This window comes from Thamnophis sirtalis, unplaced genomic scaffold (assembly GCF_051295495.1).
Source record: "Thamnophis sirtalis isolate CommonGarterSnake01/CBP01778 unplaced genomic scaffold, rThaSir2_p1.2 scaffold_6, whole genome shotgun sequence".
In the NCBI taxonomy this organism is placed as follows: Eukaryota; Metazoa; Chordata; class Lepidosauria; order Squamata; family Natricidae; genus Thamnophis; species Thamnophis sirtalis.
Window position 1 is genome coordinate 12,123,048 of NW_028261386.1, and position 72,089 is coordinate 12,195,136.

Consider the following 72,089-nt stretch of genomic DNA (forward strand, 5'->3'; position numbering starts at 1 on the left):
ACTCAAAAATGATGGTGCCAAACTACACAACAAGCAATTAAGAAAACAAAAACTAATTTCATACACTTGGCTGCAGAAGCTGCTTTCACAGTCAAAAGATTTAGAATAGGGTTCAAAGTTAGAAAAATCTCAGCGCATCTTAATTGCTTCCTTTCTATATACAGCATTTGTTGGGATGTGAGCTTCACTACTGATGGAACGCAGCCCAAATCCATCTTGATAAGAATGTATGTGACAATTTATCACCATTCGTTGAGATGTTTTGTGTGTGGTTCGGTGTCCTCACACAAAGACAGCAGTATGGTACAGATGTGACAGGACACACAGCTGAATCACAATCTATTACTCTGTGCCCCGATGCATGCTTAAAATGACACACACTCAAAAATTTCTACCCAAATGCATACACAACACTGTTGTAGAAAAGACAGGACACGAAAGCCAGCTCTTCAGAGAAGGAAAAAGTTTATTGCGCAAGTTCAGAAACAATGGCCTGAACCCCGAATGAAAGCAGGAAATTCCTTTTATAGTTTATTGCTTTTAGCTAAAGCCATCTGTTAGTTTTGGAAACACCCCTCAAGATTTGCCCTTGAGTTACAGCAATATTATGTCTACAGGAAGTCATAATACATAGTCAGCCAACGGTCAAATATAGCATATATTTTGAGGAACTAATAATGTGTCTACCAGACAGATTTATAGTCAAGCTAGCAGATAGTTGAAAATAGACGCTTTGCTTCAGTATAGGTCATGTGCAGACTTCCTAAAAGCAAACCTTTGCAATTTCTATATATGAAGAGTTAAAGCTTAATATCATGAAACCCTAGTTTGGTTCAACACTGCTTTTTCTGAGGGCAGAATTTGATATCTAAAACAGGAAAGGGAAAAGTAATACATGGAAACTTCATTTTGGCAGTGTTACATTAATCCATATGTGCATATTAATACCCAATAACAGGGGCATTAAACTTGCGACCCGCAGGCTGGATGCGTCACGCGCTGGCCATGCCTACCCCTGGTTTAGCCAAGGGGTAAAAGGTTATATGATAAGTCACATGATGAGAACGTGACACTGCAAGTTTGATAGCCCTGCCCTAGAAGATGATGGGGGGAGAATGCATGGTAGCAAAATAAGTTACAGTAACGTCTATGAGTTACATGTTTATATCTTACCAACAAAGAAATAAAGGGAGACTAGTATAGTTCTATTTCACACTATTTAGCTCTCATCAGCTAGCCATACCCTTACTGGGATTCAAACCTGGGCTACTTGCATGTTAGGTAGATGTTTTAACCTCTAAGCCATGGACTCTCCTTGCTTTGTTGGCTATACCAAGGGTGAGATTAAAATGAAAGCAGTATGCTCTGTCCTATAATTGGGTAGACCAGGTTGCCCCGATAGACTGGTCCCACCGGGAAAAAACACTTAATCGACCGTGTTTCCCTGAAAATATGACCTACTCAGAAAGTAAATCCTAGCTTGATTTTTATATGTGCGCCAAATATAAGTCCTACCCCCAAAATAAGCCCTAATTAAGACCCCGTCCACTCCAAGGTTCACGGGTAAAAATTAAGCTAGGGTGGGGATGAGGTGGGGGAGCTGACCTTTGAATACTTACAGCCAGGCCTCACACACCTCGGCCCATTTCTTCTGCAGCCAGCAAGGCTTTCCTGAAGGCCTCTGTAGTTGATAACAGAGCTCCAGATCCAGAAGAAATGGGCTGAGGTGGGCGAGGCCTGGTTGAAACTATCTGAAGCTGAAGAAGCTCCTGAAGGTCTTTGACAGCAAAAAGGAGGCTGGGGGTGACACACGCAAGTGAGGTGACTCAATGGATGACATCTCCCCCCCGCAAAAAAAAAGACCTGATGCTATTTTTTGGTGCCAAAAAAAATATAATGCAGGGTCTTATTTTCAGGGAAACACAGGCATGAGTTACACTCTCATTTTATAGAAAATGTTAGAATTCTTTTAAATGCAATTCAGTTGTTAAGCCCAAGTGAGCCTTATTGCATTTATTAGCTCCATCCTCCAAGTTTCTGATCTTGCTGAGTTCAATAGTCATGTATGAAGAGAATGTATATACATGCCAGTGGTGGGTTCTGGATCCCGTTGCAACTGGTACGGTGCAACGGGGTCTGGTGGCCACCACATGAACATGTGCAGTGCGCACATGTGTCCTTACCTACTGTGACACTCTGTGATACCTCCGCAATGCTCCAGCTGCTCGGCGGAGCATCACGCAGGCACCGTATCCTCCGTGCGCGGAAGCGCCGAAGAGCTCAAACACAGGTAAGGATGGTGGGTGGGTGGGTGGGCCCTCCGGAGCACCATACTGGAACGGTACCTGGTGCTCCCGGCAGGCACTGGTACGCCTATACTGGGGGGTACCACCTGCAACCCACCACTGATACATGCTCACTTCAGGGTGGGTTCCAGCAGGCACTACTGCTGGTTTACTCCTGGGTGCGCTGCATGGGCGCGCATACGCAGTGCAATAAAAATTGTTCTGCGAATGCGCAGAAGCAAAAAACAAGATGGTGGCGCCTATGTTGCCACCTAGAGAACCAGTTTGGGGGTGTGGCAGGCCTGGGTCACTGCCGGTTCCAGCAACCCAGGCAGCCAAACCACTACCAGTTTAGCCGGAGTGGTCCGAACTGGTAGGAACCCACCACCAGCTCACTTATATTATTACTACAAAAACAACATTTAGGAGGAGTAGCTAAGGAAGGACTGTTACTAAACCAAAGAAATGGAGCAGGAGACAAGATTTAGCCCAGGGGGAATTTAGTATAAAGCAAAAGAGTCTGATTATAATTATTAAAAGTATAGGGAAAAGTGTACAAGTGATCCTTACATAATGCTCTGGAGCTGCCATATTTTACAGAGATTTGTTGCAAACTTGAAATCAACTACTAAAAGGCAATAGAATGAAGAGAAAGACTTAGTTTAAAAAACAGTGTAGGAGACTGAATTCTATTTTGACTTTTGCCCTTTTGTCCAAAAGAAGTTCAACTGATTTGTTCCAATGTCTTGTCTTAAATATGACATGAAGATATTGCTCTGAAGAGTTGCTGAAGTATACTTTATTACGTTTCAGGCAGAAGCAAGAGCGCCCATAGAGTGTGCTGGAAAACAGTTTCATGTATGTGTTGTGACACTAATTGTGTCATTTGCTCACACACACCCCCTCACAGATGCCTTCGCTTTCAGCTATTTTTAATCGGCTTTCTGATGGTCTTGGTTGTCATCAGTGGCTATCCTGCTGTTTTAGTAGAGGGTGGCTTCCCTGCACATATATAAGATTATACATATGGTATTTTTATATTTGTGGAAACCAAGCTTAGAACACTTTCTGCTTTAAAGACTTACCGTATTTTCACGACCATAAGCCGCACTGAAAATCCTAAAATTTGATCCAAAATCGGCAGTGCGGCTTATAACCCGGTGCGCTTTATATGTGGAAAAAGATCTCCCAGCTGCTTTGCTCCTCGCGACTGCAATAGATGTCCAGAAGCGGCTTTTGGGGCTAATGGGGATTGGATTTCCAGCTCGATAGCCCCTGTCGCTTCTGGACGTCTATTGCAGTTGTGAGGAGCCGAGGAGAGTGTGGAGAAGAGCGCGCGACGGTTCTTGGCGCTCCGGGAAGCGGGAGAGGCGCGCGGTTTGGTTTCTCCTCCCTGGACGTCGCAGCAGCAGCCCCAAGCGCACCGATCCCTGTGTTTTTCGCATCGGGGCATGCTCTTGCAGCACACCCCGATGCGAAAAACACAGAGATCGGTGCGCTTGGGGCTGCTGCTGCGACATCCAGGGAGGAGAAACCAAACCGCGCGCCTCTCCCGCTTCCCGGAGCGCCAAGAACCGTCGCGCGCTCTTCTCCACACTCTCCTCGGCTCCTCACAACTGCAATAGACGTCCAGAAGCGACAGGGGCTATCGAGTTGGAAATCCAATCCCCATTAGCCCCAAAAGCCGCTTCTGGACATCTGTTGCAGTCGCGAGGAGCTGCACGAAGGTTCTTGGCGCTCCAGGAAGCCCCGAAAGCAGCTGGGAGAGGCGCGCAGTTTGGTTTCTCCTCCCTGGATGTCGCAGCAGCCGCCCCAAACTCACCGATCTCAGTGTTTTTCGCATTGGGGTGTGCTGCAAGAGCATGCCCCGATGCGAAAAACACAGAGATCGGTGCGCTTGGGGCTGCTGCTGCGACGTCCAGGGAGGAGAAACCAAGCCGTGCGCCTCTCCCAGCTGCTTTTGGGGCTTCCTGGAGCGCCAAGAACCTTCGTACCGCTCCTCGCGACTGCAACAGATGTCCAGAAGCGTCGGGAAACGTGCGGCTTATAACCCGGTGCGCTTTATATGTGGAAAAAGTTTGAAAAATTAACGTTAATTGATACTGCGGCTTATAATCCGGTGCGGCTTTTGGTCGTGAAAATACGGTATATAAAAATACCTTGATAAGTGAAGCAAATTAATGAATGTCCAGCAGAAGCAATAACACTTATATACCGCTTCAGAAGGCTTTTACAGCCCTCTCTAAGTGGTTTATAGAGTCAGCCTATGGCCCCCAACAATCTGGATCCTCATTTTACCCACCTTTGGAAGGATGGAAGGCTGAGTCAACCTTGAGCTGGTGAGATTTGAACTGCTGAACTGAAGCTAGCTGGCATGGAAGTCAGCTCAGTGTCCTTGGGCTAGTCACTTTCTGTCACCCCAACTCACCTCACAGGGTTGTTGTTGTTCAGAAAATAGGAGGAGGAGGAAGTATTGGTAGTTCATGGCCTTGAGCTATTTATAAAAATAATAAAGATGGAATTCAAACTCTATAAAGGAAACTAGAGAGAGTATTCTTGGATGATCTCCCATTTAATCCCAAACTCAATGGAGTCTGTCTATTGACAGAAAGTAAATACAATCTAGAATGGTGTTTCACAACTTTGGCAACTGTAAAATGTGTTGACTTCATCTTCCAGTATTCTCAGCCAGCATGCTGAGAGTTGAAATCTGAATAGAATAGAATAGAATAGAATAGAATAGAATAGAATAGAATAGAATAGAATAGAATAGAATAGAATAGAATAGAATAGAATAACTTTATTGTCAGTTTGAATATACACTAATCCGCATACATTAAAATGAAATTTCATTGCATAGATGTCTCAAAAGGTCACCAGCTCCAATATACACTACATAAACATGACTAAAGAAATTAATTAATACAAAAATATGCATATACCTACATATATTATATGACACAGAAAAACAACACAGTCCAGTCCGGATGTATATATATACATGGCGAGAAAAATTGAATCTTGCGAGAGTCAGATAATGTTCTTGGCTGGCCTTACCACTCTCTGTATGGACTTTCTATCTTAGGCCCTGCAGCCACCAAACCAAACAGTGATGTTGGGGGCAATCATGCCTCAGTAAAAAATGGCCAGGACAGAAGGAGAAAGATGTGCTCTCCTCAGCCAATGCAGGAAATGCAGGGGCTGGTTTGCATGCTTCACTAAGGATGACATCTGGAAGGGCCAGTTCAGATTGTGTTAGCTATCTGCACCCGCAGATACTTAATACTGTTGACCACCTCTACAGCTGCATCCTTGATACTGAGTATCAAGGATGATACTCATCCTTGAAATTGAGTGGAGTACCACTATGCTGGTTCTTTCTAAAATCTACAATGATCTCCTTTGTTTTATTAACATTTAAAACCAGGTTACTTTTATTGCACCAGTCCACCAGAGCCTTCACCTCTTCCCTGTATCTTCCTTCCCTACATCTTACATCTTACTGTTACTGCAGTTGAGCAATATTGGTCTAGAAAGTCACACATGGAAGAGGAAGTTGAAAGAAAAAGAATGTAGGACCTCTGTGCTGCCAAAGAAATTGCTCTTAGCGGAGAGAACATGACGCCTACAATACTTTCTTGGTGGTTATCTGATTCCCCTAAAGCTGAGCCAGGAAAGTAGAAGAATAAGCATCTCAGCTTTTTCAGATCCTGGAGCCATCACAATAAGGAATGGAACACTGTATTTTTTAAAAAAATATCAGAGGAAGCTCTCTAGGGGTTAACAAAAAAAGATCAGATGCCCTCCCATGAGTAACTTTATGTAAGCCAGTTATTATTAGTAATAAGCAAAGCAACACAATGTTTGTGCCCGTGATTGTCCTGTCACCTCTCCATGATACCAGCTTGACAGCCTCTGTGCTGAATGTGCAGCTAGTTTTTTCTCACCCTGTGCCGTGATTTACAGATTTCTCAAGCTTTTCTTTGGATTTGTCCGCATTTCCACATCCATATATTTGATGTATCGTTGAGCAAGGCATTTGTTATCTTCTACAACGACATGCTTATAGCTCAGTAAATCTATTTCCAGCTTGTCTTCCGAGACAGATACTACAAGAGCTTCTTCGGAGGCATCAATTTATCTGATGCAAGGAACAAAATATGTGACAAATGCCTCGAAGAGTAGCAGCACCTTACGCCATTCTCCTGGTCAATGTGTAGCAGCAGCTTGCCTCTCGCCATTTAATTACTTTGACTCAACAGCTATCAAAACAATGGTTCACTTGACCTGGACTGCAAAAGTCTCCTTCTACGGTATTTTTTTTGCCTAAAAGGAAAGAATCATGAGTGGGAATACATGTTTTGAAAGTGAAGTAGTCACCTCTCCATTTTCAGGAGAATTTAAGCAGAAGGTGGATAGCCATTTTTTTTAAAATGCTGCCATACATCCAGTTCCAGTCACCACAATATAAAAAGATTTTGAGACTCTGGAAAGAGTGCAGAGAAGAGCAACAAGAATTATGTGTGGGGGGGTGAGGGGCTAGTGACTAAAACATATGAAGAACGGTTACTGGAATTGGGTATGTCTATCTAATGAAAAGAAGGACTAGGGTATTTTACAGATTAACAGAATTGGAGGCTCTCACTGTCAGAAAATTTCTCCTTATTTCCACGTTGAATCTCTCCTTGTTCCATCCATTATTCCTTGTCTGGCCTTCAGGTGCTTGGAAAATAGCTTGACGCCCTCCTCTCTGTGACAGTCCCTCAAATATTGGAAGACTGCTATCATGTCTCCCCTGGTCCTTCTCTTCACTAGACTAGCTGTGCCCAGTTCCTGCAACCATCATTTTATGTTTTAGCCTCCAGTCCCCTAATCACATTGGTTGCTCTTCTCTGTACTCTTTCTAGAGTCTCAACATCTTTTTTTATAGTGTGGTGACCAAAACTGGACGCAGAATTCTACATGTGGTCTTACTAAGGCTTTATAGAGTGGTATTAGTACCTCCTTTGATCTTGATTGTATCCCTCTGTTAATGCAATTTAGGATTGCATTGGTTTTTTTGGCTGCTGCCACACAGTTGGCTCATATTTAATTGGTTGTCCACTAAGACTCCAAGATCCCTCTCACTGTTTGAGCGGCTCCTACAAAGACAAGGCGGGCAAACTATTTTCCAAAGCACCAAATGGCAAGACAACAAACAATGGTTGGAAACTAACCAAGAAGAGAAGCAACCTGTAACTAAGGAGAAATTTCCTAACGATGAGAGCAATCAACCAATGGATTAACTTGCCTTCAGATGCTGTGGCTGCTCCATTACTGGAGGCTTTCAAAAAGAGACTGGATAACAATTTGTCTGACATGGTATAGGGTCTCGAGCTCAAGCAGGGGATTAGACTAGAAGATCTCTGAGGTCCCTTAAAACTCTTTTATTCTAGGTTCTGTCCTACACTGCAATGAACAGGATCTGGGGAAGCCTCTAAGAACCATTTTCATTTTTACAAGCTTCTGAAGGCTTAAAATGTAAGGATTTTTTAATATAGAGAGAAAGGAATTAGGGTGAACATTAGGTGGGATATGGAAAAAGCACAGAGAGAAGAGGTTTTCTCTGTTTCTTATATCAATAGCACTTAGAGATAGCCACTTAATCTAAGTAGCAGGCAGCAAATTCAAGATCAGTAAAAGAAAGTGATTTTTTGTGATAACAGCTGTGGGCTTAGATTGTTTCATAAAGGGACAAGCAACAAATCCATAAGAGAAGGAGTGGACGATTAATGCCAACTGGGAGATGGAGTCAATACAATTTGGGATACAGAAATCTTTTAACTTTCTTCATGGGCTTGCCAATGTTAACTGGATGGTCCCTGCTGGAATCAGATTAGTTTAGATGGAATGATCCAACTAGGTACTTGTGTTCATCTATCTGAAACCCCATCGTACCAGACCTTGCATTTACTACCACATGCATGAGGAAATTGACACCTAAAGGTTTCCAAATATTTCATGTCATGTCATTTTTTTTATTATTATCTTTTTCGTATTGTGCTGAGGTGGTATAAGTGCCAAGGTGGTGCAGTGGTTAGAGTGCAGCACTGCAGGCTACTTCTGCTGACTGCCTGCAGTTTGGCAGTTCAAATCCCACCAGGCTCAAGGTTGACTCAGATTTCTATCTTTCCGAGGTGGGTAAAATGAGGACTCAGATTGTTGGGGGCAATATGCTGATTCTATAAACCACTTAGAGAGGGCTATAAAGCACTGTGAAGCGGGTATATAAGTCTAAGTTCTGTTGTGGTTAAAGCATCAAGCTAGACTGTGAGTTCTAGTCCTGCCTTAGGCACAAAACCACTTGGGGGATCTTGGGCCAATCTTTCTTTCTTTCTCAGCCCTTGGGAATTGGTAATGGCAAACCACTTCCAAAAAATCTTGCCAAGAAAACTGCAAGGAGTAGTTCAGGCAGCTGCCAGGAGTCAAAGACTAATTTGAAAGCATAAAACAATTAAAAAACGTGACTTAGGAACTGAGTCTGTCTTTCAGGCACCCCAACATAGGTTTTCATAGACAACTTTGACCTCAGGAAGAGAGACAACTGAGATCACACTTTTACTCCTAGAAAATACAGAATAACAGAATTGGAAGGGATTTGGGAAGTTCTCTAATCCAACCCCCTGCCCAAGCAGAGGACCCTAAACCAGTGGTTCTCAACCTTTTCTTCATCACAGACCCCCCCTCTTTAAATTCCTTTTGTGGCCATGGAGCTCAGCCACAGGCTCCCAAGTCTTAAGATTTAAATCATAATATTTCTTCAAGCTTTCACAGTTTCCCTATGAAGACACAGGGCTCCCCCCAGGGTTCCACAGACCACAATCGAGAACCCTAACCCTATACCATTCTAGACAAATGGCTGTCCAATCTCTTCTTAAAATCTCCTGTGATGGAGCAACCACAGCTTCTGGAGGCAAATGGAGGCCACTAATTATGGCTCAGTGGCTAAGACGCTGAGCTTGTTGATCAGAAAGGTAGGCAGCTCGGCGGTTTGAATCCCTAGCACCACGTAACAGAGTGAGTTCCTGTTACTTGTCCCAGCTTCTGTCAACTTAGCAGTTCGAAAGCATGTAAAAATGCAAGTAGGAAAATAGGAACCACCTTTGGTGGGAAGGTAACAGCATTCCGTGCACCTTCGCCGTTTAGTCATGCCGGCCACATGACCACGGAGACGTCTTCGGACAGCGCTGGCTCTTCGGCTTTGAAATGGAGATGAGCACCAACCCCTAGAGTTGGGAACAACTAGCACATATCTGCAAGGGGAACCTTTACCTTTTACTAATTGTTCTCAACTAATAGGACATTTCTCCTTAATCCTAGGTTTCTCCTCTTTAATAAGCTTCCATCCATTACCTCTTGCCTTGCTCTCAGTGTCAACCCCGAGGTTGTCTGAACTGTGGCTATTTTCTTTTGTAGCTTTTCTCTAGAGAGTTTCTTCTTCTCACACCTTCAGGGCTGACACAGCCTGGGGTGAAGGGGCGTGGGAAGGAGGGTGTGTGTAGAGATAGCTGGGGTGCTGGAGCCAAAATAAAATTATTTCCCCTGGGAATCAAGGACATTGGTGCAGGTGTCTGGAAGGTGGAGAGTGAGGTCACCTAGCAACTGGACTACAGGCTGATTGGACCATGTGATTGGTGGCTCTGGGGGGAAGTGACAGTTCTACTTTTAATTGGGTGTAAAACCAGCGGGAACCTAGAGCCAGTTTTTCACCAAGAAAAGGCCAATTTGATATGTTCCAATAAAGGGTTCTTTGAAGAATATGCCTGCCTCAGAATTCTTATTGACTGGGATGTGTTACTTGAAACCTTGACACTCAGGTGCTTCCTAGAATAGGTTGTCCCCTTCTTCTTTCTGACACTCTCTCAAATATTGGAAGACTGCTATCACCTCACCCCTAGTCCTCCTCTTCATTAGATTGCACATACCCAGTTCTTCTCCCTCTTGAAAGGAAGCAGTCCATTCTGTCCCCAAGCTTATCTTTCTTGAAGTACAAGACCCTCAGGGACCTCCACCTCAAGCTAAGGAAACATTTTAGTTGCCCTGGTAACCATGATGCAGGTGGCCTTTTTGCGGTTCTTGATGGGATGTGTTATTTCCAGTTGCCGTAGCAACTAGATTTGCTCAGTTCCTGGCCCACAACTTCCAAATGAACAGCAGCCATTGTATGTTTATTGCCATCAAAAAGAGACCCATGTCTTGGAGCTGTTGGAGACATCCGTGTTCTGACCTAGGCTTAAATCACAATCTTAGTCCTACCCCCCAAACCCTCTTTTATTTATACAGCTGTAAATTATGGTTGTTAACAGTCCGCAAGGCTTCACAAACAGTCTGTGAAGGTTCTGACAGATGTCTGCTTGAGTTGCCACAGTCTTACAGGGGAATATTCATAAGCAACCACCTTATCTTCCTTGGAATGCTGCCAGAGACCTAAATGCCAAATGCAGAGCATTGCCAAACTTAGATCAGAACTTTTCAAAGCTTGAACCAGCCAGATGAACTAATTGCTTCCTGCAAAAGCTCACATCCCGTTCACTCCTCTTTTATGTCTTATGGGAGGGATCAATCATCTCCACTCCTTATTCCCAAGTCGACCCTGTTTTCTTAATTGTTCTTGCCTTCTGGCAGCTCTGCGCATGTGCACACTGGGAACAGGCTCTCGTTCTTCTGCCTCACTGATGTCGGATTCCGGAGGCTCTGGAGGCAGCCAATAACTACCAGATGGCCTTGGCCCCATCTGTGCCTCCAATGCAGAGCCCTCGTCCGAGCCTTCCCCAGACTCCAGGACTGGCTCATGTTCCTCCCCAACCTCCTCACTGTCCGAATCTGCTGCCAGCTCTGCTGGCCGCTGGCAGCCCACAACAATCTGATTGACACTTTCAGGCTTTGTATCAGTTGTGATAATGATGATGATAATAATTACTATCATCGTCTTGAAGCGATTCAAGATTAAAGTCCGGGGAGGAAAACACAGCATGGATAACAAGGTCAAAAAAGTAGCCCTTTTGATATGAAAATTAAAAAACAGACCCACATAAATTGGCTGAATTCCTGCACTGAGGAGAGTGTTAGATTTCATGGTCTTAATAATTTCTTTCAACTCTTGTTATTTTGTGAAATGGTAATTAGTTAAGAAAGTGAAAATAAAAGAAAATTTTAAAAAAAGATGTTGCTATAATAATGGTTACAAAGAAGCTGAATCACTCTGGATTTCTCCTTTCCCTACTACAGAAATGTGGCAGAATAATTCTGTTTTGTTTCCATCTCCCAATTTCTCTATCCAGCAGAGTTACTTCTGGCTGATTTCAGAAAGCTTAAATGGAGCGCACACTGGCTAGTGCTTGGATGGGACACTACTTTTGGAAGAAATGTCCTTCTGGGTTCAGTTCCAAGTGGGTAAAAAGACACTGGATTCATGGAAGTTGCTCAGAAGGAAGGTTTATTGATGGTGGACAGGACCACATGGTTTGAGGTCCTGGGGGGAAAGGGGGGGTCACATGCCTTGAAGATCTTGAAGAAAAAAGGGCAGAGATGCTGAGAGAGCCTGAGTTTTATACCCTCTCTTGGGTCCCAGTTTAGAGTTTCCTGTTCCTGTACAAGAAATGTATCCCATTGGCTGTCAGACTCCCAGGGGGCAGGAGGTCTTAGCTAACTTTGTAGGCTGTCAGTGTCCCAGGCTTGGGTGATGCAATCTCCCCAGGTACCATGGTGAGATCTGTTGCTAGATGGGTAGAATGCTAATCCTTGGGTGATGCAATCTCCCCAGGTACCATGGTGAGATCTGTTGCTAGATGGGTAGAATGCTAATCCTATCGCTGTGATGGCGAACCTATGGCACATGTGGAGTCATTTGTTGAGGCCCGTGAGGCGTTGCCCTGTCAGCTCCAGTGTGCTGGCCAGCTGACTTTGGCCTTCTTTCGAGGTCATTTTTCACCCTTCGGAGGCTTCCTTGAAGCCTCCAGAGCGCAAAAAACTTGCCCTATAGGCAAACCGAAAGTTAAAGAATGGACCTCTGCTTTGCTCATAGGGCTGGTTTTCACCCACTGGAGCCTTCAGGAGGCTTCCCTGAAGGCTCTGGAGGGCAAAAAATGGCCCTACGGGCAAATTGGAAGTAACTTCTGGTTTGTCGGTAGGGTTGTTTTTCACCTTCTGGAGCCTTCAGGAGGCTTCCCTGAAGGCTCCAGAGGGCGAAAACCAGCCCTACAAGCAAACCGGAAGTCCGGGCCAGTTTTTCACACTCTGAAGGGCCTAGAAAGCCTCTGGAGCTTGGGGAGGGTGAAAAAAGTGTGCCAAAACCAGGAGGGAGTGCTTATGGTGAGCACATGTGTGCAGGGGAGGGCATGCATGCTAGGGTCGTGTGCATAGCATTATGGGTGTGGCACGCCCACACATGACCCCCCCCTGCACTCCCCCTGCTTTTTGGTGGGTGCTAACTTCCTTCACTACCAACAGATTTGTAAGCTAGAAACTGCAAAAATGTCCCAGAAGAAGTCAGGATAGTTCTGTATTCTTTTCAAGACGGTTCTTGAACTCACCTGGAGATGAATTTGGCTTGAATTTACTATATTCTTTCATTTAAAACCAAACAAGGTTGAAGGGAAAGTCTAACAACGATGAGCAGAATGCAGTTTGCAACTAAGGCCAAAACTGTTTCCATCCAAAAAATAATATCTATCATTTTTTTATATTAACTCAAACTGGAGATGGGAAAAGTGGTTGGGACAATCAGCATCCATGCAGCCTCTGGAGCAAGTGTTTTTTGTGTCTTGGCAACTTTAAAGTTGTGTGGATCCCAAGTCCCAGTTGAGATCCACACAACTTAAAGTGTGGGAGTTGAAGTCCACACATCTTAGGGTTGCCATGGTTGAAAAACATTACCCTGGAAGGGCATGGAAACTTATCTAATGAGAAGCCTATCTAAAGAGAAATCCACAGAAAAAGTTCTTTAGATTGGACCGCCAAAATTTGACATCAAGATAGCAGAACTCCACCCATGCAACCTGAGAACAGAGAAAGCGGTGAGGTGTAAAAATGGCAATGATTTGCCCCTGAGATCCCTCCTATCTTCATTCTCCTCTTTTGGAGGCAATAAAAACTATGCCATCCCAAACCATTCTACTGCCTCATTTTAATGGTACGTTGCATATTGGGGTTCCACCACAAAACCGCGGTGGACTAAAGCGCGCTCGACGAAAGCGCGTACGTGACGTCATCACAGCGCGACGAAAACATCGTGCTGTGAGCGGTAAATTTAAAATTAAAGCGAAAACCTTACCCTAACCCCCCCAAACCTAACCCTAAACCTAACCCTTAACCTAACCCTTAACCTAACCCTAAACCTAACCCTAAACCTAACCCTAAACCTAACCCTTAACCTAACGCTAAACCTAACGCTAACCCTTAACCTAACCCTAACCCTAACCCTAACCCTTACTTTTATGTGAATCGGCTTGCTTTAATTTAATTTTAATTTTAATTTAATTTATTTTTAATTTTTTTCGTCGCGCTGCTGATAACGTCACGTACGCGCTTTCGTTGGGTGCGCTTTAGTGGACCGCGGTTTTGACGGGTCACGGCATATTGGTAGGTAGCCATTGCCATTATGGGTAGAAGGCTTCTACTTTTCTCCTAGCACAATCTCTAATGAAAAGGCCTGTTCCCTTTTCACAAACAGGACTGCAAGTCCCCAGGTGGACCATTCCACAGATTTAGAAGTATCTTGCCACAAGGCACCGTTCTTCCAGTAACATTTACAAAGCAGGTAATGTGATTCCATGACAGGGAATTAATATTACAATGCTCCAACCATTAGATAGCATTATTCAAAATGGAAGTGTCCGGTCTCTAAAACAAGGGTAGGTGATCTGTGACCCACAAACCACACGCAATCCCTTCTTCAAAATTCAGTGATATAAATATGTGATTTTTAAAAGCAAATTGAAGGTACCAGTAAAGGAAAATGTTTATTGCTCAGGGGTAAAATGAGGAGTCCTTGTGGTCTCTGAGCTTGGTTGTTTTTTTTGCAAATGTTTCATTATCCAAACTAGGTAACATCATCAATGCTAGAAGGTGTGGGGTTTTCTCTCAGTTTCTATTCTAGTGACTTGTCCTGTCAGTGTTGATGGTTCTTTGATTGGGCTGCTTACTGTTAGCTTGTCTGGTACACCCTTGATTGGAGTATTATTTATTTCTTAATATTTAGTCTAATGTTAATTTTGGAGTTAACCTATGGTTACCTGGGTCCTGTTTGCTGGCAAGGAAATATTTTGTTATTTCTGTTCCCTTTTTGGCTTGTTGATTGTCTCTTTTGCTCAGTGTGTAGCTATTATTTATGTCTATGTGTCTATTGATTGGTAATTTGTCAGAGTGCCAGGCTTCTAGAAATTGCTTAACAGTTTTGGACTTGGCTTGGTCTAGTTCGGTCACAGTTTTCTAGTTGAAACTATGATTAAGTCTATCATATGTTGTGAAATTACAATTACAAACAATAGAGGTGTTAAACCTCTGCAGAGCATGAGACGTTCATTCTGCACCTTATAAAACCTATATTACCTATGACTCATATTAAAACCTGTCCAGGTCACACACACCTACTCTAAAAGAATCATGGAAAAAGGCTACAGTGAAAAGCAGATCTACAACAGACTATAGAAACCAGGAGCCCTACTTGGGTGACCCTGAGGATATAGATAAACCTCCAAGTGCTTCAATGATCCTCTAAAAGGAAGCAAATGACCAGCTGTCTGCAAGGAATATAAATCTTTCCGTTCCCCACTATCCAGTTGCCTCCTGAAAAAGCACCTTTGGGACAACCATGACCTGGATGACCAAGAATCTCTACAGACCTTTAGCCATACAATTTGGGGTGAACACCATTTGAATGGTGTGAGAGTAGGAATGGATTTCCAGCGGGGGGGAGGGAATTGAAGACTACATGAATCAGGAGCACTACTCAGATGACCCTGAGGACAGAGATCAACCTCCCAGCGGCCTCAATGACCCTGTAAAAGGATGCAAATGACCAGCTGTCTGCAAGGAATATAAATCCTTCCATTCAGAGCTGAAGAAGCTTCTTGGATGAGAAGCAAAATGACTTCAAAAAAAAAAAAAACAAGAAAGTCCAGTTGCCTCCTGAAAAAGCACCTTTGGGACAACCAAAGGATGACAGAGAATCTCTACAGACAGATGTACGACAAGTCACTGGGTTGAAGATTTTGGCCACAGAGACAGGCAATAGCGACCATCTCTTGTGTGAAATTTGACTGATCTGCCGCTCTTGTGACAGAAACAGCACCTTGAAATAAAGGGATGAGATTTCAGTGTGTCACCTTGGATGGAGACAGAGAAGTGTGGGGTTCTATAACTAAATTGTTCAAGCGGGAGAGGGAGAAGGAGAATTCACCAGGCTTGGGAAATAAATGTTAAATTTGTTAAGATTTCATGGTTAGCTGCACAGATATTCACGGGCTGCTTTCCACTGTCAGGCTAACAACTAGTTTTCCAGTGGAGAGACAAAGTAATGAATAGGTTGTGAAATACACTGGTAAAAGTGAAGGATTTTATTCATCATCTCTGAAAATCCCTTTTCTCCAGCTTTCCCCCGCTCCCTCCTTCATCCATTCTGTCCTTTTCTTATTATTATTTTTTAAAGTGTTTAATATGCATGCCTTTAAAAAAAAACAAAGCATTTCCGATTCATCTCAGGGGGATAAAACTTTTAAAGTGGCAAGGCACCCGGATCGAGAGTTCATTATGTAATAATTAATACATGTTCAAGTACTGTGTAAATATTATGTTGCAGTCGTCGTAAGGAGACACAGACAAGCTCTCTGGCAGCGCCTTTCAAAAACCAAACGTTAGCAATTAATCTCTCTTAAAAGTCTGCCGTGTCAAAATGGATGTTCTTTTTTTAAAAATTACAGTCTGGAATGTCAGCGGGAAAGAGGGAGCTATTTAGCATTTTAATCATGGAACTTTCGTGTCTTTGAAAGAGAGGTTTCCTCTCCAATCATTTGTACCTTTCCCAGGTAGGCCTTTAGCAAAATCAAACGTTGCCCAGAGATCATGTGACACCAGGGGGGATGGAGCTTAATAAAATGCTTATGAAGTCCTGCTTCCTGATGGCGTAAATTTATCTTTGTACTGTTTATGTTGATAGAGAAATTACACCATTGCAAATTGTCCTTGATTTGCTTAAGGACCGTTCAAAGTTTTAATGGGCCTACTCAGAGCCATTTACAACCTAGATCAGAGATGGTGAACCTTTTTGGCACCAAGTGCCCAAACTGGAACATTCCTGCATGTGCAATGCACCGGAAACCTGAAGACCAGCTGGCTGGCACCTGCATGCCTGTTTTTTGGCCGTTTGGAGGGCCATTTGGAAGGAGCCGAGGTGGCGCAGTGGTTAGGGTGCTGTACTGCAGGCCACTTCAGCTGACTGCTATCTGCAGTTCAGCGGTTCTAATCTCACCAGCTCAAGGTTGACTCAGCCTTCCATCCTTCCGAGGTGGGTGAAATGAGGACCCAGACTGTGGGGGCGATATGCTGACTCTGTAAACCGCTTAGAGAGGGCTGAAAGCCCTATGAAGCGGTATATAAGTCTAACTGCTATTGCTATTTTCAGGCCATTTTTGGGGGGGTGAAAAACGGCCTGGAAAATGGCCCCCAAAATTGCCAGAAAACAGACTGGAAAACAGCCCGAAGAATTGCCTGATTTTTGGCCATTCTCAGGCGGTTTTCCAGTGCTCCACCATGAAGACCAGCTGGCCAGCACGCATGTGTGCATCGGAAACAAGAAGAGCAGCTGGTGATGGCACGCATGCCCACAGGGAGGAGTCTGTATGCGACCTCTGGCACATGTGCCATAGGTTCGCCATCACGGACCTAGATTCTAAATTTAAAAGTTTTTGTGCCGCCCCCTCCGGTCATGTGAAAGCCGTACAGGTATTCAGCAACCAGGCTGCATTTACAAGTGTTTGCAGCATCCTGCAGTTGCTAGACTGTGTTTTATGACTGTTTTGCTGAAAACCAGCATTACTTCTGAGTTTTGACAAAACCAACCACATAGTAAACCCCTGGTTTGATTATTGACCAAAGGAACATTTGTGGTAGTTGCTTTATGATTATGGGGTTTGCTTAATCACCACCACAAAATAGAATCCGGTATATGATCAACCCACTTTACAACTGTCACAACTTATGACCGTAATGGGTAGGCTTCATTATGGTCATAACTCGAGAAGTACCTGTAAACATAGAGTGGATGCCTTGCCTTGCACTGATCAGATCATCTGGCATGCCTTTTCTTCCAATAGAAAACAATATCTATAGCTCAGAGTTGAACTGTGAAGTTCTTGGTGCAACCATGAACACCAAATAGATGACACATAGTGGGCAGACTCCACCCACAATTTTATCCAGTAGTTAACACGCAGATAAGCAGGAATTAATAACAGGCAAACAACACAGGCTAATAATTCTGGTCTAGAATAAAAAAATGTGGACTCTGATGGACATGACTTATCAAGCCAATGAAACCTCTACAAGCTTCATCAGATAGCAGTTGGCTTCCCAGTGCTGATTATCATTCATAAAGTCCTTCCTGTCATAGGGGCTGATATTTGGAGGACTATTTGTCTCTGGTTGTTTCAGTCCACCTGATGACAGAAGGAAGTGTGAACGCATTTTGAGTCCCATCAGTTAAACAGTGTGATCAAGCATGACTCTTGCATTGCACTTGACTTCTAGAATGAGATCCAATGTAGGAGATGACCAGGTGAGGCTGAGGTAAAACATGTCATCAGTCATGAGTCCCTTTGTGCCTACAAGAGATCTAAGTACAGCCCACCTTGAATTCCTTCTACTCTTATCTCCTGCTAATTTCCCTTAGCCATTAGTAGTTCAGATTCTTGTAGAGAGTTTAAGCTTCCAAAAAATCCATTTGAACTATCTGCATCTGCTGATTTTTCTGGAGCTTGACATCCCCCTGGTTTTTATCCTGACAACATTTGGGAATCTATTAAAGACCTGGCTATTTTCATAGAACTTGGGGATAGGTTTGTGTTCTAACCCCACGTCCTACACCAAAGCACGCCGAGATAAAGATACTGCAAGGATTTATTAACACAGAGACGGGATCTTGGCAGCAAGCCAGCACAGACAAGACGGTAGCAGCAATCCAGCACAGACAAGATGTTGGCAGCAATCCAGCACAGACTAACCTTGGCAGCAATCCAGCCTGCCAAGCTAGCCACGAAAGTTCTCCAACTTTAGTGAATACGTTGACTCCTGCAAAAGGGCGTGTGCACAATCATTTCTTTTATAGTCTTGAGAGGAGCCTAATTACCACCAGCTGAGTGAAATTATCCCCTGTAACTGCGCAACTGATCCTTACGGCTATTAGCTCTTCGTTGCCGGGCATCCAGGAACAACTCCCTTGGCTCCTCCCCACTGCTCCAATGCATGATGTCTGGATCATACTCCCTTGTCTCCTCCCCACTTGTCTAAGGCTCAGGCACCTCCTGGTGGCCAACCAGCCTCTCTGCACCCTGCATGGAGTCGGAACCCTGTCCAGGGTCCTCCATATCCTCCAGAGCCGACTCATAGGGCCCCTTGCTGACGGAATCTGGTGGCAGCTCCAACGGCTCCTGCTGGGCCACAACAGGTTTGTATTTGAGCCCCTATAACAGTGATGGCTAACGTTTTCCTGAGCGAGTGCCCAAAGCGTGTGTGTGCACACCAGAATGAGCATACACATGTGCCCAAACCCCCAAAATGCAGTGAGTATGCATCCCCCACATGCACCCCAACCCCCGCGCTTGCACAGCAGAGACCCAAAGACCCGGCTGGTAGGAGGCATGTGTGCATGCGTGGCAGAGCTGAACTGGTTTATGTGCCATTAGAGAGGGCGCCGTGTGCCCTAGGTTCTCCATCACAGCCCTATAATATATTTGTCTTCTGATCATTCATGATTTCTTTGGTTTATCATGCTATTCTTTCTTTATAGTTGTAAGCTGCCCAAGCCCCTTGGGAGTTGGCAGCCTCTCCCTTACATCAACCAATCAGTCAGTCAGTCAGTCAGTCAGTCAATATCAATCAATCATTCAGCATTACAAGAGTGACAACAAGAGATTCAGACAACAATTTCTGGGATTTTTTTTCCCTCAAGATTTTGCAGGTTTTCTCCCTCCTCCCATCTTACCTTAAATCTAACCTTTGTCACCACCTTTGTGTGATCAATTTCTACATGCCTAACCAAGCTGCGGCCATCTTACTACAGCCAACTCTCCATGGGCAATTCACTGCCGGACTATTCAGGTGGGATGACTCAACACAACAAATATTATCTGCCTCTGTTCCTTCTACATTATTTCCGTTTTTGTCAATAATGGCCAGAGCAAGATGGCCACGGCAAGATGGCCGCAGCAAGTTATCCCATTCCATGCTTTCTTCCCTTTCACTCCTTTTAGTAAAACTAAAAGTCAAGTTAAACCTTAGCTGACCTTTCATCAGTTGATTATAGCTGGTCATGGCTGGTTTAAAATTACTACATTCTGAACATTTAAATGGAGCAAGCATCAGCCATATGGAATAGATTATTTTGCCTCCCTTAAATCTTCCTGCCGTAAAATTGTTCATGAAAGTAGAAATACTACTGCTGCAGTCCAGCGTTGCCATCTAGTATTCCCTACACTAACTGAGTTTGTGTGACACGTTAGATAAACTAAAATGAAGTTTGGTAGTTTGCAGATAGTAGTATAGGAATTCAGCCATTATTTTAGCCGGCTAAATTGACCAATCCTTCCTATTACGCTATAATGTCATTTGTTTATTGGGAGAAAATGTGTGTATGAATAGAGCAATTATAGTAACCTCCATTTAGGGCTTTACACATTTTGTGAACCCAGGCATAGAGTGTCTCTTGAAAGCTAGTGTTGTTGTGAAAAGTTCAGTCAGACCAATTGCTTTTGTTTTGCACTGAAATTGTTGTGATCCATCCAGAGTTCATCCCTGGGGGGGGGGGGGAAGGTGTAATAATGTTGTAAAACAAATAAAGTGAAATGCAACACCACTAGCACTATCACCAGTGGTCCCAGTAGCATTAGGAATAATGAACACCAATAATTCAGAATATTATTCAAGTACCGGACCCATATGCAGTGCAAGATCAGAAGATCTGGAGAACAGGGATGTGCAGTCGGGGGAGGAAGGGGAGGCACAGCCTCACCACTGTCATCATGAAAAGAAAAAAAATGTAAAAGGAAAAAGGCTGAGGTAGTTGCTGCCAGAGTCACAGTGGATGATCTGCTTAGTACTTGACTGTTTAAAAAAAGCCTCTAAAAAGTGCCCTCTACAGGAGGCAGCAGGAGAATGAGGTGCCTCATCTAGTCTGACTTTATGATCACTTGAGCAGAGCTAAGCAAGAGTTAAAAGCCGAAAAATTCCTGATGTAGATGAGGCACATCGTTCTCCTGTCTCCTCCTGTAGAGTGTGCTTTTTAGAGGCTTTTTTAAACAGTTAAGCACTAAGCAAAGTCATCCATGGTGACTCTGGCAGCAACTAGCTCAGCCTGACCTCAGCTCTTGCCTTTTTCCTTTTACATTTCTTTTTCTTTTCATGATGGCAGGCAAGAGCTGAGTTGAAATCCTCTCTGAAACAGCTGGAAAAGGTATGTGTGGGTCGGAGGGAGGGGGAGGAATTCAATCTTCATCCTCCTGTTGCAACTTTGTGTGTGTGTGTGTGTGTTTTTGAGAGAGGGGGGACGGAGCATATTGAGACAGTTCTTTAGTTTATGCACTATGTAACACTCTAATACTATGCCTTTGGGTCTTCTGACATTTTAATTATCCAATCATAAGCAAAAACAATGTTTTCAGTAGAATGAATTTCCACTTCTACTTACACCTGCCAGCCAAAATGCTGCTAGTGGTATTGCTAACAAGGGCTGAGGAAAACCTAAATTTTCTGAATCCTGGTGCAACTGTGTGTGTGTGTGAGTTTGAGAGAGGGGGAGGGAGGGAGAGAGGGAGGAAGGAGGGGAAGGGAGAAGAAAAAGAAAAAGAAAGAAAGAAACTTATTTAGCAAAGGAGAAAAACAAATGATGTCGCTTTAAATCAGAACTGAGCATGCCTGGCTGTGGAATTCTGGGTGTTGAAGTCCACAAGTCTAAAAAATTGCTGCCTCACCAGCCATAAAACTCACCACACGTCACTGGTGGAGAGAGATGGCCCATAGAATTGCCAAAAGTTGGACACGACTGAATGGATAACATCACATCACCTGAAGCATGTTGGCTGGGAACTTCTAGGAGTTGAAGTCAACACATCTTAAAGTTGCTAAGGCTGAGAAATACTATTGCTGAGGGTTCAAGCTAACTTGCTGTAGAGGATAAGACTAGAAGTAGTGGGATGAAATTTGAAGTACATATAGTTTAAGAAGGACTTCTTAACAGTTATAGCTATCAATGAGTGGAATAGGTTACTGCATGGAGTGGTTTCTTCCCTTTCACTGGAAATTTTCAAACAGAAGCTGGATAGTCATCTATCTACGGTGGCACAGTGGTTAGAGCGCAGTACTGCAGGCTGCTTCTACTGACTGCCGGCTGACTGCAATTTGGCAGTTCAAATCTCACCAGGTTCAAGATTGACTCAGCCTTCCATCCTTCCGAGGTGGGTAAAATGAGGACCAAATTGTTGGGGGAAAGATGCTGACTCTGTAAACCGCTTAGAGAGGCCTCTAAAACACTGTAAAGCAGTATATAAGTCTAAGTACTATTGCTAAGTGGTATCAAAGATGGTGTAATGAATCCTGCAGTGTGCAAGAGGTTGGACTTGATGACCTCTTAGCTTCCTTCCACCTCGATGCTTGCCCGATAATTCCAGAGGAACTGCCACTTTGCCATTCAAAATATTAAAATCTTGAAATTTCAACAGGCTTACAGCCTCTGCAAAATTCAGCTGTGCTTCAAGCAAGAATCCAAGAAAACACTTCCCCCCTTTCTCATTTTCTGAGCCAGTTAAAAGCACTGCTTCGCAAGGTAGCATCAAGAGCCAGCTGTCAACCATTATGCTTGTTAATTTATTAAAACCAGTTCTTTATCCTCTCAGGAAATCATGGCACTCACACTTCCTGCCAGACAATCACATTGAAGGGCCAGGCTGTTGAACTTGTTGACAATATCAATTATTCAGTTTTCTGCCAATTCCTATTAGACTTCTCAGGCTGGAGAATTTACACTGCATTATTGAATTAAACACACACACAGCTAAAAGCTTCAGGGAACTCAAACTAATTAGCCAGCATTTGTAAACCCCTTTGTTCATGGTAATTTGTTTACAAGGGTAGCTCAACCTTTTAATTATGGTATGTTCATGCAGGCCAGTTACTGTACCTTTGTCTTTACGGGTGCATTGGTGAGGTGTGAAAAGGACAATGGGCAGGAAGTAATTTTTGATTTAATGAGCAGTGGCCGTCTGGCCCGTCGTGCTTAACCTAAAATGCAAGTATGTTTTTAATTACACAGAAGGAAAATTAAACACCCCATGTGAGACACTGAGCACATACTCCACTCTATCTCAGAAAAGGAGAGAGAAAGGACAGACACATTGCTTTCATCCCTGAGAAGATATGGTTATGTAATTTTGAAAGATGCGAGAAGTAAGGTGTCTCTGTGTCACCTATCCCCAGAACTATCAGTCTAAGCCAGGGGTCGGCACTCAAAGAGCCACAAAGGTCCTAACCAGAAGCCCCCCATTCAATTTTAGCCTGTCAAAATTTTTTGGGGGGATATATCTATATTTATTTTAAATCTTAAGCACAAGTTCTTTTGTGATTTTCAAAGTAGAAGGGTTCTTGTCTCTTTCTTTTCTTTTCCTTCTCTTGCCAAAATATTTTCCAAGAGCACCTGCAAAACACTGTTCATGCCCTTGAATCTTTATCAGGTTTAGAAACAAGTTCCAAACCCTTCCATTGCATAGTCAGTGAAGCCAAATAGAAAAGAACAAAGGATACATTGTTTCAAGAAAGAAAGAAAAACTTCAGACTTAGGCTTCCAAATGGCAGATTCAATTATTATTATTTTATGCTTTTTCCTTAAGTATCTTTAGTATGATTTTATAACCGCCTAGAGACCGCCTACTGCCAATTACCTCCACTAGACCGATACGATCGCATAGATTAGGCCTCCTCCGAATTCCATCATCCAGCCAGTGTAGACTGGCAACTACCCGGAGGAGAGCCTTCTCGGTGGCTGCTCCGACCCTCTGGAACGAACTCCCCGTGGAGATTCGGACCCTCACCACCCCCCAGTCCTTCCGCGCCGCCCTAAAGATCTGGCTGTCCCAGCTGGCCTGAGGTTAAGATTCTGACCCCACTCGAATTGTGTGACTGTTGTGTTTCTTTTAATATGTTGTATTGTCCTTATGTTGGAAATTGTTTGTCCTTCCCCCCCCTTTTTTTTTGAACTGTGAGCCGCCCTGAGTCCCCCCAGGGAAAAGGGCGGCATACAAATAAAGGGAAAATGAAAAAAAAATGAAATAGGAGAAATTTGTTAAAGTAAGAATTTTTTTTTAGTTTAAGCCAAAAGAAAAAGATAGTAAAAAAAAAACAGAGGAAAAAAGATCAGTCCATAGACTTCAAGCGGAGAAACAGGAAACATTGCAATCACTTCAATCCACAAAACATTGTTACAAGCAAGAGCGGAAAAATTTTCTAAGGCAGTCCAATAAGGATTAAATTCGCCACTTTATTCTTACTTAAGGGACTAATTATTATTATTATTATTTTAAAAAGTTTCTTAGGGCAATCTTCTGAAACTAAAAAAAAAAAACATTCAATTTTGAAGCCGACCGGAAGTCTGGTTCCCTCACCATAGAGTCTCCTCCTAGTGCAGTGTCCTTTTTCTTCTACCTGTCCTAACCAAAAGCCCTATCAATTGTGGAGCCAAGTGGCAACAGGGAGCTGCAGCAGAGAGATGAAAGAGCCACATGTGGCTCCAGAGCTTCAGATTGCTGACTGCTGGTCTAACCAATCTCCATAAACGTCATTCTATACTTCCTGTAGAGTTGATTTCTTGGTCTGCTGCGGCTGATAATAAATCCATCTCCACCAGTTCCCTCCTCATGCTAGAATACTGATTGATTGATTGATCGATTGATCATCTTTCATATTTCACTACAGTCAATCTGATTCTTACAATATAACCTGGAAGAAAGTGCCTTGTGGTGGCATTCTTTGATTGACATTTCCTCCACCCAATCTCACAGTTATACTAGAGACAAGCAATCTTGAGCCAGGAGAGACAAACCTATAAGGTCAAGTTTCCTTTGAATCAGGTTCAACTCCTAGTAATTGGGAAGATCCATATAGAGGTTTGAATGTTTTTTTGAATTTCCAGTCTAGTCTATAGGACTGGCATATCCTGGTGGTCTGCTGTAAATGTAACAGAATAATAGAGTTGGAAGGGACTTTGGAGGTCTTCTAGTCCAACTCCCTGCTCAAACAGGAAACCCTATGTTAAGTATGCTCCCCGTTGGGAGAGCGAGTATGTTCAGAGAAGCGTTGTTAGAGTTGTGTTGGAGAACACACAAACCAGCATACAGAGACACTGCAGTTTAAATAGGCTTTTATTTTTGTGGAAATAGAGGTATCAGAGTCCATCAAACAGTCCACGTCATACACGGATAAGATAGTCAGTCATCAATCCAAATATCATAGTCCAGTAATCATATAATCAGTTCAGTATTCAAAGTTTGCTAACAGTTGCAAAACTTACAATAGCTCACAGCACTTCCAGATCAGCCCAGCATCTAACAAACAGAGAGAGAGCTAGCAGTCGTTCTGGCTCCCTCTTATGGCCAATTGAGAAAAATAGCAACCAATAACATTTTACAGTATGATTTAAAGAAACAGGTACAACATTGTTACATGAATTATATATTCCCAACCCAACCGTTAGATTATATTCCTAACACCCTGCACAATTTCAGACCAATCACTGTCAAATCTCTTCTTAAAAACCTCCAGTGTTGGATCACCCACAACTTCTGGAGGCAACTCATTCCACTGATTAATTTTCTAACTGTCAGGAAATTTCTCCTTAGTTCTAGGTTGTTTCTATCCTTAATTAGTTTCATTCATTGCTTCTTGTCTGCCTTCAGATGCTTTAGAGAATAGCTTGAATCCCTATTCCTTGTGGCAGCCCCTGAGATATCGAAACACTGCTATCATGTCATCCCTAGTCCTTCTTTTCATTAAAGTAGACATACCCAATTCTAGCAACCGTTCTTCATATATTTTAGCCTCCAGTCCCCTAATCCTCTTTGTTGCTCTTCTCTGCACTCTTTCTAGAGTTTCCACTTCTTTCATCCTAGCCCTAGCTGCATTAAACCCTGTTGAGCTTTTTGGAGAACCTAAGGACAGTAGAGGTTGCCTCCTGTTGGGCATTTTCAAATGGATGTTCTCTTAGAAACATTCATACTGAACTATATTTGCCAGAGATGGCACAGTGGTTAGGGTGCAGTACTGCAGGCCACTTCAGCGGACTGTTATCTGCAGTTCAGCGGTTCTAATCTCACCGGCTCAAGGTTGACTCAGCCTTCCATCCTTCCGAGGTGGGTGAAATGAGGACCCAGACTGTGGGGGTGATATGCTGACTCTGTAAACCGCTTAGAGAGGGCTGAAAGCCCTATGAAGCGGTATATAACTGCTATTGCTATTGCTATTGCTAAAACAGTATTTATTGCATTTTGGGAATTGAGAATCACTGTGGGAGCATTCAAAAAATGCACACTTATTTAATATTACATGTGTTGACAGCAGTAAGTATTGTATTTGCACAATATTGGAAAAATTAGGGAATTCTGACAGTTGAAAATATAATTAAAAATATGAGACTGTGTGGAAATGGATAGGCTAACATTAAAAATAAAGGAGAAAGAAGACACAGAATATTTTTAACATGGGGATTGTTTTACAAATGGTTAGACAACAAAGGTAGCAATTAGAAGTTGGAAGAATACTACCATTTGCGAGTAAATATTGTTATTAGTACTGATATTATGTATAAGTAAGTTGACTCAGACAATACACTGTATATTAAGCACTCATGTGTGATAAAGAAAAAAATATACAAATAAAACTAAATTTTTAAAAATACAAACACCCTACAATCAATTTGAAATGCCGGTTGTATTCTGACCTAGGTTTCCCAAAAGCACAAAGTAGACTCCTTCTCCCAATAAAGTCCTTTTTATTTAGTTTAAAGGGAATTCCTCTCCAGCAAAGTCCCGGCCAACAGTCTTTCAAGAGATTTCACAACTACAGACCTTTTATCAGGCTTGGAGAGCTGCCAGGCCGATATCTTCCAAACGCCACTCTGTAGCAGATAATACTTGGCAAGAAGTCAGGAACAGATCTTCACCCTAATGAATTGAACTAATTGCCTCCTGCAAACTCCTCTCCCCTTTCGTGCCTCTTTATTCCCTATGGGAGGGGCCATTCACTGTCCACCTGTGCCTTTACTCCCGAGTCGAACCTTGTTCCTTAGCTGTTCCCTTCTCTTGGCAGCTCTGCACATGCGCACACTGGGAACAGACTCCAGCTGTTCTTCTGCCCCACTGATGTCTGACTCTGAAGGCAGCTGATAACTATCAAACCACCCTGGCCCCATCTCTACCTCCGGCACAGAACACTTGTCAGAGCCTTCCCCAGACTCTAGGACTGGCCCATGTTCCTCCCCAACCTCCTCATTGTTCGAATCTGCTGCCAGATCTGCTAGTTGCTGGTGGGCCACAACAAATTGTAGATTGTAGACAGAGGGATTGCCTGTGAAGGCCATCTGCTGGGAGAGTAGATGTCTTCTTTGTGCATTTGTTGGCCACTGTAAAAGGAGACTGCTGGATGAGACAGGTTAGGGGTCCAATGTATCAAGGCACTGCTTATGTTCTTATAAAAAAAATTCCTAGATATCTGTTCATCAAACAACTCTAACCCCATTGGAGCAACGGATCTCTTTGGAGCCTTAGAGTCATCACTTAAAGTAAGTCCTTTAAGTCCTTGTAGTTATCAAAAGGAACAAAATTGTACCATCGCTCAAAGAACGCTACATAATGATAGTGGAAGGGCCCATCACTCTGCTTAAAACACCCTGCGCCTGTCCCTATTTGAGAAAGATCAATCTAAAAAGCAAAGCATATTTTGAACATTGATGTACAAGAAAAGCAGATACATTTATATATACATTTAAAGTGGAACTTTAAAAAGAAACATTAAGAAAATTTAAGAGTCTGTGTTAGGGCATACACACAAAACTAGAGATATAGTAGAAATGGACTAATGGCAAAAGATGCAGTTTAGATTTGCACTGATCTCCATATTTCTTCATACATTGGCCAATGGTCTGGAATGGTAACAGGAGTGGAATCCATAGCATACCAGACCAAATTAGACAATGCTATCTTATATGGATTGATTTCATTTCATGGAATGGAATTTTGCAGACTAAACACTATGTCCAGCTCTTCTGTGAAAACTGTTAAGTAGGAACTTTTAACTGAAATGCTGCTATAGGTTCAGGGCCAGTGCTAGTCGTTTCCAGCTCTAAGGGGCAGTGCTCATCTCCATTTCTAAGCCGAAGAGCCAGCGCTGTCCAAAGACGTTTCCGTGGTCATACGGCCAGCATGACTCAACACAGAAGGGACATGGAATTCTGTTACCTTCCCACCAAAGTGGTCCCTATTTTTCTACTTGTGTTTTTTATGTGCTTTTGAACTGCTAGGTTGGCAAAAGCTGGGACAAGTAGCTCACTCCGTTACGCGGCGCTAGGGATTCGAACTGCTGAACTGGCAACCTTTCTGATGCACAAGCTCTGCGTCTCAGCCACTGAGCCACCGTGTCCCTTCCATTACACCTTACTTCAGTTTAATGTAATGGCTCTTTCTCTCCCTTTTCCTCTCCCTCTCTGTCCATGTATTTGAGACGTGCCCCACTTGGCGTTTGAGGTTTACAAAAAAGATCAGATACAGGGTGAAGATCCGCTACAAAAATAGATCTATAAAAGGAAAGACAAAATAAGATTTTTAGTCCTATGGGATATCTGCTGCGAAAACATGACTTTGCCAAAGCCACATGTTTTCTTAACACATTTCCCCAAACACGATAAATCAATTTTCATCTAATTAAGTTATGCCCGAAGAATTCATTTCTTAGCTGCTAAAACTGACAGAATATATACTCCTAAATTAAATTGGTGTGTGCGCGAAAGAGGGAGACAGAAGACTCACTTAAATCCTGCATAGCCCCAAATGTTAAGTAAAACTAAAAAATAAATAAATGCACAAGATATTCTGGGCATGTAACACCGTTTGTAAGATTGCTAATTTTATACGAGGAGAAATTCATGGCTTCCTGTTTTCCAAGAAGTTCTGCTTCCTCTGCTGAATTAAATGGAGCGGTGCCTGCCAATATTTATTAGCTTGTATCTGCATCAGAGGGGGATGCGGTGGCTCAGCGGCTAAGATGCTGAGCTTGTCGATCAGAAGGTCGGCAGTTCAGCGGTTCGAATCCCTAGCACCGCATAATGGAGTGAACTCCCGTTACTTGTCCCAGCTTCTGCCAATTGCAGTTTTTAAAGAAAAGTAAAACATGCAAGTAGAAATCATAGGAACCACCTTTGGTGAAAAGGTAACATGCGCCTTCAGCATTTAGAAACTGAGATGAGCACCGCCCCCTAGAGCTGGAAATGACTAGCACACATGTTTGGGGGAACCTTTACCTTTACCTTATCTGCATCAGGTTTGTTCTATAAGCAACAGACAGAAAGAGCTGAAATCAAGACCAAGTTAAATGTTGCCACCACTACCACCCCAATTCTGCAAAACCGGAAATGCTTATTCTATCTAAATAAAAATAGGCTATTTTTTGTGAGAGGGATCTTAGAGTCCTAGTGGACAACCATTTAAATATGAGCCAGCCGTGTGCAGCAGCTGCCAAAAAAGCCAACACAGTTCTAGGCTGCATAAACAGAGGGACAGAATCAAGATCACGTGAAGTGTTAATACCACTTTATAAGGCCTTGGTAAGGCCACACTTGGAATACTGCATTCAGTTTGGTCACCACAATGTAAAAAAGATGCTGAGATTCTAGAAAGAGTGCAGAGAAGAGCAACAAAGAGGATTAGGGAACCGGAGGCCAAAACATATTGCTTCTTGTTTGCCTTCAGATGCTTTGGAGAATAGTTTGACTCCCTCTTCTTTGTGGCAACCCCTGAGAGATCCAAACACTGCTGTCATGTCTCCCCTAGTCCTTCTTTCTATTAAACTAGGCATTCCCAGTTCCTGCAACCATTCTTCATATGTTTTACCCTCTAGTCCTCTAATCATATTTGTTCTCTGCACTCTTTCTAGAGTCTCAACATCTTTTTAAAATCATGGCTGCCAAAATTGAATGAGAAGTCAACTTATCCTCCAAAGCACTCGAGGGCAGGGCAAAACGTACCTGGTGGTAGGAAGATCATTAAAGAGAGATCCAACCTAGAACTAAGGAGAAATTTCCTGACAGTGGAAACAATGGCTGCTTTCCCCCTTCCTAGTCATGTGATCGTGTTTTGGGCACTTGGCAACCATTTGCATGTTCTGCAGTCTCGCGATCGAAATTGACAACATTTTCTGTCAAAATCCCGGTTTTCGTTTTCTTAATGACCACAGTGATTCACTTAACAACAGCAACCAAAAAAAAAGATACAAAATTGGGAGTGATCATTTAGTAACCTGTTTAATGGCCTGTCCTGTTTAGTCAATTACGGGCGTAAGTCGAGGACTACCTCTACATTATTATCCTCTGATTTTGGAGCTTACCATCGAAATTTATAGTGTACATACCCTGCACACTAGATCAGTGTTTCTCAACCTTGGCAACTTGAAGATGTCCGGACTTCAACTCCCAGAATTCCCCAGCCAGCGAATGCTGGCTGGGGAATTCTGGGAGTTGAAGTCCGGACATCTTCAAGTTGCCAAGGTTGAGAAACACTGCACTAGATGCTCCACCGTGTTATTTAAAATGCATTCAGAAGGCTCTGCCTAAATCTTTTAATCCCATTTGATCTACAAACATAGCAGTAACATGACAGGTTGGATTAGCTCACTTGGGCCTGTGTGAAATTACACATCTCAAGCCCCATTACAAGGCAAGCAACAGCTGCAGCTTCAGATAGAGTTTTCCCCCTCATTTTCCCATCCCGCCATTCACCCGCCCCCCCCCCCATCTTTCATTTATAATCCTGAGCTAGACATGAATAAAACTTGTCCTCCTATTTCCGCTCGATTGAAATACACGTAGGCAAGATTCTCCAAAAAAAATACCCCCAAAATTAAAATTAAACTCCCTAAGCATCAAAGTGACTGAAAGACTGATTTTTCTGTTAGATGTTTCAGGATTTTTCCCCTCAGGAACGCTTAGAGTGGAGCAGTTAACCATGCACACACTTCTTCGGTGGCATCATATGGGTAATACAGTTAGTCCTCGACTTAACAACAGTTCGTTTAATGACTGTTTGAAGTTACAACAACACTGAGGAAGTAGCAATTGCAGGCGGTCTCTCAAGTACCCAGGTCCAATACCATATTTCATATGGATTTCCTGTGATCCATATTTGTAATGAATTGAACATTTATATTTTGGGAAAGAGTATTATCTATCCTTTAGAAAAGCACACTTTTTTGAATGCTGTTATTCAGTTCCTGACTTACAACCACAACTGGGACCAGAATTTCTATTGCTTATTTAGTGAGTCATGTCTGATTTTACAACTTTTTTTCCCATGGTTGCTAAGTAAATCACAGCAGTTGGTATGTAAATCATGCAGTCATTAAATAAATCTGCCTTCCCCCCGCCCCGGACACTACAAGTGCCGCAAATGCATAGTGGTTATCAAGTACCAGAATTTTAATCTCATGACTGTAGTCAATTGCAAATTGCAAATGGTCGTAAATCACTTTTCTCAATGTCATTGTAACTTCAAAGAGTCTGTAAATGAATAGCTGTAATTTGAGGACTATCTGTACAAAAGTGTGTGTTTTAGGACTAAAATCGGTTGCCCATTTTAGGGGCTGCCACAAAGAAGAGGGAGCCAAGCTATTCTCCAAAGCACCTGAGGGTAGGACAAGGAGAAATGAATGGAAACTAATCAAGGAAAGAAGCAACCTACAAATAAGGAGAAATTTCCTGACAGTTAGAAGAATTAATCAGTGGAACAATTTGCTTCTAGAAGTTGTGAATGCTCCAATACTGGAAGTTTTTAAGAATTGATTGATTGATTGATTGATTGATTGATTGATTGATTGATTATATTTGTATGCCGCCCTTTCCCCCCGAAGGGGACTCAGGGCGGCTCACAGTTCAAATCAGGGAAGAGGGGTACAGACAAAAAACAAAACGAAACATAACAATATATAATTTAAAACTCACAACAGTCATACCATTCGAGACGGGGGCAACAGCTCTTTAGCCCCAGGCCTGTCGGAACAGCCAGGTTTTAAGGGCTTTGCGGAAGGCCTGGAGGGTGGTGAGGGTTCGAATCTCCACGGGGAGTTCGTTCCAAAGGGTCGGAGCAGCCACAGAGAAGGCTCTCCTCCGGGTAGTTGCCAGTCGACACTGGCCGGCGGATGGAATTCGGAGGAGGCCTAGTCTGTGGGATCTAATCGGTCTAGTGGAGGTAATTGGCAGAAGTGGTGTAGGATTTCCTGCCTGAGCAGGGGGTTGGACTAGAAGACCTCCAAGGTCCCTTCCAACTATTCTATTCTATGTATAAAGAAAAGCACCTTTGAGGGGAAAATGAATAAATGCAATTTATATTGGAGGGTTAAATTCTAAATCAATGTAGAAAGAAGCAACAAGGTGTTGTGTGAGTGAATACAAGCGCAACTGGCTGGAAAAAGAGATTATTCCATCTATTCTTACTTTCCAACTTTAATTCAAAAAGACAAAGGAGGAAAATGCCACCTGTATCTAATATTTGAGATAATCAAGGCATCTTTTAGCTTCAGCCTCGCATCCGTTTCTACTCCTGAAATCCAGTTCCCTGGTAAAATATGTCTGTATCTTATCTTCTCACTAATCATACTAAATGACAGTAATTAATATGAAGCTCATTTAAAAAAATTAAACATAGTGAGTCAGTAATAAAAAATGGCAGGGTTTTTTCCCCCTCTCTCCTCCCCTTTTTTGTGATTGTTTTTAATGAATAAACAGTGACTCTTCCATTCATTATTTATCTCCCTCTGAATGTTAATGAGTCCTTTCCAACGCTCATTAACAAAGTTCAAAATTTATGGAAAAGTGGTACTTCATAAATACAAAATTCCTTCACAGCTTAAATATATACCAGTTCAGAAATCAGTAATTATGTCTCAAACTGCTCATTATACTTAATTATAAGCCAACGGTGGCAGAACAGCACATAAATTAAAAATTAAAACAAATAAAAGTGGAATCTAATATTTATGGAAGTTACACTGTGTTTGAATTATGGAGGGGGTGGGGAAGGTAGAAGCTTTAACTGAAAACGATTAACCCCCCACATATGAAGTCTCCCCTTTAGCCTTATAAATACAGAGGTTGAAGAAATACAGCAAACGGGGACTCTATCCGTCCCTCCCGTTGAATTCAAAGACCCAACAAGAGTTAAGTCAACACAAAGCTGGAGATCAGAGGTCATTGGTTGATGGCCAAAATGGCGGGCGCTCAAGGCAGAGGGAACACGGAGGTGAAGGTTTGAAAAGAGAGAGATGGTCTCTCCGATGGTCACGTGATCAAAATTTGGATGCTTGGCCACTGGTATGTATTGCAATTTCCCAGTGGTGGGTTTCAAAAATTTTTCGAACCTACTCTATGGGTGTGGCCTCCTTTGTGGGAGTGGCTTGCTGACCATGTGACCTGGTGGGAGTGGCTTGCCGGCCATGTGACCTGGTGGGAGTGGTTTGCCGACCATGTGTTTTCTCTCTCTCTCTCTCTCTCTCTCTCTCTCTCTCTCTCTCTCTCTCTCTCTCTCTCTCCTTCCTTTTGTCTCTCTGTCCCTTTTTCTTTTTTTTCTTTCATCTCTCACTTTTTCTCTTTTTTCTTTTTTCTTTTTTTCTTTCTTCCTTTCTCTTTCTCTGTGTGAGGTGTGTGTGTGTGTGTGTGTGTGTGTGTGTGTGTCAGTGGTGGGTTTCAAAAAATTTTGGAACCTCTTCTGTAAGTGTGGCCTGCTTTCTGGTGGAACCTCTTCTAACCGGTTCAGTAGATTTGACGAACTGGTGCGAACTGGTAGGAACCCACCTCTGCAATTTCCCTAGGTCCGTGATGGTGAACCTATAGTACTTGTGCCACAGGTGGCACGCCAGTCGTCAGCTCCGGCACACATGAGCTGATTTTCAGCCTTCCGGAGGGCCTGGGAAGGATGTTCCCGAACTTCTGGTTGGCCCATTGGGGGTCATTTTTCACCCCCCGCCCCAGGCTTCAGGAAAGCCTCTGAAGGTGGGGTAGGGTGAAAAACAGGCCCAACGGGCCAACCGGAAGTTCGAAAACAATCCATTTCCAGCTTCCGGAGAGTTTCCAGGGGGCGGGGATGGCCGTTTTCGCCCTCCCCAGGCTTCAGGAAAGTCTCCGGGGTAAGTCGTGTGCACATGCACAGGTGGGTGGGGAGGATTGAAGTGGTGTGGGCACATGCGCACGTGCAAGAGCATACACATACAATTTTGGCACGCCGTAAGAAAAAGGTTTGCCATCACTGCAGTAGGTCATGTGACCACCTTTTGTGATTTTCTGAACAAGCAAAGTCAATGGGAAAACCATTGATTCACTTATAAAACCTGTTACCAACTTAACAATTGATTAAGTGATTTCACGTAATAACTGTGGCAAGTAATGCTGTGAAAAAGAGGCAAAATTCACTTTTAGCAACTGTTTAACTTAGCAATAGAAATGTTGGACTCAGTACAGAGTGGGTATTGCCCAAACGGATAGTGGAAATCGTGAGTGGCTCCGCCCACCCACCCCCGGCTCTATGGCATCTCATTTAGGCTATTTTTTCACCAAAAGCGCATGCACGGAAGTGACACGTGCGAGTGAAGTGAGCACGAGCGCACTCACATTTGTGAACTGGTAGGAAAGGTAAGTGTATATCATGCCTGACTCAGTTGTGATGGTAAGTTGAGGACTACCTGTATCACGAGAGCCCCAAGCGTGGCTTAATTTAGTAATCAGATTAAGTGTAATGAATTTTAAAAAAGCTTTATGGATGCATGCATCTTGAGAAGGAATAGAATGAATTTTATTGGAATTTTGGATTTATTGTATCTATTGTTATGTGAAGTGTTAATACCGCTTTACAGGGACATGCAGTCAGGGGAGGCAGGGGAGGCAGGGCCTCACCAGTGTCATGATGAAAAGAAAAGAAAAATTAAAAGGAAAAAGACTAAGGTAGTTGCTGCCAGAGTCACAGTGGATGACTCTGCTTAGTGCTAACTGCAGGGGTAGGCGAGAGAACTACGTGCCTCCTTTGCATAAGGAATTTTTCGCCTTTTAACCCTTGCTCAGAGTTAAGCAAGGGTTAAAAGGCGAAAAATTCCTTATGCAAAGGAGGCACGTGGTTCTCTGCCTCCTGCTCTGGCAGCAGTAAATCTTGCCTAAGTTGCCTTTTTCTTTTTACATTTTCATCATGGCGGACAAGAGGAGAGTTGAAATCCTCTGACACAGCTGGAAAAGGTATGTGGGTCCGAGGGAGGGGGTAGGGGGGAGGAATTCATAATTATTTGTAAGTAATTGTAATTTGTTTTATTATAAGTAATTTGTGTGGTGTATGTCTGTGTGTGTGTGTGTGTGTGTGTTTTACCTCCCTCTACTGGCGCGCGGGCTGGCACTTTTTTATTTTTTAAAGCCATGCGCTGGCATGCACTTTAAAGTGCCGGTGGGCTGTATGGCCGGGCCCGGGGCAGTGGCATTCACTTTAAAGTGCCAGCACGCCTCCCGGTCATAAAGCACAACATGTTTCACTCTATGGTGGGGCAAAGCGGCATGCACTTTAAAGTGCCACGCACCGGGCTGGGTGAGTCCTGGAAGATGGGCAGGAGATGGCGCAGGCGTCCGGAGCCCCTTCTGTCACCGTCCCTGAGGAGCCACCGACGCTACCTCAGTCCTCCTCATCTTCACCACACGTCACTGCCGCTTTATAATGCTTTGGTAAGGCCACACTTGGAATACAGCATTCAGTTTTGGTCGTCACGGTGTAGAAAAGATGTGGAGATTCTAGAAAGAGTGCAGAGAAGAGCAACAAAAATTATTAGGGGACTGAAGACTAAAACATATGAAGAACCATTGCAGGAACTGGGTATGTCTACTTTAATGAAAAGAAGGCCTAGGAGAGACATGATAGCCGTGTTCCAATATCTCAGGGGTTGCCACAAAGAAGAGGGAGTCAAACTATTCTCCAAAGCACCTGAGGGTAGAACAAGAAGCAATTGGTGGTAACTAACCAAGGAGAGAAGCAACTTAGAACTGAGGACAAATTTCCTGATCGTGAGAACAATTAATCAGTGGAACAGAAGTTGCCTCCAGAAGTTGTGAACGTCCCAACACTGGAAGTCTTTGAGAAGATGTTGGATAGCCATTTGTCTGAAATGGTATAGGGTTTCCTGCCTAGGCAGGGGGTTGGTCTAGAAGACCTCCAAGGTCCTTTCCAACTCTGTTAGTCTATTCTAGTCTATTTTTACATTAACTTATAAATATTTCATATTGCTGGGAGCGTACTGTTTCCCTGGACAGCATTGAAGGAAAGGATCATAGTCCTTATCAAGGGCAGAAGCTGACGTTAATATCATACAATATTGCATTTTTTCATCCAATATCAACAAAAATCGCATGCCATTCTTAAAGGGAACCATCAGCAACTATTTCTCGCCCACCAAAGGATCTATACCAGTTTTGAATTTAACCAACGTTGCTTTGTAAAATTCTTAGAAAATTAAAATTTGCACAATAATCTGCAAGCCCTCGTGTTGGCATAATACAGGTAATAATACAGGTAATCCTGGCATAATACAGGTAATCCTCAATTTACAACTGTAATTGAGCCTGAAATTACAGTCATAAGTCACAGCACTCATTGAATAAGCAGTCACTATGTGACCATATTTTGTTTTTTGCAGCAGCCATTAAGCAAACAATGTGGCTGTTAAGTGAAACATTATACCCAATGGACATTTTTGCCAAAAATGGGGAGTTGAAAAAATGGCATTGAAAAAATGCCAAAAGTCATAGTCATGTGACCACAGGACATTGGAAATGGCTTTAAATGGGGGCTGGTTTCCAAATGCTCCAAATTTAATCACATGACTGCAAGGGGTGGACATAGCCATCAAAACTCTGAAATCGGGTGGTAAATAGATCTGGGGAGACCTGTCGTAACTATGCAACCAGTTATAAGTCAAAGACTGTAAAGATTTTTCCATAACTGAAGCGTGACCCGTCAAAACTGTGCTCGACTAAGCCGCGCCCGATTAAACCGCGTCGCTGACGTCATCAACAGGGCAACAACAGCCAGCGCGGAGAAAGAAGGGCACTTTAAATAGCGCTTTGAAAGCAAGCCGATTCAACTTAAGGTAAGGGTTAGGGTTAGGGTTAGGGTTAGGGTTAGGGTTAGGGTTAGGGTTAGGGTTAGGGTTAGGGTTAGGGTTAGGGTTAGGGTTAGGGTTAGGGTTAGGGTTAGGGTTAGGGTTAGGGTTAGGGTTAGGGTTAGGGTTAGGGTTAGGGTTAGGGTTAGGGTTAGGTTAAGGGTTAGGGTTAGGTTAAGGGTTAGGGTTAGGGTTAGGGTTAGGTTAAGGGTTAGGGTTAGGGTTAGGTTAAGGGTTAGGCTTAGGGTTAGGTTAAGGGTTAGGTTAAGGGTTAGGGTTAGGGTTAGGTTAAGGGTTAGGGTTAGGGTTAGGGTTAGGGTTAGGGTTAGGGTTAGGGTTAGGGTTAGGGTTAGGGTTAGGGTTAGGGTTAGGGTTAGGGTTAGGGTTAGGGTTAGGGTTAGGGTTAGGGTTAGGGTTAGGTTAAGGGTTAGGGTTAGGTTAAGGGTTAGGGTTAGGTTTAGGGTTAGGTTAAGGGTTAGGATTAGGTTTAGGTTTAGGGTTAGGTTAAGGGTTAGGTTTAGGGTTAGGTTTAGGGTTAGGTTAAGGGTTAGGTTTAGGGTTAGGTTTAGGATTAGGTTTAGGGGGGTTAGGTTTAGGTTTAGGGGTTAATTTTAGGTTCAGGGTTTACAGCGTGCTTCTGTCTCCGCGCTGTTGTCGCCCTGTTGATGACGTCAGCTACACAGTTTAGTCGGACGCGGTTTAGTCGAGCGTGGTTTTGTGGTGGAACCAACTGAAGGGTCTTACTTAAGGGACGTGGTGGCTCAGTGGCTAAGACGCTGAGCCTGTCGGCAGTTCGGCGGTTCGAATCCCTAGCGCCGCATAACAGAGTGAGCTTCCATTACTTGTTCCAGCTTCTGCCAACCTAGCAGTTCGAAAGCAGGTAAAAATGCAAGTAGAAAAATAGGAACCACATTTAGTGGGAAGGTAACAGCGTTCCACGTGTCTTCGGCGTTTAGTCATGCTGGCCACATGACCACGGAGACGTCTTCGGATAGCCCTGGCTCTTCGGCTTTGAAAACGGAGATGACCACTGCCCCCTAGAGTCTGGAACGACTAGCACCTATGTGCAAGGGGAATCTTTACCTTTACCTAAGGGTCTTACTAAAATAGCGCTGTTTTTTTTCCTACCAGTTGACATTAAATGTGATGAAAAGAGAATTTGCTTTCAATCACCCCTTCAAGGAAGCTGAGAATTTCAGAGATACTCTCCTAGCTTGCAAACGGTGTTTTTGCACTTATGAACGTAACAAGGGATTTGCACAAGTGTCCTGTTTTTTCCCCCCGTACAATCATTTCTCTAGTGAGCTGTTTCTTCCCTCACTTCCATTAAACCTCAAGGGAAGACATCAGGAGAAACTGCCTCCCCCCCCTCCCCCGGGCCTTTTGCAGACTGAGAATTGTGAGCAGCCAAAGAGATTTCAGGATGATGGAAAGCTGCGTCACCAAAAACAATAACATCAGCAGAAGATCCCTCTGCTTCCTTGAATAACCAAGTAAGGTCAAAAAGACCTTCAAGAGAAATTAAATCCTCAAGCATCCAGAGAATCTTTCACAGTGGAAGAAAACTTTGCTGGAACGGCAAGGCAGATTTATAACATAATACAGAAGTTTTCCTTAGCCTCACCACGTCCAGTCCTCAACCCGGATGGCTTCTGAGTTTCAAAACTCATCTAAGACTTTCCTAACCAACATCTTATGCAGTGCAGAAGAACCGTGTGAAGACTTCCTCCCTAGCTTAAATCATCCCTGAGGGAGACAAATGCCTGGCTAGGTGGCTCAGTGGCTAAGACGCTGAGCTTGTTGATCAGAAAGGTCGGCAGTTCAGCGGTTCAAATCCCTAGTATAGGTCTCCTGCATGAGCAGGGGGTTGGACTAGATGACCTCCAAGGTCCCTTCCAGCTTTGTTACTGTTAAATAGGGAGACCAGGGCTGCCCTCTTCTCATTCCTATGCCCCAGATTTGAAGTCTGGGACCTCCAGATCAGTAGTGGGATTCAAATAATTTAACAACCGGTTCTCTGCCCTAATGACTATCTGGGTAGGTGGGGCTCGGTGGTCATGTGACTGAGTGGGCTTGGCCAATTCAACGTCACTCAGGTTGATGGATGCTTCGCATCAACTGTTACAATGTAATAAGGGTTAACCGGAGAGGCGGTTTCTGTAAGTAGGGCAACAAAGATTAGGCTAGAAACTACACTAGAATGTTTCCTTCCTGCCTTTCTTACAGGATTAGCCCTGTAAAGTGGAAAAAAACAAAATGAGATTTCTTCCAACAATCGGTTCTCTGAACTACTTAGAAAGTTACCAACCGGTTCTCCCGAATAGGTACGAACTGGCTGAATCCCACCACTGCTCCAGATGTAGAAGCCAGGATGTCATCCGGTCGAAAAGACAAGGTCTTTATTTGATGCAGGGTCAGAAACGTTTTATATAAGGACTGCTGTGGCCTAGAGGTGGCGCTCTCGCCTCACAATCAGGAGGTTGTGAGTTTGATCCTAGGTAGAGGCAAATGTAGGGCTTAGGCAGGGGGTTGGACTAGATGACCTGCAAGGTCCCTTCCAACTCTTCTGTTAGTACATCAAAACCCACATCTTCAATTCGGATGGCTAAGCAAACATCGCGTGGAGATTTCCTCCGAATTCTGGTTCCAGGACTACGAACCCTGTCAGGACCTTGATCTGGTTACTATGGCCACCAAAGGGGAGGGACCGTTTTCTGCTTTGGGGGTGGATTTCTGGGCCCATCGCAGCCCTCTTCTCTCCCACATCCATCTCTAGATGTGGTGGCCACGCCGGGATCTAATTAAATTGTCTTTGTGCTTTGCTGGATGAAAAGGTATTGTGGAGAAACAGCATCTGTTGATTACACAAAGCTAAGCAATTTCTTTGGCAATCACGGGCAGGAGTTAGCTAATCACAGAGCTGGAGAGCTTCCTGCTGTGTTTTCCATTACCTTGTAATTTTTGTCTTGTTCACTGTTGCTGAAAACGGCCCCCTCGGCTTTTGAATTCGTCCCGCATCTCCCCCTGCTCCTCTTCCCCACGCCTCTCATCAGTACAGATGCTTTCCACTGGGGGAATGTCTTGAGCTTAGTTCCCGGAGTTTTTAGCAGTCAGGAAAACTCCAAAATGATGCCGTTAATCTCCCAAATTTATGTCGTCTTCCTTTTTGAAGGACTAAGTGCAATTAGAAACAATTTGTTTGGGGGAGGGCACATTTTTAAAAAATCATAATTTTCTCACCCACTCCATGCAACGGAAAGAGAAAGGGATGTTTTGTTTTAAATTGGAAAAAAAAAACTAGAGCATTTGCAGCTCATTAGCAACAAGATTCGCAAAACATCTGGCCTTGTCCCCTCCTCTTTCTTTCTGATGGTGTTACAAAGTGCCAGGGGTTTTTGCATTCATTCCACACACCGGAGATGCAAAATTGCTTTGCCAGGAACTCATTAAATGTTCTCACAAGTCAAACAGTGTAACCGTACTGTTTGGGGAAAATTGGAATATTTCCTCACCGCCCTCTCCCTCCCAAATGTTATTCTTACCATGGCAAGCACGTAACAGCGATATATTATTCTTTGAACATCTCACCATGGTTGGGTTCCCTATGCATTAACCACAGCACAAGACTCACATACTTGAAATATCTCTTTCAGTTCCAGGTCCTCGTGATCTGACCGGTGTATAGTTGCACTCTCCCATCAAGGAGGAGGAGGAGGAGGAGGATAGAATACAATAACAGAGTTGGAAGGGACCTTGAAGGTCTTCTAGTCCAACCCCCTGCTTACGCAGGAAGCAATACACCACTTTAGACAAATGGATATCCAACATCTTCTTTAAAGCACTGTTTTGTCAGGAAATTTCTCCTTAGTTCTAGGTTGCTTCTCTCCTTGATTAGTTTCCACCCATTGCTTCTTGTCCTTCCCTCAGGTGTTCTGGAGAATAGCTTGACTCCCTCTTCTTTGTGGCAGCTCCTGAGATATTGGAACACTGCTATCATGTCTCCCTTAGTCCTTCTTTTCTCTGGACTAGCCATACCCATTTCCTGCAACCATCCTTCATATGTTTAACCTCCAGTCCAGTGGTGGGTTTCCATTTTTTTTTACTACCGGTTCACTCATGTGCGCATGCATGCTTGCTCAGAAGTGTCTGGGCAGGTGGGTTGAGCCACCCCCCCCATCGCCACTATCAGTTTTCCCTACTGGGAGCAATCCACCTCTGCTCCAGTCCCCTTATCATCTTTGTTGCTCTTCTCTGCACTCTTTCTAGAGTCTCCACATCTTTTTTACATTGTGGCAACCAAAACTCAATGAAGAAGAAGAAGAAGAAGAAGAAGAAGAAGAAGAAGAAGAAGAAGAAGAAGAAGAAGAAGAAGAAGAAGAAGAGGAGGAGGAGGAGGAGGAGGAGGAGGAGGAGGAGGAGGAGGAGGAAGAAGAAGAAGAAGAAGAAGAAGAAGAAGAAGAAGAAGAAGAAGAAGAAGAAGAAGAAGAAGAAGAAGAAGAAGAAGAAGAAGAAGAAGAAAATTCACTATTTTACAGGTGACCAGAGACTGAAGAGCAAGGGACATTCCCATCACAGGCATAGTATCCAAACTGGGTTGGTGGGACTGCAGGTAGCCAAATTCATTTCCTGACCATTCCAAAGTTCCAACACCACTGAAAAGCGTGACTTGTGTTTTTCACACTCCATTGGGATGGTCACAAGATCAAAATTTGGATGCTTGGCAATTGACTCATATTTACGATGCTTGTGTGCCTCTGGGATTATGTGATCACCTTTTGCGACCTTCTGACAAGCAAAATCAACGGAAGAGCCAGATTCTCTCAGCAATCGTATTACTAATTTACCAACTGCAGTAATCCGCTTAACAACTGTTCCAAGAAAAGTCATATGATGGGGCAAAATTCACTTAACAACTGTATATCGCTTAGCAATGGAACTGTTGGGCTCAATTGTGATCTTAGGTTGAGGACTACCTGTATTGTATGGTAATTAATATGCCAACTAGATAGCATAGCTTGAGCCAGTGGAAGATGGCAAATATTTCCTTAGTCATCCAGCCAGAAAACCTGGCCAGAGGTTTGTTTCTTTGTTTGTTTGTTGGATTTATATGCCGCCCTTCCCCCAAAGGACTCAGAGCGGCGTACAACATTTAAAAAAAACACATATTACAAAAGTTTAAAAGGAAATTAAATAAAGTATCCAAAAACAAACCCAATTAATATTAACAATGCAATTTTAAAAATTAGATTAAAATTAACAATTAAATTAATCATTTATTTTATTCTGTTCAGGCCAGGCCGCCTTGCTGGAAAAGCCAAAATTTTAGGGCGCATCGGAAAGAACGGAGGTCAGGGATTATACAAAGCTCCGGGGGCAGCTCATTCCAGAGAAAAGGCGCTCCCACAGAGAAGGCTCTCCCCCTGGGGTTCGCTAGCCGACACTGTCTGGCCGACAGCACCCTGAAGAGGCCTACTCTGTGGGATTTCACTGGATGGTGGGAGGGTACTGGTGGCAGCAGGTGGTCTCGCAGGTACTCTGGGCCTAAGCCATGGAGCACTTTAAAGGTCATAATTAGTACCTTGAATCGCACCCGGAAAATAAGCGGCAACCAGTGCAGGGTGCCTAAAAGGGGTGTAACATGGGAGCACATAGGTACCCCCATGATAATCCGCGCAGCCGCATTCTGGATCAGCTGAAGCCTCTGGGTGCTCTTCAAGGGCAGCCCCATGTAAAGAGGTTGGTTTATTTGTTAGATAAATGATGACATAGCAATAGCACTTGGGTTTATATGCCGCTTCATAGTGCTTTTACAGCCCTACGCGGTTTACAGAGTCCCCAACACTCTGGGTTCTCATTTTACTCGCCTGGGAAGGATGGAAGGGTGAGTCAACCTTGAGCCTGGTGAAATTTGAACTACTACATTGTAGGCAGCCGGCAGGCAGCAGAAGTAGCCTGCAGTACTGACCTCTAACCACTGCGCCACCCTGGCTCATCTTTCATATGGATTTCCCGTGATCCATATTTGTAATGAATGGAAGATTTATATTTTGGGAAACAGTATTATCTATCCTTTGGTGAAGCACACTTTTTTGAATGCTGTTATTCAGTTCCCGACCCATAGTTGACTTACAACCACAACTGGGATCAGAATTTCTGTTGCTAAGAAAGGTACTTATTCAGGGAGTCATTTCTGATTTTACAGCCTTTTTTTTTTGCCATGGTTGTTAAGCAAATCACGGCAGTTGATATGTGAATCATGCAATCATTAAATAAATCTGGCTCCCCCCCCATTTTGACTTTGCTTGTTAGCTGGCAGCTGAGAAGGTCACAAATAATGATCACATGACCCCCAAACTACCTTTTGCGACCTTCTGACAAGCAAGGTCAGTGGGGAAGCCAGGTTCATTTAACAACCATGGTACTAACTTAACTGCTGCAGGGATTTGCTTAACAACTGTGGCAAGAAAGGTTCCTAAAGCGGGGAAAATCTCACTTACCAACTGTCACGGTAAGCAACAGAAATTTTGGGCTCAATTTACAATACAATACAATAGCAGAGTTGGAAGGGACCTTGGAGGTCTTCTAGTCCAACCCTCTGCCTAGGCAGGAAACCCTATACCGTTTCAGACAAATGGCTATCCAACATCTTCTTAAAGACTTCCAGTGTTGGGGCATTCACAACTTCTGGAGGCAACTTCTGTTCCACTGATTAAATGTTCTAACTGTCAGGAAATTTCTCCTCAGTTCTAAGTTGCTTCTCTCCTTGATTCGTTTCCACCCATTGCTTTTTGTTCTGCCCTCAAGTGCTTTGGAAAGTAGTTTGACTCCCTCTTCTTTGTGGCAACCCCTGAGATATTGGAAGACTGCTATCATGTCTCCCCTAGTCCTTCTTTTCATTAAACTAGACATACCCAGTTCCTGCAACCGTTCTTCATATGTTTTAGCCTCCAGCCCCCTAATCATCTTTGTTGCTCTTCTCTGCACTCTTTCTAGAGTCTCCACATCTTTTTTATACTTTTTACACTTGTGATAGAGCCCACCTTGGGGACCTTTTCTCTACCAGAATGTGGTCGTAAATCGAAGACTACTTGAAATTGAGGTTTGTAGACCTTAAACAAAGGAGGACGCAGAGAGGAGAGGATAGAACAATAGCACTTAGACTTATATACCGTTTTACAGCGCTTTGCAGCTCTTTAAGCAGCTTATAGAGTCCCCAACAATCTGGGTCTTTATTTTAACAACCTCAGAAGGATGGAAGGCTAAGTCAATCTGAGCCGGTGAGATTTGAACTGCCGAACTGCAGCTAGCAGTCAGCTAAAGTAGCCTGCAATACTGCACTCTAACCACTGCACCACCTCTATATCATGTATTCCTACCCCCCAAGATAGAATAGGTGAGTCATGTTTGTGCTACTATTACATGGAAGTGTGAACCTGCCTTTAATTTAGTCTAATCTGAACCCAAGTTAAAGGAATTTTCCACTACTCCCAACCTCACTGTTCAAACCGTTGGTACATGTTGGAGTGAGCAGAGACTTTTTGCCATCACACCACACTCTCTAACGGTAGCCTCAGGTTATATAAAATCTATCACCTTGGATGGCGATCAATTAACTGCAGGAGGAAGAGAAGAAATAGAAGTAGGACAGGAGTTGGTAATGGGGACAATGCATTCCAGGGTGGCTTGGTTTTCTGCCAGATCAAGTGGGGAAAATCCCAGAGTCCTAAATTCAGGCTATTTCCATTCATATTGCGGTGCTCTCCTTGGTAGATTTATTTTCTGTTAACCAGCAGAAGGAGGGCAGCATGGCTAGTAAAGAGAAGAACTAGGAGACACATAATAGCAGAGCATTCCAATATCTGAGGGGCTGCCACAGAGAGGAAAGGGTCAAGCTATTTTCCAAGGTACCCGAAGGCCAGACAAGCTCATAGTGCTTATAAGCAGTATCCTGAATAATGGGAAGGGAGCTTCCTGTAATCTTCTCGGCTGTCCTTACTACTCTCTTTATGGACTTTCTACCTGAGGCACTGCTGGGACCAAACCAAACATATGATGCAGTTTGTTAAGATGCTCTCTATTGTGCCTCTGTAACAGGTGGCCAGGACAGAAGGAGAAAGATGTGCTCTCCTCATCTGACGCAGGAAATACAGACACTTCTTTGCATGCTTCACTAAAGATAAGGTATGAAGGGACCAGGGGTGGGTTTCTCGCCCCGTTCCAACCGGATCGGTTGGAACGAGGCCGGCGGCGTCCTCATGCACGCACGCGGCGCGCGCATGCACGCACGCGGCGTCCTCACGCACGCATGTGGTGCGCGCGTGCGTGCGCACGGTGCGCACATGCGTACTAGCGTCTGCGCGATGCTCCAGCTGCTCCTGGAGGATCGCGCAGGCGTTCTGAGCATGCGTGGAAAGCGCGAAATTAGAAAAAAACGGGTAAGGAGTGGGCGCGGGTGTGCGGGCGCGCGCGGGCGCGGGGGGGGGCCTTCGCCGTTCCCGGAAGTTACTTACTTCCGGGTTCGGCGACCAACCGGATCGCAGGGACCGGTGCGAACCGGTCGAAACCCAGCCCTGGAAGGGACCAAGTCAGATTGCTAGTTATTTGCATCTCCAGATACCTAATACTGTTGACCCCCTTCACAGCTGCAACCTTGAGACAAAGTGGAATATGACTATGCCTATTCTATATTTTCTGTCCCCCCACCCACCCAACTTGCCCCATATATATATAAAATAATCCTCTCCAGTATTCACTGCTTTCTCATTTTCAGGTCATAATCGGGATCAGGGTCCTTTAACTGTTTCTAGTTAACCAGTCAGAAACCAAAATTCTTTTCTAATATATTGCACGTGATAACTGCATCAGTAGACCTAGATCAATTTTCTGCCCATTCATGGAGTAGAAACCCTCTGGATGCTTTCATTATTTAGAAAAGAAACTAAAATTATTACATGGCTAAAACAGGAAACTCTCTGCAGATGTGAGCTTTTTCACGTAGAGTAAAGGTGGATAATAGTAGTCATTATAGCAGAATACAAAATCAAGCCAAGTATAGAAACTGTGAATACGGAGAAGTCCTCCCCCCCCCCTTTAAATGTTAGAACTTGAGGCTTTAACTGAAATTAAATGTGAAGTGATTCAGAAGTAATAAAAAGAAGTATGGAATGTGTCCCCATCAAATATAAAGGTCTCTAGTTTAAATGGTTTAGATAGCTAGTCCAATGCACAGGTATGTCAGAGTTTGTTGCATAAATTCAAATTCAGAAGGCCCACACAGATAACTGATTCAGCTTGATTCATTAACTTCTTTATATGCATAAGAATAGATGAATAAATGTACAATGCCAACAGGTGGTTTTTTTTCAAGTAAACACAAGGCAGGAGAGTTACAAGCAAACACAAGCAGTTTTATTTCAGCAGAGAAGCCCAGACAGACTGCTAGTTTATTTCTCAGCGCATCAGACTGTTTTAGTTTCAATTCTCAGCACAGAGCTTAATACAGCTAAGCCATGACCAGACTTCTTTCTTACGTTTCTGTTTCCAATTCTCTGCACAGACTCAGATCTGTTTTAGCTCCCATTGGCTGACTTAGTTCCTATGCCTATTCATTGGCTGACCTTGTTCCCATGTCTCTCCAGCCATGAATATTTTAACAAGGTAGTCCTCAACTTACAACCACACTTAGGACAAGAAATTCCTAAGCAATACAGTCATTAAGTGATTCATACCTGATTTTACAATCTTTTGGGTGCAGTTGTTAAGTTAATCACAGCATTGTTAAACAAATCCAGTTTTCCCTTGTTTGTCAAAAGCCAGCTGGGAAGGTTGCAAATAGTGATTGTGTGACCCTGGGATGCTGAGACCATCGTAAAGATATACTATGGAGCCAAATTTTGATCAACTGTCCAACTGTGAAGGTTGTAAAATGAGCACTGCTCATAAGTCACTTTCTTCAGAAGCATCGTAACATTGAATGACTGTTAAACAAATGGTCATAAATTGAGGATTATCTATATGGGGGTAAGGAAGGGACTAGATGAGGTATGTCAAACTCAAGGCTTGAGGGCTGGATCCGGCCTGTGAGATGCTTAGACCTGGCCTACAGGGCAGCCCTGGAAACAGCAAAGGACCGTCCCACAGTGCCTCTGATAGCAAAAACGGAGCTAGGGATCACCGTGTGCAACCATCCTGAGGTGTTTTGGCAGAGGGTTGCAGGAGACTGTCACAGCTGAAAAAGGAGCTTGTGAGGGCCATGAGCGGCTCTCCCGAGTTCCGTTTTCTCTGGCAGGGAGTTGCAGGAGGCTATCGCAGCTGAAAACCGAACTTGAGAGCCTGTTTTGGCAGAGCGCTTGGGCCACCACAGGCGCCCCTGACATGAGTGACGTCAGGCTGGCCATGCCCACTCTGGTCCCCAAGATCAAACACAACACTGATGCGGCCCTCAATGAAATCGAGTTTGACACTCCTGAACTAGGTTCTATTTCCTCCTTAGCCACAGAAATTGATGTGGAGATCTGAGGCAATTTACTCTTTCTTGACACAACAGCCAATGAAGATGTTGAACTAACAGTTGCAAGACTCAGTTTCGAGTCACCTCTAAACCATGGGTGTTCACTGCCAAACTCTGGGTTAATATCTCTCTCTCTCTCTCTCTCTCTCTCTCTCTCTCTCTCTCTCTCTCTCTCTCTCTCTCTCTCTCTCTCTCTCTCTCTCTCTCTCTCTCTCTCTCTCTCTCTCTCTCTCTCTCTCTCTCTCTCACCTAACATAGCTCACAAGGCTCTCATAATGGAGGAAATAGGAGGAAGGAGCAGGGCATACAAATCAAGTCTTTATTCTCATCATTCTTTTTTTAGAAAAAAATGAAGAATAAAGACATTGCTGCTTTTTGATGGCTTTACACAAGTTTCTGAATCAAAGAAAGAAAGATGGCAAATTCCACGGAGAAGGAAGCTGGGCCAATTCATCTAGATTTAACTTAAGTTTAATCAAAGTTTAAGGAAAATAATTAAATACAGTAAATCTGACGATCACCCTTGTCTTGAACAATTTCCAGTTGGGAGAGCAAATTTCAGAGGAGCTCTGTAAGTCTCACCCAGGCCTTCTGCCAACTCGCCATGGCTAACTAGCCACAGGACAAGAGTTACACTAATATCAAAGAAATAGTGGAATAGAATCATTAAAGAAAAGATTCCAAAGGTGGGATAAAATGAAATGTGTCTAACAAAAAAAAAAAAAATTAAAATAAAATTATTTTAAATCATTGAATTGAATTGTTGAATTGTCCCCAGAGAGTTGTCTCATGGTGAGTTGGCCATGGCAAATTGGCTGCAGCAAATTGCCGGTGATGAATTGACTGTGGCAAGTTGGCTGCAGCGAGTTGTCCCATTCCACCTGGAGAACCAGGCTGAACCTTCCTGGTGAAGCCAACCATGAAATAAAAGAACATATCCCACCAGCCATCCAAATTGTGGGTGCCTTGCTATCACCTCCCTCCGAGCTTTGTTACTTTTGCAATTTCTTGGGAAGCAGAAACAATTTGTCCATCTTAAAAAGGTAACGGTTACCCTCACACATATGTGCTAATCGTTCCCCACTCTAGGGGGCGGTGCTCATCTCCATTTCAAAGCCAAGGAGCCAGCGCTGTTTGAAGACGTCTCCGTGGTCATGTGGCCAGCATGACTAAATACCAAAGGCGCACAAAATGGTGTTACCTTCCTGTTGTGACTCAGCAGAAGTCTGCTGTGAGTTGAGTCGGGATGCAGGAATAACAATGCAGCTGGGGCTCGTTAGTGTCGTTGTCTGGAGATAAAAGAACTGATGGTGCCACGCCCTGGTTGCAGAAGTCAACGTTCGTGGTTCGTTCGTGGTTCATCGTTGATCGGTCATGGTTTGTTTGTGAAAGACACTTGGATAAGTGATTTGCTTTCTGTAACCCTGATTCAAAGAGACACTTGGAGAAGTGATTTGCTTTGTAAGAGATCTTTGTTTTTGCATTCTGTTATCTTCTTGCCAGAGACTTTATTTATGTTTATTTTGGGCTCGCAGCCAATCTGAGCCAAGGACTGATAAAGTTATTTATTTTTAAGTCTGTCTGACTGTGGTCTGTGACTGAGCGGAGAAGGGGGGGTCAGAACACCTTCCCACCAAAGATGGTTCCTATTTTTTCCTACTTGTATATTTTACATGCTTTCGAACTGCTAGGTTGACAGAAACTGGGACAAGGAACAGGAACTCACTCCGTTACGCAGCGCTAGGGATTCAAACTGTGAACTGCCGACCTTTCTGATCGACAAGCTCAGCATCTTAGCCACTGAGCCACCCCTCTGTCAATCTTGCCAAACTTCAATTCCTGAGACTGAAAATGAGAAAGAAGGAAAAGGAGGAGGACTTTTGGCTCGAGCATCGGCTTTCTTCATTTCTAAAATGAGAGCTCGGTCGCTTTACAGAAAATGCTCCTAAAACATAGGATGGAATGCGCGCCACTCCTGTGCAGTCAACTGGCTGATATTCTAAAATTTGTTTAGTGCATCCAAGGTGTTCTGGGCTCCTTCCCGTCTTCGTAAAAGTAAAACTGAGCCCTGCTCAGTGCATGCCAAGGTAATTAAAACTAATTGATTCTGAATGAATGAGCAGTTTTTATGGTGATGGATAATCCACTTAGGGAAGGAGGCCTTTAAGAGAAAAGGAAGAGACAGAGATGGTGCTGAGGAAGATGATCGGTGAAAAGACAGACTTTGGGCTCTATAAAGAATAATATTTGTAGCTCAAGGTTGAAATGAGGGATCCTTGATGCTCTGTGAGCTTGGTTGTTTTCTTACAGATGTTTCAAGACTAGTAAGACTAGTACTGATGACCTGTGACCCGACAAATGTGTGCACGACAAAAGAACGGCGACGAAACCGTGGCACGAAAACCACAACATCATCAACGCACCCACAACAGCGCGCCGACAGAAGCGCGATTTAAGTTAAGGTAAGGGTTAGGTTCAGGGTTAGGTTCAGGGTTAGGTTTAGGGTTAGGTTTAGGGTTAGGGTTAGGGTTAGGGTTAGGGTTAGATTTAGGGTAAGGTTTAGGGTTAGATTTAGAGTGCGCTTCTGTTGGCGCGCTGTTGTGGGCACGCTTCTGCACTCATTCGTCGGTGCAATTTAGAACTCGCGGTTTTGTCGCCGCGGTTTCATCAGGCACGCTTTTGTCTAGCGTGCATTTGTCGGGGAATCCTGATGACCTTACTTCATTTGGGTAATGAAACATCTGCAAGAAAACAACCAAGCTTAGAGAGCACCAAGGAACCCTCATTTATGGCCTATTGTGGTGTTGGAAGAAATGTCCATCTGGGTTCAGTTCCAAGTGGGGAAAAAGACGCTGCAAACATGGAGGCTGTTTGGAAAGATGGTTTTCCAAACAGAGCCGGGGTGGCGCAGTGGTTAGGGTGCAGTACTGCAGGCCACTTCAGCTGACTGTTATCTGCAGCTCAGCAGTTCTAATCTCACCGGCTCAAGGTTGACTCAGCCTTCCATCCTTCCGAGGTGAGTAAAATGAGGACCCGGATTGTTGGGGGCGATATGCTGACTCCGTAAACCGCTTAGAGAGGGCTGAAAGCCCTATGAAGCGGTATATAAGTCTAACTGCTATTGCTATTGCTATTTTAATGGTGGACAGGATCACCAAATGAGAAAAGATGCTGAGAGTCCCTGAGTTTTATACCCTCTGGGCTTTGAATTTGAGCTTGTATTCTGATTGGTTGTCAGACTCCCATGGGGCCATGCAGGGGCAACTCTGTAGGCTGTCCTGAGTCCCAGGCTTGGTTGAGCCTTGCTGGGTGATGATGTAATGAAAAGGCTTTGGGATTCCTATTATGGCTCTGCCTGAAGGAGGTAGATCTTTGTTATGCAAAATAGACTGGCTCAGGCCTTTAATGGCCCGTTGACAAAGGTGGCGGGTGAGTTTCTGCCTCCCTTTTAGGGGAAATATTCTGCCCTTTTAATATTTCCTAAAATATCTCATTTTCTTAGGAGAGGGGTGGGTGCTAACTTCCTACAGTGGGAGGCACTGCCTAGACTGATGCTTACCCAAAGAAGGCAAGGAAGCACACAAAAACTAATGATTGATTAATTATCTGCCATTAGAAGGCCATTCTTTCACACTGGGAAAACACCCCTTTAAATGGAGAATTTCATTTCGCTCTGCACAGGTCACTGTTGCTTTTAAGCACATTTTATACCTGTCTACTTAGTTTCATTCAAAGGCAGGTAAATTTAAGCCGAGGCTGTAAATCACTTTCGAGCTCATTCATATATTCAAGCATTAATCTCTTTTGTTCCGTTTCATCCGCCTGTGATTTATTTTTGTTTAAAAAAGCAAAATATTATTTTACCACCCTCTTGTTGTTGTTATTATTGGATTGTGATGATGGGTAATCCACCGCTGTAAAATAATAGGTGGCCCCTGACCCTCCAGAATTGGCAATTGAGTTTCTTTCTAATTTTCAATACAAAGCAATGGAAGTGGATTAATTAATTGCCCTAATGTACATCTGCCACCTCCACCTCAAATAAGAGGATATTGCACAATACTTTAGAAGCAAAAGGCTGTGTTTGGACAACACACTAAATCCCAATGAAGTGAAACAAAGTCAACACTTACAGAGGTGTCACTCAAAACACAAATAACCAGACTCAAGTTTCCTACTTTGATCCCATTATGTCAAGACTTGGGTCTTTGGAGAAGATTTTGATGCTGGGAAAGGTAGGAGAGAGAAGAAAGCAATCAACAGCAACCTGAATAGCAATTGCAATAAAACTTGGACTTATATCCCTCCACATAGTGCTTTACAGAGTGATTTACAGAGTTAGCCTATTGCTCCAAACAATCTGGGTCCTCATTTTATCAACCTTGGAAGGATGGAAGGCTGAATCAACCTTGAGCTTGGTCAGGATCGAACTGCTGGCGGTGGGCAGAATCAGCCACCAATACTAATTCTAACCAATGAGCCACCAGGGCTTTCTAAAGTGGATGCACTCAGGTTGGTAACAGGCAGTCATGGAGAGAAACTGGCAGAAAAACTTTCTTTTCTTTTTTTCATCACAAGGACAAAACCTAGAAATTATTTCCCCCTTAAGAAAATGTAATTAAATATATTCTACATCTGAGTTCCAGTTATTCTAATATTGCAACAGCGAGTTGCCTGTAATTGGCTTTGAGGGTGGTGTGGCGCCCTGTAGATGTTTTTATGAAACTGGGACTTTAACCCAGTGATGGGATGCTGCTGGTTTAACAACCGATTCAGTGAGCGGGCACTTTGCGCGCATGTGTGCTTTGCGCATGTATGCAGCACTGAAAATAGAGCATTTAGAAGCTCAGCTGCTTACCTTCCAAGTCAGCAACGGTAAGTAAAACAGCTGGGGGGGGGAATCAGCTGTGCTGCACAATTGAGATGAGCTAGGAAGCAGGAAATAAATGATAGGATAGAGCAGGGGCAGGTGGGTGGGGCCAGCTGATGGTCAGAGCTATTGGTTCACCCAAACCTGTCCGAACCAGCTGAATACCACCTCTGCCTGAACGTCAGTTATCACTCTTTGCTTTGCATTGAAGAGGGAAAGAAGAGAAGCCACTTTTGTGATTTTCCACTTGATCTCATACATGCACATATATTAGCCTGGTCATTTCTATTCCAAAGGAGAACTCCAAGTTGACTTGTCTGATAATCCCTCAGTTTGTTGCTGGGACCCTAGAAAGAGGCCAGAGAAGAGCAGCAGAGATAAGGGGTTTGAAGGCTACACTGTTGAGAGAACTAGGTATGGCTAGTCAAGCAAAGAGAAGGACTATACCATTTCAGACAAATGGTTGTCCAAACTCTTCTTAAAAACCTCCAGTGTTAGGTTAGGTTAGGTTTGGTTTATTGGTTTTGTATGCCGCCCACTCCCGAAGGACTATGGGGGGCTCACAATAAACAGGGGAGGGAATAAATAAGGCAACACAAACAATTTTAAAATCCACAACAGTCACAGTTAAAACGGGGCTAGGTGCTTTAACAGCCCCCAGCCTGCCGGAGCAGCCAGGACTTAGTAGCTTTACGGAAGGCCGGGAGGGTAGTAAGGGTCCGGATCTCCACGGGGAGCTCGTTCCAGAGGGCCGGAGCAGCAACAGAGAAGGCTCTCCCCCGGGGAGTCGCCAGCCGACATTGGCTGGCCGATGGAACCCAGAGAAGGCCAAGCCTGTGCGGTCGAATTGGTCTTTGGGAGGTAATTGGCAGGAGGCGGTCTCTCCATCCACAACCTCTGGAGGCAAGTCTCTCCCCTGCTTTATTATTCTAACACTCAGGAAATTTCTCCTTCGTTCTAGGTTGCTTCTCTCCTTGATTAGTTTCCATCCATTGCTGCTCGTCCTGCCTTCAGGTGCTTTGGAGAATAGGTTGATCCCTCATTCTTCTCTGTGGCAGGCCCTGAGATATTGGAATCCTACTATCAGGTCACCCCTGGTCCTCCTTTTCATTAAACTAGACATTCCCAATTCCTGCAACCATTGCTCATACTTTTCGCTTAGTTTACCACATGCAGCGGTAGTATCCTAACTAATAATGTGAACCAATGTTGTGGGCTTGTGATTGGACAGTAGCATTCTAAGCTACCCACTGGGGCTAGAAAAGTGGATGTAATGCTAAGAAATTATATATAAGTAATTTAAGTAATTTCCTTTAAGCTTCAAATTCCTCCACTCTAAATTCCCTTGCCTCAAGCATATTGCTGGTGTTTTCATGGAGCATATTATTTATTAGAGCTGTGCAAGCATTTTACAGAAGCATTTTGCAGAACACATGAACATAAGCAAATTCCCACCCCTGAAACATTAAAACAGCCAAATCCTCTGGAAACTCCACCTGGCTGTTTTGAAGCTTGTTTTAGTCTCCCCCCCCCCCTGTATGAACATAGGCCACTGTCCCTGGTACCCAAAATTCACTTTGTGCCTAGCATCATTTTGGAATGCTTATGTAATCGTGTCCTTTGTGGGATAAAGATGGTTTTAAAAAGCCAATGCAATCCTAAATTGCATTAACAGAGGGATACAATCAAGATCAAGTCAGGTACTAATACTACTCTATAAAGCCTCAGTAAGACCACACCTAGAATACTGCATCCACTTTTGGTCCCCACACTATAAAAAAGATGTTGAGACTCTAGAAAGAGGGCAGAGAAGAGCAAACAAGATGATTAGGGGGCTTGATTGAGATTCTCAATGAGATTGAGATTCTCAATCGTTCAATCATGAGCTGAAGAAGTTTCTTGGATGAGAAGAGAAATATCTTGAAAGAAAAAGAAAAAGAAAATCCAGTTGCCGCTGAAAAAGGCACCTCTGGGATAATTCTGAGGCTCATCCTTTTTTTAATAGATTATATCTGGTATTCCTAAATCAGTGACATCCACTGGTTCATGCCCCCCTCAAAACCTAAGGGGAAAAAATCCTTATCTTACCTTTATCCCTCAAATGACTTCATCCACTTGACTTCCTCCCCTATCCACTACGACCTTCTCAGTCGCCGAGTTGCTCATCTGTAGAAGAGTCCTGAGAACACCATGGACAGCTAAGACAGTGATGATGTTTCCTAGTTTTGGCAATGAAACATCAGCAAGAAAGCCACAAAGTTCAGAGAGCACCAAAGATCCCACGGCTAAGAAAACAAACCAATGAATTCATCGAACAAATCTTGAGGCACAACTAACCAGGTTCAAATCATCCTACTTTGGACACATTAGATGAAGAACCAGCGCTCTGGAGAAGGTCCTAATGTAGGGAAATGTAGATAGAAGGAAAGAGAAGAAGAGGACAAGCAGAAGCAAGGTGGATGGACTTAATTACAGCGGTGAGGGGTGCTCTGTTGGAAGACATGAAGGACCAAGTTAGGAAAACAAAATTATGGAGAAACTCTATCCATGAGGTCACTAGGAGTCAACAATGCCTTGATGGCACATAAATGATCAATCAATCGTGTTTAAAGAAACACATAAAATCAGATGGATCTCCTGAAACAAGAAGTTCTATTGGCCAGAATTGAGAACCCACAAAATAACTGTCCCCTATTTTGGTATGTGTTACACAAATAGGGGCGTGGTGGCTCAGTGGCTAAGATGCTAAGCTTGTCGATCAGAAAGGTTGGCAGTTAAGTGGTTTGAATCCCTAGTGCTGCGTAATGGAGTGAGCTCCCGTTACTTGTCCCAGCTTCTGCCAATAGCAGTTTGAAAGTATGTAAAAATGCAAGTAGAAAATTAGGAACCACCTTTGGTGGGAAGTTAACAGTGTTCTGTGCACCTTCGGCATTTAGTCATGCTGGCCACATGACCACGGAGACGTTTTTGGACAGCACTGGCTCTTTGGCTTTGAAACGGAGATGAGCACCACCACCCCCTAGAGTTGGGAATGACTAGCACATATGAACAAGGGAAACCTTTACCTTTATTTATGTGCTGGCCAGTGGTGGGTTTCAAAAATTGTTCGAACCTACTCTGTGAGTGTGGCCTCCTTTGTGGGAGTGGCTTGCCGCCCATGTGACCGGATGGGAGTGGCTTGCCACCCATGTGACCAGATATAAAGATGCCGATGACACTTGTCAGAACCACCTTAAATTACCTCACACACACAGCACTGGCATGCATAAGAATATGATGTAAACTTGTTTTTTAAAAGGCATCTTTGGTTTGCGTTAAAACAACTTCAACACACACAATGTTCTGATTGCACCACAAACGCAGTAGTCCTCCTTACCTTTCACAGAGGCACTGAGTTTTATAAATAGAAGCATGATAGTGTAGAATAATCATATCCAAGGACCAGTGGTGGGTTTCAAAAAAATTTGGAACCTCTTCTAGGTGTGGCCTGCTTTCCGGGTCCACTGGAACCTCTTCTAACCGGTTCTGTAGATTTGACGAACCGGTTCTACCGAATAGGTGTGACTGGTAGGAACCCACCTCTGATGCTGGCTCATCAAAAGACCAACCAGTGTCAACAGCTTCAGACTAAGGGTGAAATGATTCTTTTAGCTCAATTATCTTGAAATTCAGTTGGAGACTTTTTTTTTCTTTTGATAATACGGAGCGTCTAGAAAGAGAGACCAAAAAAAAAACGTTATTAGCATACCTGTGGCTCGAGTTTATGAATTTTTTAAAAAGGAAAAGCTGCTTCTTCGCTCAACGTTTGAATTATTCAGGTGCCTTGCAACACAGTCCGTGGCTAATTACAGCTTGCAGATGCAAATGGAAGCAATAATGATCACCATTTCCTGGGCTTTTATACCATGCCAGGTTTTCAACTTGAGGGTCTTCAAACATTAATTAAGTCTCACAGCACACTGGTGCACCAGGTCCAATGAATCGTTCACAGCTGCAATCGAAACAGGACAGAATATTCAGAAAGGAGACTGCTGAACCTGGGCTGTAAAATTTTTATTCTGCCACAGGGAGTCAGCAAAGGATATCTTCCTATCTCCGCTGCCATCTAGTGGCCATCTGGAGTCTTACAGACCGGTTCTATCCTGGGTCTAACAGGTCTCTCAGCTGAAATAACAGCCTGCCACATCTTCCTTCTAAATGCCAGGTTTATTAATCTTGGAAAGAAACTTCTGTTTCGGGAAGTGCATGGATTTTTAATTCTTTTCTCCGGCTGCTTTTCGGTTTCTTTAGCAAAAGGGATTAGTGCAACTGCTTAATCTGGTTTATTGGGGCTGAATGAGCCATGGTAGTTCAGTGGTTAGAATGCAGTATTGCAGGCTGACTCTGCCCACTGTCAGGATGTCACTCTTGCCTTTCCTGCAGGTCAGTGGTGTGTTAACCATTAAACAGACTAAGTGCACCAGGCCACAAAGTTGAGAAAGTGGGAAAAAAATCAATGAAGCTTGGCTTCGTTTGTACAGTCTGTACAAAAGAGGGGAGGGCACCAAGATTTGTCAGTGCTTAGGACACCAGCAAGCCTTAATCCACCCCTGCTGCAGGTGACCACCATCTGCTAAAACATGGATTCCTAGCCCCCTGGCAACCAGGATGATGACTTCTCATCACAGGGTAAACCATAGTCGATCATAGCAGATTTTGCAAATTATGACTTGATGAGTCATAATGATGCGTCCCCAAATATCTTCACAGCTTTTAGCATTTTCACTACTGAAACCTCTGATTCCACGCAAGTATTTGATAGTAAGATTGAAGGTCCCTTGATTGCATCTTAATTATCGAAAAGATGGATAAATTAAACAACTGACACATCCATTTTGGCAAGTGCTGGTTCAAAACACACACACACACACACACACACACACTCACAAGCAGAACCCAAGACAAACTAGGGCTGTAATCATGAAGAAGCTTCTAATTACATTTAAATTGGAAGACGAAAATTAAGCAGTTCGTCTCTCTGTAATGCATGGCCATTAGAGTAATTGCAGTTCTTTTAATGAACAGCATGCATATTTACTATAAAGAAGGGGAGGGGGAAAATTAATTGACAGTTTGGGCCAATATAAATGAAATTCCTTTACATCAGGGGTGTTCAAACTCGATTTCACTGAGGGCCGCATCAGGGTTGGGTTTGACAGTTGGGGAGTCGGGGAGGCGTGGCCAGGGTGGGCGTGGCCAGCTCAACATCACTCATGTCAGGGGCACCAGGGATGGCCCGAGGGCTTCTGCCAGTGAAAACGGGCTCCTGAGTTCCGTTTTCAGCTGCCTCTACTTCCTGCAACCCTTCTGCCAAAAAAAAAGGGAGCTCGGGAGGGCCACATGCAGCACTCCCGAGCTCTGTTTTCACTGGCGGAAGGTTACAGGAGGCCATGGCAGCTGAAAACGGAGCTCAGGAGCCCGTTTTCTCTGGCAGAAGCACCATGGGCCAGCCTTTCGCTGTTTCCAGGACAACCCCGCGTCCAGATCTAAGTACCCCACAGGCCGGATCTGGCCCCCAGGCTATGAGTTTGACACCCCTGCTTTACATCATCCATTTTCTGATCAGCTTCAAGTTCCTAGTCTTCAAGCCATTTGTCTGAAACAGTATAGGGTTTCCTGCCTAGGCAGGGGGTTGGACTAGAAGACCTCCAAGGTCCCTTCCAACTCTGCTATTGTATTGTATTGTATTAAGCCTATGGCATTTTCTGCCCTTCACAGATTCAATTCACCCATCCAATTCGGGTGAAACCTCTAATTCGATGCAAGTTATAACACAGGACTTTTCACTTAATGACAAGCATTTCTTCCTAATAATGCACCCGGCTTTATAACGGTTCACTCCAATAACACATATCTGAACATTACTGGCACTTTAGCATTACATCTCTTGAAATAAAATCAGTTTTATTACTGTATTCATTTAGTCTGAAATAGTCAGCCCTCAAAAGACCAATCTGGTTCCTTCACACACTTAGATAGAAGTGGGAAGATCCCAGCCTCTTGAGGATGAGAGTATAGGTTCAAATTTTAAGTATGCTTTCAACCTATTCACAGGCTGTCAAACTACTAGCGGTTTGGTCGAATCTGTCTGAACTGGTAAGAACCTACCACTGATTGCTTCCCAGGAATGAAAATCAGGGCCGTCTCAACAGCATTATGGGCCCCCAGCAAAGCAGTGTCCTGGGGCCCCTACACAACTACTCACAGGAATAAAAACAAATGGTCAATAAAATTAAACATATATTTATTTTATTGGCACTTCCAACAAAATTGGTGTTGAAACATTAAAAACATGTTGTGCAGCAACAGAAATCGACATGATAAACATTTGAACAATACACATGGCTTGAAAAACACAATCATACTCAGTAAGCCGTACAGTTGCTGTATTTATACGATACAAGGTGCATTGAAGGGTTAACATAAACAGATTAGTATGGGGCCCCTGTGCTCGTGGGGCCCACAAGCAAGTGCCCACCAGGCCCTTGTGTTAAGACAGCCCTCATGAAGATGATAATCCAATCATCTTTGCTATCATTTTTTTTCTTAACATGCATTGGGCATAGACTCATTTTTGCAATAATCAGAGCTCAGCATCACTCCAATTGGATTTGGTGCCTCAGTGGCTAAGACATTGAGCATGTCAATCTGAAAGGTCGGCAGTTCGGTGGGTCGAATCCCTAGTGCGGCATAACAGAGTGAGCTCCCATGACTTGTCCCAACTACTGTCAACCTAGCAGTTCAAAAGCATGTAAAAAATGCAAGTAGAAAACATAGGAACCACCTTTGGTGGGAAGGTAACAGTTTTCCGTGCGCCTTTGGCATTTAGTCATGCCACATCTTTGTCTTCGGATAGTGCTGGCTCTTTGGCTTTGAAACAGAGATGAGCACCACCCCTAGAGTTGGGAATGAGTATTACATATGTGCGAGGGAAACCTTTACCTTGAGTGTTTTTCTTTACATTCCCTGAGACACATTATTTGTACCTTCCATTTCATATCCAGAAAATGAATGCATATAAGTCTGGATATGTACAGATCTTTTTAAAAGCAAGACAGGAAGAAAACCAACTCGTCTGAGATGTGGTGCTGAAGAAGGCTCCTGCCTATTCCTTGGACAGCAAAGGTGACCAACAAATAAGGACTGTAGTGCATAACTGTAGAGCCGAGGTGGCGCAGTGGGTAGAGTGCAGTGCTGCAGGCCACTTCAGCTGATGCTATCTACAGTTCGGCGGTTCAAATCTCACCGGTCAAGGTTGACTCAGCCTTCCATCCTTCCGAGGTGGGTAAAATGAGGACCCAGATTGTGGGGGCGATATGCTGACTCTGTAAACCGCTTAGAGAGGGCTGAAAGCCCTATGAAGTGGTATATAAGTCTAACTGTTATTGCTATTGCTATTGCTATTGCTATTGCTATAACATCAGATATGTCTCTGGAAGGAATAATCACAAAACTGTGTCTCTCTTATTTTGGGCACGTCATGCAGGGGAATTCACTGGAGAGATCAATTATATTTGGAAAAGTTAGCAGTAAAAGGAAACCAGACCATCAAAGAATACAATGGATGGATACCATCAAAGCTGACACCAGCCAGAGCATGGGTTCCCCTCGCACATATGTGCTAGTTGTTCCCAACTCTACGGGGTGGTGCTCATCTCCGTTTCAAAGCTGAAGAACCAGCATTGTCCGAAGACATCTCCGTGGTCATGTGGCCAGCATGACTAAATGCCGAAGGCGCACAGAACGCTGTTACCTTCCCACCAAAGTGGTCCCTATTTTTCTACTTGCATTTTTACATGCTAGGCTGGCAGAAGGTGGGATAAGTAATGGGAGCTCACTCTGTTATGCAGTGCTAGGGATTCGAACCACTGAACTGCCAACATTTCTGATTGACAAGCTCAGCATCTTAGCCACTGAGCCACCGAATCCCTAGCCAGAGCATAGAACAACTCAAAAGAAGTAATGCAAGATCGGAAGATGTGGAGACACCAGGCCCACAGAATTACCAAGGGTCGGAGTTGATTGAATGGATAATATCATCATCATCATCATCCTCTTCCTCCTCGTCGCCATCATCATCATATACAGATCATATCTGAATGTCTGTATAGACTAGTGTTCTTTAACCTCAGCAACTTTAAGAAGCACGGACTTCAACTCCCTTGTGTTGGCTGGGGAAATCTGGGAGCTGTAGGCCACATATTTTAAAGTTGCTGAGGTTGAAAAATACAGGTCTACACACACACACACACACACACACACCACATATACAATTTCTAAGCAGCTCATAGGTCTGGGCTGGAGCTCTGCCAGGCCAACTGACTCCATTTGACACCTGGGAAATTTAAAGCTGCTGTGTATTGTTATTTTACAAGCTCTTATGCAGTGTTTGTTTTAAATTATGTGTGCTGAGATTTACTAGCGCCTGCAGGAAACTGTGTACACAGGAAGGCAGACTGGTCAGTATGCCTGCATCAGTTAAGAAGTGAGGGGAAAAAATAGAGTGAGCAGGGAGATCCCAAGGAATGACTAACAATTTGAACGCCGGTATTTTTAGATGTTAGTGTGAGCAAATCGAGGAACCATCACAACAGATAGGACAGTTTCTCAACTCCTTGGGATGAAAATTATACATTGTCTTGACGCTATCCTTCTGGTGGTGCAGTCTAGGACAGCGTTGGCCTTTTTGGCAGCTGCAGCACACAGCTGGCTCATATTTAAGTGGTGGTCCACTAGGATACCCAGATCCCTTTCCCAGTTACTACTGTTGAACCAGGTACCACCAATTGAGTTGTGTTCTGACCTAGGTTTCCCCAGCAGGACGAAACAGAGTCCTCATCGCAGTAACCTCTTTTATTTAATATACAGTAAATTTTTTCTCCAGCAAAGTCCTGGCCAACAGTCTTTCAAAATAGTTCACAATTACTGACCTTTATCAGGCCGCTGCAATACTTGGCAAGAATGCAGGAATGAACTAATTGTCTCCTGCAAACACCTCTTTTATTCCCTCTGAGAAGGGCCATTTATCGTCCACCTGTGGCCTTAATCCCAACTCAACCCTTGTTCCTCAGATGTTCCCTTCATCTGGCCACTCTGCACATGCGCACACTGGGAACAGGCTCCAGCAGTTCATCAGCCTCACTGATGTCTGACTCTGAAGGCAGCTGATAACTGTCAGACGGCCCTGGCCTCCTCTGCCTCTGACGCAGAACCCTCATCAGAGTCTTCCCTAGACTCCAGGACTGGCCCGTGTTCCTCCCCAACCTCCTCACTGTCCGAATCTGCTGCCATACTCCACTGGCCGCTGGTGGCCCACAACAAGTTGTAAAGTTATAAAGCTGTTCTGACCCCCCTCGTCCCACATCAAAGCACTCCGAGCCAAAGATACTTTACGGAATTTATTAACAGACAGACAGGTCCTTGGCAGCAATCCAGCACAGACAAGCCTTGGCAGCAATCCAGCACAGACAAGCCTTGGCAGCAATCCAGCCTGCCAAGCTAACAATACTGTTCTCCAACATTTGTTCCTGCATTGACTTCTGCAAAAGGGGCGTGTTCACAAGCATTCCTTTTATAGTCTGGAGAGGAGCCTAATTACCACTAGCTGAGTGCAATTACCTCCTGTAACTGCGCAACTGTTCCTTATGCCCATCAGCTCTCCGGTGCTGGGCATCCAGGAACAACTCCTTTGGCTCCTCCCCACTGCTGACGTCCGGATCACACTACCTTGTCTCCTCCCCACTGGTCCAAGGCTCAGGCGCCTCCTGGTGGACAACCAGCCTCTCTGCACCCTGCTCGGAGTCAGAACCCTGTCCAGGGTCCTCCACATCCTCCAAAGCCGACTCATAGGGCCCCTTGCTGTTGGAGTCTGGTGGCCGCTCCAATGGCTCCTGCTGGGCCACAACATAAAGCTATATATTGAGAGCAGAAAAAGTGATATCACCACGTTGTACCACACTAGTGAGGCCATGTGGAGTATTGTGTACAGCTCTGATCACCATGATACAAAAAGAAGAAGCTGAGATCCCAGAAAATATGCAAAGAAGAGCAACAAAGATCATAAAGGATCTGGGGGATAAATCATAAGATTAACAATTGAGGGAGCTAGGTATGTCTGTCCTAAGGAAGAGAAGGATTAAGGGGGAATGTGATAGCTGTCTTCCAATACTTGAAGGACTGTCAGAGAGAAGAGGGTGTCAATTTATTCTCCAAAGCGCCCAAGGGCAGGACAAGAAGGAATGAGTGGAAGCTTGCTAAGGAGAGATCCAACCTAGAAATAAGGAGAAATTTTCTGACAGTGAAAACAATGAATCAATAGAACAGCTTTGCCTCCTGGAGTTGTGGGGGGCTCCATCACTGCAGGTTTTTTTTTAAAAAAAAATAGATTGACAACAACTGACTGGGATGATATATGGTTTCCTGGCTTGAGCAGGGGGTTTGACTAGAAGACCTATGACTCTATATTCTACGCTTATTTGCTTCTTTTGTTTAGGGTCAGTGGGTTTTCCTTCTAAGCAGGGTTTTCCCCAAGCTGGCTTGCAACATTTCCGAATGGCATTTAAAAAAAAAAAATGAAACACTGAAACAGTGATTCAGAGAACGATCTGTAACAATAAAAGCATAAACAGCAGGAGGATTCATTAAAAAAAGCTTCCCTGCAATACGTGCATATAAATTATGAAGCTATTTAAAGATGAGGGAGAATTAAGAAAATGTGAGGTAGGAATCATATCTGTGCCATGCAGAGCACATCATGGGGTCCATCACAAAGAGCACACTCTGCTTGTTGTGGTCCGCTGGTGGCCGGCGGAGCTGGCAGCAGAGTCGGACAGTGAGGAGGTTGGGGAGGAACATGGGCCAATCTTGGGGAGTCTGGGGAAGGCTCAGATGAGGGCTCTGCATTGGAGACACAGAGGGAGCCAGGGCCATCTAGGAGTTATGTGCTGCCTCCAAAGCCTCCAGAATCTGATATCAGCGAGGCAGAAGAACAGTGTGAGCCTGTTCCCAATGTGCGCATGCGCAGAGATGCCAGAAGGCAAGAACAATTAAGAAGAAAAGGGTGACTTGGGAGTAAGGCTTGGAGATGATTGGCCCCTCCCATAAGACATAAAAGAGGAGCAAACGGACCTTACAAAACTACTTGGCAATTTGGCAGTGTTTCAAGGGAGATAAAAGTGGGTGCTTATCAACATTATCCTGAAAGACTGTGGCAACTCGAGCAGACATCTGTTGGAATCTTCACAGACTGTTTGTGAATCATTACGGGCTGTGAATGACCATAATTCACAGCGGTCTAAACAAAAGAGGGTTTGGGGGACTAAGATTGTAATTTATGCTTTCTTGGGAAGCCTAGATCAGAACACTGCTATGCAACCACTCACCACACCTTAAGATGGGAGTCACCGACTCAGGACCTACAAAGATCATTTTCTGATATAGAGCAGAAACGTATAAGAAATGGTATTTGCCCTAGATGAACCTAAAGAGGAGAAATCTATGCTATTTAAGACTGAGAAACTCTCCAGGGAAGACTTGTGATACCTAATGTATGGACTTCAATTCCCCAAATTTCCAAAGTTAGCAGTAGCAATAGGCATCTAGCTTTATATACTGCTTCACAGTGCTTTAAAGCCCTCTCTAAGCAGTTTAGTGGGACACGGTGGCTTAATGGCTAAGACGCTGAGCTTGCTGATCAGAAGGTCAGCAGTTTGGTGGTTCGAATCCCTAGCGCTGTGTAATGGAGTCAGCTCCCGTTACTTGTCCCAGCTTCTGCCAACCTAGCAGTTCAAAAGCAGGTAAAAATGCAAGTAGAAAAATAGGGACCACCTTTGGTGGGAAGGTATCAGCGTTCCGTGAGCCTTCGGCATTTAGTCATGCTGGCCGCATGACCATGGAGATGAAAGTTATCCCTGTTGAGGCTGACATGGGGAAAATATACTGTAGCTAAGGAAGATCTCTGTAGGAATAGAAAAGAAAAATCCTTCAAGGTGAGGAAAATGGAAACAAGTGTGGGGATATATCCCTATCATCCTTAACTTAATTCTGTCTATCTTGTTCTTCTGGGAGAAAAATGTAAAGATAACAGGAATAATTCAATGTTTTTGAGAAGCTGACACCAAAGCAACACTTCATACAGATTGTTCCATCACCAGCTTCTTTCCGGCAGAGAAGATCTAATCTCAGCATCTTCTGATCCTTTTCTATAGTTCATTACTTTCTAATCACTTCTAGCTCTTATCGAAAAGAAGCTCTGAGCCACTCTGACTGGAACAAATCCATAAATCAAAGTAAGAGAGAGCTTTAGCAGAATGCCTTCCCTTTCAGACTTCACCTACCTCTGAAAAACTACAGGGCGTGAAGTGTGTGTGTGTGTGTGTGTGTCCGTGTGTGTGACCCTCCAGTATTTCCAGACCAGAAATAGAACTGTGAAAACATTCTGTGGGACCCAGGCCCTATAAATAAGGAATTTTCCAGTCCGGTGCCCTCCAGTTGTGGTTAACTTTAGGCTTCACTTCCCACAATCTCCAAGTCAACCACATGCTGGTTGAAGGTATATTTAAGTCGAAGTCCATCGAAGGAGCACTAAGGTGGAAATCTCTTTATTAATAGGATTGGGTTAGATTGAAGCAATACGGAAGTCATGGTAATAAATGAAACTTCAGTAATAAAATTGCCGAATTGTTTTTGTTTGTTCGATGAGGCCACTCTAACTGAAAGCAATGTTGAGCTTTTCAATTAACTGGCAAAGATACCCAAGAGGAATGGCAAAAGGGCTGCCTCTCCCTTCAATAAATTAAACTTTTGAACACTTTGGTGTTCTAGTTAAGAAACCAGCCTAGTAGCAATAGCAATAGCATTTAGTATTTAGTATTAGTATTTAGTATTTAATAAATTTATAGGCCGCCCAATCCTGAAGGACTCCGGGCGGCTTACAGAAAATACATTTAATAAAAAATAAAGAATTAAAAAACAGAGAAAAACAGATTAAAAACCACATCATGCACTCAATCTGGTCAGGGCTGGACCTCAGTCATGAGGTCAACAGCCCCAGGCCTGCCGGAATAGCCAGGTTTTGATAGCCTTTCGGAAGGCCATGAGAGTGGGTAGACTTATAGACTTATATACCACTTCATAGGGCTTTCAGCCCTCTCTAAGCGGTTTACAGAGTCAGCATATCGCCCCCACAGTCTGGGTCCTCATTTTACCCACTTCGGAAGGATGGAAGGCTGAGTCAACCTTGAGCCGGTGAGATTTGAACCACCGAACTGCAGCTAACAGTCAGCTGAAGTGGCTACAGTACTGCACTCTAACCACTGCTCATGAAAACTGGGAGAGTGGGAGTTCTAGTCTGGTTTTAGCCAGTTAGATGACCTTGGGACGGCTGTTTGGTCTCAGCTCTAAGAGGTGATGGCAAACCATTTTGCCATCTGAATAGAATAACAGAGTTGGAAGGGACCTTGGAGGTCTTCTAGTCCAAACCCCTGCTTAGGCAGGAAACCTTACACCACTTCAGACAAATGGATAGCCAACATCTTCTTAAAAACTTCCAGTGTTGGAGCATTCACAGCTTCTGGAGATAAGTTGTTCCACTGATTAATTGTTCTAACTGTCAGGAAATTTCTCCTTAGTTCTAGGTTGCTTCTCTCCTTGATTAGTTTCCACTTGTTGCTTCTTGTCTTGTCCTTAGGCATCTCCTGGTGGTGTGAGTTCCCTCGATAGGTCAGCAGTGGCCCTGAGGACTAGAAATCCCAGAATCGTCCGCAAAATTGGAGACGGCTTGTCCATGTTTTGGAGAATAGCTTGACTTTCTCACCTTTGTGGCAGCCCCTGAGATATTGGAACACTGCTATGATGTTTATGAGTTTCCTTTCTTCTCTTGAATGTCCCATTTCTGCCAGACTATTCTGTTGAAGCAATACTGCAGGCTAATAGTAAAGTCAATGGAACCAACAATGGGTGGAGCAAGCAGAAAATATTGGCACCAGCATGCTCTTGGTTCTCTTTTCAAAAACTAATCCCTTTTCTCTCTTTTTCCACCAGTGGTGGGTTCCTACCGGTTCGGACCGGTTTGGCCGAAGCGGTAGTGGTTTGGCAACCTGAGTCACTGGAATTGGCAGCAACCCTGACCTGCCATGCCCCTGAACCAGTTCCCCGGCGGCATGGGCAGGGCCGCCATCTTGTTTTTCAGTTTTGCGCATGCACAGAACAATTTTAATTGCATTTATTGGCAAATGTGCACATGCACGCCTGCACTGAACCGGCAGTAATGCCAGTAGCAACCCACCCCTGCTTTCCACCTTTTCTTACCTGATTCCTCACCTGCTCTTTTTCTACAACTCAACTGAGGAAGAGAGTGAAATTAAGCTGAAGACCACCCTGGTTTAAGGGATAAAATGGGTGACTGGTTGCACTTTTCAACTCCCTTCCTTTTGCAACTCTCTCTGGCCACTCTGTTCTTTTGAAATCTGGCTGAATCTCGAGAATTCTAGTAAGCAAGAAATTTGATCTCAGTAAGCTCAAGCCTGGCAGTGGGAATTTTAGAAAGCTCTTGGTTTCTTCTTTGATAGTTTATTTTTAAACCTTGGAAGCTGGTTTTTGTACTCCGTGCCTTATTAATAACCTACATGAAGAATAAACGGCAGCACTTTATATTCAGTGTTTAATAGAACGGTGAAATAATTGCAGCCATTGTGTCTCAAAGAGATTTTTTACTTTTCATGGATTTTTTTTTTGTTACTGAATCAAATAAGTTAAAGGATAATTAAACTGAAAGAAGGATCTCATGTGCTATTTTTGTGAGACTCTAGTACTTCCTTTCTACCTATCTCTTTCCCCCTAAAAGTTCTTCTCCTACACCCTCCCCCTAACAATTAAGATAGTTTCTCTCAGGTTTCATTAGACAAAGAAGGAAAAGGGAATATGGAACAAGCAGTATGCAAATTGTGTTGCTGGACATTTTAATTATCTGTCCAACAGGTTTCTTCTAGCCAACCTCAGCTGTTCTGAGAAAGCCAAGCAAGATCAGAGAGGAGGAGGAGGAGGAGGAGGAGGAGGAGGAGGAGGAGGAGGAGGAGGAGGAGGAGGAGGAGGAGGAGGAGGAGGAGGAGGAGGAGGAAGGGAGGAGGAGGAGGAGGAGGAGGAGAAGAAGAAGAGGAGGAGGAGGAGGAGGAAGAGGAAGAGAAGAAGGAGAGGAGGAGAGGTGGAGGAAGAGGTGGAGGAGAAGGAGAAGGAGAAAAGGAGGAGGAAGAAGAAGAGGAGGAGGAGAAGAAGAGGAGGAAAAGAAGAAGGAAGAAGAAGAAAAGGAGGAGGGGAAAGAGAGAAGGAGGAGGAGGCACTAGGAAGCATTAAACTGAACTTAAAGGAGACTTTACTATTAAAAGGGTGCTATGATAGAAATTTCTGTCTCTTGAGATGAAAAAAGTGGCCATTTCCAAAATATTGCAGAACCAAAGCAGATGGATATGTTTGCAGCTTCAAACAAGCAATTAGCATCTTCCTCATTAAATCAAGACACAATAACAAAGAAGAGCAAAGGCAAGAAGGAGGCTCTGCCTTAATGGATCCACTGATAAATGAGGTCCAAGGTAAACATGGCCAGTTTCCAAGATTCTGCAGCCAAACCCCTTTGCTCGCGGCAATAAACCTGCCTGCTCTGACTCTAAGGATCTTGGCTTTCTTGGTTGTTTGCTGCTATAAAGAACTTGACATCAATCCTAGAAACTGGCTCTATAGGATAGTAAAAAGGCAGGTGTATTTAAAGAGTCCCAATACTTTGGCAAACTCTAAACAGCATGTGAACTTTAGGCAATTGATTGTGGAGGCTGAAAGCAAACCAGATAAATAATTCTTATTGAGCTTTTTATAAAACAAAACATAAAAACCACATTCTACATCTCCTCTTCCCATTCCTAAGACATCGGTACATCTCATTTTGTTTATCGTCATATATACTTCCCATTTGTTTTACATTTGCTATTTCCTTTTTACATGTATAATTCCTATAACCTACAGTAATCCCAATATATATATATATATATATATATATATATATATATATATATATATATATATATATATATATATATATATATATATATATATATATATATATATATATATATATATATATGTTGCATTTGTGCTGATAAATAAATAAATAAAGGGAGACTAGTATAGATCTATTTCAAGCTATTTAGCTCTCATCAGCTAGCCATACCCTTACTGGGATTTGAACCTGTGCTGTATTACATATTAAGCAATTGTGTTAACCACTAAGCCACAAGGTTCTCCTCCTTATCAGCTGAGCCAGGGAAGTAGGTATGTATTTATTGTCATATATATACATATATATATATACATACATATACATATACATATATACACACACACACACAGAGAGAGAGAGAGAGAGAGAGAGACAGACAGACAGACAGACAGACACAGACACAGACACACACACACACACACACACACACACACACACACACACACAGACACAAATATATTATTCGGGTCTTTTTCCATGTAAGATTGAGATTGTCTCGGCAACGTTTCGGCGAGGTCTCACTTGCCATCTTCAGGCTGAGTTTTGGGCTTAAAGCGTGGTCGGAGCTGCCGTCTTGAAATCTACGAAAACAAATGTATGCATGTATGTATATATACTGTATCTCATACTGTATGATATTCTTTATCCCCAAACAAGAAATATTCGGGGTCTAGGAACGGAGACAGTTTTCTTTCCCCGGCACCGCTGTGACCTCACCAACTGGAAGCCCTGAATACCAAACCGAAGGGGCCCAGGAAAGCTTCCATCACAGGCTTGTTCTGTCCTGTCCCACAATGCAGGGCACAAAATAATTTATTGTATGCTGCCCAGAGCCCCTTTTTGAAGGAGACGGGCAGTTCAGAAATCTGAAATATAAATATATAAATTGTCTTAAGTTACGGGGATGCTGGTATGTAATGGGAATGGGAATGGAATATCTCTGGATATTCCAGAATATCTCTGGCGGCTTGATCTATGATACATCAGTTTGCAAGCTAAATGGTTCCATTTTCTACATGGCTACTAACTTATGGATTTTTCCATCCGTGTTCTGGGATTCTGGAAGAGGACAGTCTTCTGGAGTGAGCAGTTTGAAGAGAGGACATGGTACCAACTCATGTTTTTTGTAAAAGAAAAAACGGGGGGGTCAACATCTTGAACTAGGTGGCACACAGAGCTCTCTTTGCAGGCACACCAGTCGTCGTCCCAGCCCATCTCCACTGCGCATGCACACGCGCCTCCCGCTGGCCAGCTGGTTTTTGAGTCTCTGCTGCAGGGGTTCGCGCAGGGGGTGGGGTGCATGTGCGGGGAGGCTCGCATTTCATTTTGGGGGCTCGCACATGTGTGCACATGCACACACCCATGCCCTGTTTGGGGCCTGGGAGTCCTCCTGCACCAATCTGAAAGCCAAAAATAGGTGGGGAGGTCAGGGCGCATGCACAGGGATGCATACAGGGGGGGAAAGGCACATGCACTTTGGACATTTCTGTGTGCACACATACACATGCGCACATGCACCAAAAAGGTTAGCCATCACTATTATAAGGTTTCCTACTTGAGCAAGGGTTGGACTAGAAGATCTCAAAGTTCCAATTTATTAAGAGAGCCATGTTGGTACATCTGGGAAAACCTGAATCTGAAAACTTCCCGGTTTTCCCCACCCAGTTGAAAGTTCAAGATCTTGCCCGCACACCCACAAGTCCATCACATGGCCCAATCTTCCACTGCCATGCTGGCAGTTCCACCCATCCAGTTCTGGCCAGGTGCAGAGAAAAAGATGACCTTGGCTTTCTAGAAAGAATGTTGTTATGGCTACATATCATCCAACTCCGTACAATCTCCCCTCCCATTTTCCCACAGTAGAAAATGCATAGTAGAGTAATAGAAAGTGTGGCAAGCCTGAGATCCAAAAGAAAAGATGGCTGCAGGGCTGAGATTTTTATCCTTCCAGCCAATGGTCCTTTGGCCTCCAAGCTGACAAGGTATCGTGGGAATGATATTCTCCTGGCACAAGATTTGGGACCAGACATGAAGATTTCTTGCAGAGCAAGAAAGATGAATCAGGACCAGAAAACCAAAATGGTACTGAATTGTGGGTCAGGCAAAGTTATGAAAGCAACCGTTCTGAAATCCGTGCTTTAATGCAGGATGCTGAACTAGCTAATACCGGCAGAGCGAGGAAAGTGGATGATATGACTCATCTAAATTTACTCCTGGTTTAATCTCCTGATTCAGCCCTTTGATGCCCACCAGCGAGAAATGCATTCTGCTTCCTCCAGCTGGCTATCTTTCCACTAGCACTGAGCTGTGACTTTCATTCCACTTTTTGCTTATTTGTGCTTTCTTTTTTTAAAAAAAAAAAAACTTTTTGCTTAGCGCATGAAATGCGAGCACATGAGTCAGCACTGCGAACCTGCAAATCATAACTCTGCAGGAGAAGAGATGCTGGACTCCATTGTTCTGGAAGGACATTTCCAAATTCAGGAACACAAAAAACATGAAATGTGTTTGCTTTGTTGGATTATGATTTTTCTTCTTTTCTTTCTTCTTTTTTGTTCATCTGGAGGCTTTCAAGTCTAGGGAATCGGGCGGCATACAAATGTTCGCAATAAAAATGTAATAAATAATAAATAAATGCTCTCATGAAAATGTTCACAGCCCCTTGAAACAAAGCACAGGGTTCCTTTCTTTTAAAAAAAAAATCAGCTTTATTTTCAACATTTTTCGTGGCTCACTCAAAAATCTCTACATAACTTAAGAAGGAAGATTGTACAGGTATTCCTTGACTTATAACAGTTCGCTCAGTGGCTGTTCGAAACTACAACGGCACTGAAAAAAATTGATTTATGATCGCTTTTTATACCTATGGCCACTATCCCCATGATCACGTGATTTACATTCAGATGCTTGATCACTGACTCACATTTATGACGGTTGCAGTGTTCTAGGGTCATGTGGTCACCTTTTACAACCTTCTGACAAGCAAAGTTAGTGGGGAAATCATATTAGTAACAACCGTGTTGTTACTACTAGGAAAAATTCTAAAATGAGGCAAACTTCACAAATTTCTTGCTTAGCAATATACATGTTAGGCTCAATTGTGATCTTCGGTTGAGGATTATCTGTACAGTTGTGTTGACCACATTATAAAAAAAAGAATGGCAATTGACCTCGAATGAATATATCACACAAACTGATTCTTCCTGGATATCTTCATGACAATTGTCCGTTGCAAATCAATCAAAACTACCCCAAAAATGGAATTGAAGTCTATACATCTTAAAGCTGCCAATCTTGAGAAACAATATGCTAGCATAAGACATTAGAGTAGAGTAGAGTAGAGTAGAGTAGAGTAGAGTAGGGTAGGGTAGGGTAGGGTAGGGTAGGGTAGGGTAGGGTAGAGGAGAGGAGAGGAGAAGAGAAGAGAAGAGAAGAGAAGAGAAGAGAAGAGAAGAGAAGAGAAGAGAAGAGAAGAGAAGAGAAGAGAAGAGAAGAGAAGAGAAGAGAAGAGAAGAATATAATCTGGAAGGGACCTTGGAGGCCTTCTAGTCCATCTCCCTGCTCAAGCAGGAGAACCTACACCATTTCAGATAGGTGGCTGTTCAGTCTCTTCTTAATAACCTCCAGTGATGAAGCAACCACAACTTCTGAGGGCAAGCTGTT